Source organism: Gymnoscopelus microlampas (genome assembly GCF_963454915.1).
Source record: "Gymnoscopelus microlampas genome assembly, chromosome: 12".
Taxonomy (NCBI): domain Eukaryota; kingdom Metazoa; phylum Chordata; class Actinopteri; order Myctophiformes; family Myctophidae; genus Gymnoscopelus; species Gymnoscopelus microlampas.
The window spans coordinates 12084370-12151740 of NC_139949.1; the positions used below are offsets into that span (position 1 = coordinate 12084370).

The 67371-nt window shown below is 40.3% G+C and overlaps 3 protein-coding genes across 5 annotated transcripts in view; 2 read left to right on the top strand and 1 right to left on the bottom strand.

Annotated features, from left to right (window-relative positions):
- Positions 1 to 5913: 5913 nt before the first annotated feature.
- On the top strand, positions 5914 to 32960 carry pygma (phosphorylase, glycogen, muscle A). The gene is made up of 20 exons (XM_084073420.1): positions 5914 to 6223; positions 9175 to 9276; positions 10158 to 10236; positions 10476 to 10579; positions 10911 to 11042; positions 11972 to 12083; positions 13070 to 13152; positions 16139 to 16282; positions 16565 to 16657; positions 17134 to 17280; positions 18107 to 18270; positions 19205 to 19319; positions 20261 to 20362; positions 20459 to 20606; positions 22113 to 22171; positions 23016 to 23157; positions 23810 to 24020; positions 29632 to 29766; positions 30587 to 30653; positions 32135 to 32960. Exons 1-20 carry the CDS (start codon positions 5981 to 5983, stop codon positions 32285 to 32287), a joined length of 2535 nt encoding a protein of 844 aa, XP_083929546.1. The 5' UTR covers positions 5914 to 5980; the 3' UTR covers positions 32288 to 32960.
- A 9509-nt stretch (positions 32961 to 42469) lies between these two features.
- On the top strand, positions 42470 to 53447 carry slc22a6l (solute carrier family 22 member 6, like; the record flags this gene model as incomplete). Its single annotated transcript, XM_084075186.1, has 9 exons — positions 42470 to 42874; positions 43328 to 43431; positions 44436 to 44590; positions 47781 to 47949; positions 48446 to 48569; positions 49648 to 49763; positions 50762 to 50976; positions 51189 to 51297; positions 53231 to 53447. 9 exons carry the CDS (start codon positions 42470 to 42472, stop codon positions 53445 to 53447), a joined length of 1614 nt encoding a protein of 537 aa, XP_083931312.1.
- A 10980-nt stretch (positions 53448 to 64427) lies between these two features.
- Positions 64428 to 67371, bottom strand: part of nrg2a (neuregulin 2a) — a 100249-nt gene continuing 97305 nt past the window's right edge. For all 3 annotated transcript variants that reach the window (XM_084075184.1, XM_084075182.1, XM_084075183.1), the window contains one exon: positions 64428 to 66780. In XM_084075184.1, the coding sequence (XP_083931310.1) occupies positions 66060 to 66780 (721 nt within the window). In that variant the 3' untranslated portion in view covers positions 64428 to 66059. The remainder of the gene's footprint in view (positions 66781 to 67371) is intronic.

A 67371-nucleotide genomic window follows, 5' to 3' on the forward strand; every position in this document is an offset into this window, starting at 1 on the left:
TTCTGGGCCATGTGCCATGTTATGTATCAGCAACTACTAGACATGTACATGTAAGAACATCATTTGAAATTGTGCATCATAATGCTCAGAGCTGAGGGCATGTCAGCTTCAATCTCTGTCATCCGTTGGTTGACGCTTACTCTGTTCATGAGGTCATTTCCTATATAATTTAAAATGAACACGAGACGAAAGGACACACATGATTACAAATGGTGTTGTAGAAATTATGGTCTCTAATAAATTCGGAGAAGTCATGGAGTCCTCGGACTGTCATTTGAACAAAGTATTTTGTCCTTAGGTACCCCCTGTAATTCTTTTTCTTTTTTTTTTTACTGCTGCCAGCCAAACTGCTGTTAAGGTTCACAGCGGATTCCCTTTTCCTCGGCTTTTCTTCCCGTGATGCAATGCGACGTGGGAAATGGTCTGGAATTTTAAAACTCTACTATTCATCTGTCAAAATTGTTTGAGAAAGCTAGGCGCAGAGACACTCAAGAGAACAGTTACCCTTTCAGAAACCCTTAGTCACGTTTCTGATCTGAAGGTAACAGACCCAGCCATAACCTTAAAGTATAAGGACATGGTAATGAGATGCATACAGTATATAAACCCTCACGCGAACTGCAGAGGAACAGAGACCACTGCCCTCCCCCATATGTATGGTGTGGTCCCGCTCATATTGGAGCGAGACACCGCTGTTGTCTGCCGGCTCTTGCTGACATTAACCGAGACATGCCTTTCAAATATCATGGCCTTTGGGACTGGGTCAGAGTTACTATTTGCGGCATGGGACTTCATGATCGTTGGCCCACCAGACCAGAGTGATAACTGAGAAGAGAGTGGAATTTAATACCCCACTTCAGCTGATCCTAGGTCAGTTAGGGGTTGAGGCTTTTTCTGCACTATCACGGTAGTGTTATAGTAAAGCAGACTCTAGATCACTGATTAGAAACAACTTAGGCTACAGCAGAGTCTTAGAAAGGCACTATTCAGTTGAACCATTTAAACCCTACATAGGCCTTCTTAGTTGACCTAAATGTTTAGTTACTTAGTTAAATACTTGGTCCGCTCCTTTTTTCCTTCTACACCAAATCTCTTCACTGAAAATAGCTGCTGTAACGCTATTTTGGCTGAATGTTCGCCACCACATAGGGAAGGTACTGTAGGGTCAGATGTGGTAAAAAAAAAAAAGAAGAAGAAAATAATATAAATACGAATATTTATTGATCCAAAATGGAAACGGTTAAATAATGGGATGGTCCAGATAAAAATGAGATTACATAAATCCTTATTATTCATTAATACGTCTGAGCATCCGAGTGACTTAGAGAGTATGGATTCGATTCCCGACACGTGTGTGTTCAGGGGTGGGAAGCCGGCAGGGGATTGTGTCCTAGTCGTTGCACTAGCGGCCCGTACTGGTCAAGCGGCGCATATGTTTAGCGGGGAGGGAACCGAGGACAATATTGTCAACTTCTGTCTGTGTGCCTTATACTCTCCCAGGGAAACTCTTCATTGCCAAGTGTAGAGAAGCATCTGTTGACTCCATGTGTATCAAAGGATGCATGTGGTTGTCTCCACCCTCCCCAGGGCAACAGCAGGGGGGATGGCAATGACAAGCACCACAATATACATGGGCAGAATTGTCAATGAAAAAAAAGGGAGGATATGCACATCCCCACAGTTCTTTTAACATGGTGCTGGAATTATCGAGTGAAGAAAAAAGGAATGTCCGCACATAGGGGTGTGCCGATACACTAATTTCACGAAACGATACGATACGATATTGGGCTCACGACATCGATACGATACGATATATGGCACTTTTTATTATGAAAATATATGGGGGGGAAAAAAGCTAATGAAAATATATGGGGGGGGGGGGGGGGGCAAATTAAACAAATACTTCTGTTTTTGCATTATTATTATTGGAAAAAATATATATAATATGTATGGGCAATATATCAATATTATATTGATATCTTGATATGAGATTAGATGTAGTCTGGGATTTTGAATATCAATATCGTGATATGGCATGAGAGCCGTCTTTTCCTGGTTTCAGTCAATTAAGCCATAGTTTATGCTTTCAAAAAGTGTCAAAACATTTCAACAACAGCGAAAATAGTCGATATATAAGCTCACAACACGTGGCATTGTGACACGTTGTGTGCTTATAGATCTGCTATTTCCACTATTTTGAAGAAAATGCATATTATCCTCACAGCACCATAATATCATCACGGTGTCGATGTCGAGGTAGGCCTACTGTATATGGTCTAAAAAATATATAAATATTAGATTGTGTCCATAACACCCAACCCTAATGAATAAATGTATAGCTTGCGAGATAGTTCAGGCAGATGCACTTATTTATTTAGATTTACGTGGGCGATGTATGCAACGCGTCTGCACCACTGACGTGAGCAGGGAGTAATATATAGCATAGCCTGAATGCCGAGATCAAATACCTCTCTAGGTCGTCCCCCGCATCTTTCTTTAGTACGTTCACTTAGGTAAGTGTAGGGCAGATCTGTGACGGTGTTGGTTCCCACAGCACAAGCGTACTAGCTGGGAGTCTATGGCAGTGACCGGCCAGCCTCATTCTCCTAGCAGCGACCTTCTCACTCACCCTTGGTACTCCACCATACAGATGCTTGTTGCTTACATGCTCATCCTGGTTGATGGCCTACTACTGCACGTACTGTAGCATTCTGGTGTAGCGCCCATGCAGGCTTCAGAGTCCAGCATGGACTGGACTGTACAGTCGCAGAGAAGAAGCTGAGCTTGATATGTCCATATGATATAATTATGTAAATGTAATAAAATAATATAGACTGATGTCAAATAGACTGATGGTATAGGCCTTGATACATGTGTCTGTTTTTGTATCGATATCAATAAGCAACGTCAGTTTTCAATGTTGGCAATTCACTTTTCTATTGAAAAGTGAAATAAGTAATGTCCTGAATCTGCATTATTGAAAAAACATTCCATTCGAGCTGGAGCTGTTGTCCTGTGTCTATCACATCATGGTTATAAACACTGTGAACCATACCGTAGCGTAGCATGTTACAGTAGCATGTTGCAGTCAAATGGGGCAACAGCTTGATGCTTTGTTGGCAATTTGCCAATATTGCCAAGGGTTACTGTTTCGGGCTGCTGCAGGAGAGAGAGACAGCTGCAACAGCACTCCATCCTGTAATGTCATAACACCATCTGTACTACTGTGCTATAATACAAAACAATACATTGTATTCACAAATGTACACTTGTATGAGGACCCTGAACCTGAATTTTATTTAACGTTTTGCATTTGTGCTACAGTGTTTGGCATACAGTACATATAGTAGCAAACTAAAAAAATATATAGGTCTGATTTATTATCATTTTTTATCCAGCTATTCACATCTAAACAAAAGAAACATAAGACTGAACTGCATGGCCAATATTATCATTATTAGCCTACTATTATTAGGATTTTTAACATTACTAAGGCAGTTGCTTGGCTTTGACACACGTTTTTAGATGCAAGCAGGTGGTTCTATATGTAATATTTCATTGCCATCTACTGGCTGGGCATTCCTTTGAGCCACAGCAACAACTGCACAGAATTAATTATGCGTTTAATTATGCGTTTAATTAGATACAAAATGATCATTACTACTGAACTCTCCCAGTGTGCCAGCGTGTCTCCCCGAACCACGTTATGAGTTTATTTGAAATTATTGTGAATAGTTAAATGAGAGTTATGTTAAAACTTCATTATCAGTACTGTACATCAACTAGTAAGAGTATATTGTTATAGACTTGACCGGTCATGCCCAAATATGGGGTATAGGCCAGTCTATGACGTCATATTGATGACATCAGCATACTCCATATGGGGATTTGCGCCACGCCCTCGGGTCCTCGCCAATACGCACATCAAGTTTGAAGTCGGATCTGTCCCATATAATATATGTATGAACAGCTTGTAGCTTGTAGATCTGTTATTTTCAACTACTGTGCTATAATACAAAACAACACATTGTATTCACAATGTACACTTGTATTAGCTGGGGACCCTCTGGAACCTCTCGAGGACCCCTGGAGCTCCCCGGACCCCACTTTGATAACCACTGGTATAGAAGGTAGAAAGTATGAATTCGCCCAACAGTATTGATTTTGACCATACCATGCTGGCAGACTTGATTGTTGAGACCGGCAGAGCTTGATTGTTTTTGTCTGTTCATTCTCTTGTACTTGAAGTCTTGTTTTATGTTCACTTTCTGCAGCTTGATTTTATTGTTTTTCATGAAGAGATGGAAGGTTTTATATCTTAATCTTATATTGCAGTTTAGCACAATAAATGTTCTTAAAATACCTCTGTACAACTACATATTTCCTAGTAATACATTTCAGAGTACCATAATTGCTGCTACAGTATCAGTAACACCTATATATAACTGGTTAAAATTATGCAGTAACTTTTTACTTATCCATGTTGCCCAGCCCTACGTCACATTGTCTCGTCAAGGGTGCAGACTTGAACAGCAATCATGAATTCATGAGTCACTGGAAATGAGTCATAAAACCGATACTAGCACGTGCAACTCTGAAAGTGTGTCATGGATCTAAATTGATTCTAAATTTGTACAATCAAAGACCAACATGAAGCCTCATTTTCCTGCAACAACAGAAGGGATGGTTGAAATAAATCTCTCAGGAAAGCTATTGTTTTGTGTTTTTTTTTGTTGTCAATAGCGCAAGTCAGCATTTATGTAATCATACTAAATTAAAAAAGACATACCTCTCTACACAGTAAAATCCTTAGTGAATTTAACAACGGGTCCATTTGCTTCTATTTTATTCTGTACAAGTAACTGTAGCATTCAAAAAGCTAAATAATAAATCAATAATTTCACCTTCCCTGCACTTATGTGCTTTTGAAAGTAATTCTGTCATTTCCATGTCCTAACAGGGATTTGAACCCGGAGACCACACTTCTACCAGTCTTACGAGACAGAATCCTCGCTTGGCCAGGGTAAATATTGCACTTATGAGCTACATATATTGCATTATATTAACATGCTGTGCTCTACCATATAGACTGATTAAAATAATGTTTTATTCATTATGTTCCGGATTGCAGCTTCAACCCTACTCTGTCTCATAGTTGTTTCTCACGCAATCACTGTCAGACATGCTCTCATATGGCAGGAATAACCTGAGAAGAATACAGCCCACCGTTGAACTGTCGTAAACATTTTCCAGCATCGCTCCTCCGTAAAGCACACGCCCACTCGGCATTCCAATAGTCACCCTATTTTCCTCATGAATATGGAAATATCATGGTCCTTCGCAACACCTGGACTCTTGTTTTAAGCCTGTTTTTTCTTCACGTCATATTTTTGTACATTATTAAATAATGTTAAAATGTTAGCTTTAAAATAATATATATATACTGTATATATATTATTATTTTTTAATTTTGGGGACATTGTAAAATTTTGCCATATTAGAAATTACTGTATATGACAGCTCGTCATTTACGGGAGACACAAGTGTAATACCACCCCTTGGCACCACAAACCGCAACCGTCTACGACACAGTGTTCTCTCATAGTTCACAACAGTTCACATACTGCAACTGAGTTCACATAACGGAGTGTCCTCTGTCTAGATTGCCATGCAACATGGTGTTATCTGCTGCTGGAATGCAACCCGAGCTGTATTTTATGAATCAAACGTGATAATGATGATGACGGTTATTACTATTAATTATCATTATTATTAGGTCTAATAGTTCACCATATAGATCACCCCCACCCTCTGCTCAATATGGACACCACATGCTCCACCCATCTGCTCAATATTCATAGTTACCCCCCTTTAAATTCCTGAACGTGCCCTTGCACTGTGGGTACTTCTGCTGAGTGCCTGTGTGTGTGCCTGCTGTGTCCCTGTGTGCGCTAACCATAGCCAGTGTCAGAGCCTAATCATGTCGAAACCGCTGTCAGACCATGACAAGAAGAAGCAGATTTCCGTGCGAGGCCTCGCCGGCGTTGAAAATGTTGCAGACCTGAAGCAAAACTTCAACAGGCACCTCCACTTTACGCTGGTCAAGGACAGAAATGTGGCAACGAAAAGGGATTACTACTTTGCTCTTGCCAACACAGTGCGTGACCACCTGGTTGGCAGGTGGATCAGAACGCAGCAGCACTACTATGAGAAAGATCCCAAAGTAAGTATTCTCCATCACGCCTGCATCATCTCCACTCTAACCCAAACGTTGCACAACTATACAGAAGCAAATTACTTGTGAAGTGAATGGGTGAATACGTATTTAAAATAGATTAATTGCTACAGTGTACATGTAGACTACCACGAGAAAGACTTTGAGGCAAGTATAATAACAGTACTAATATATTTATTTTTAAAAAGTGATCACTACGGAATGATTAAGGGGATTATTTTTTACTTGCAAGATGATTAACTGCTCATTTGATATCACTTTAATTCTGCAGTGCCTGTTACACTATTCATCCAAAACTCCTTTAATAAAAATGATAATCTCGCCCCTTATTCTATTAACAATAATCATTCTGTAAACTGTAGCCATATCTAATGGATGAGTCATCTCTATGATCCATGAGCACTGACCTTAAGACATTTAACCATGGATCTGTTGAATCAACAAATCAATTCTAACAACACTGGTTATGGTGACTTTTCCACTATACAGTACATAGCACTCCATCAGGGGTCATCAATATGTCCGTACACAGACATGTGTCCGTGACAAGACGTGGCATATTTTAGATTTAGTTTTTACACACCATTATAATGTTCTTATTTTGGTCATAAGACCCAATTACTGAATGTCAGTCTCCAGGTTTTCTTCAGAATATGCATGACACTGATTTACTATGTAAGGTACATTAGGAGTCCAGTGGTACAGTGGTTCTCAAACATTTTATTACTCTGAGAGTGTACAAATGGAACCAAATGGTTCCATGTGTACACTCTCAGAGTTCCAGACCTGTAATGGTCATTTAGGGCTAGCTTTCTATGCGTTTGTCTACTCATTTTGTATGTCCATGGCAAAAATAGATTTTTTACAAAAATGTCCACCACAAGCCAGCATGGCGATAACCCTCTTCTTTACCGTCCAACAAGAAACATATTTGTTTTCAGATTGTTTCAATGATTTCACAGTCATTCCGATCAGGCACGACAGTGTTGTGTTACTATATATATATATTATCATTTTTTACTTTGGTTTCTAAACAACCTTTTCTCTGCTTTAGCTGCATAGCACAACCAATCTATAAGTGGCTCAGACAGACTCGTCTAAGAACCAAGGCATGTCATGACATTTAAACTGCACTAGTGAGCGCCTGCCTATATTGTGTTGAAACTTGAACCCCAACGTGACCTTTATTTCCCCCCATCTTGTCAACATAAACACAATTAGTTTCCCAGTCTTTATCTTTTGTAACTGTCAGTTGAGCTGGTGCTGCCCTTCTCTTCTTATCTTAAATCCCTCTTGAATACCATCTATTAGCTAAACAATGCAAGCTACTACCTAGATAGATCTTTATAGCAGTGGATTCCAACCTTTATTTTCGTGTCAGAAAATGTCACACAGGTTCAGGAAACTGAAGGAGGCTTGGCTGTGACTCAATTCATCGAATACAATTTCCTAACATTGGATTCACATCACACCACATTACTTTAAGATACAAAAACAATCACTTGCAATACATCTCAAGGCAGACCTAAAATGTACTAAATGCACTTGTCAACTCAATTCAAGATGATCAGTGCCAAAGCATTAATCCATAGTGTTCTGTATGTGTCCAGTTCAGTACAAGGCACATATTAAATTCCTAGACTGTTCAACATATCAGGACACAGCCTCTCACTGACCATCTGACCTTCACACTTTATCATCTATTAAGGAGTTATGGACTGAAAGGTCATAAGTGATCCCCTCAAAGGTCAAACCAGAACCTTTGGAGAGGGGGGGATGTCCAGACTAAGAGTTACAGTTGGTACTGTATGTACCATCTAGGATGATCCTCGACTAAAGACATTCTTAGTAAACTAATAGTCATAGGTGTTTGACTAGTGGATTAGTTGATCTATTCAGCAAATCTGTAAAATGACCAGAGACCGGCCTTTTCAGGTTGGTGCGGTGCTCAACATTCTACTGTTGATTTCGCAATGGCTACAGGCTATTGAAATTCATAGATTGGGAGAATTCCATCGAGAGGTCACGAGATATGTGCCGATCATTTTTCAAGACATAATTAATTCAGCATCGAACAAAGCTTGAAAAAACAAGTCATTATTCCGCTATAAGGGGATAGTTCACCTACAGTTCTAACGTGCGTTAATCAAGGTTCATTGTTTTACTAATAGAACGATAGGATTTGGAGTATAGCTGTCAAGAGTAAAAGTTAATTATACTCATTGTCGTTATTTACCTACAATACCTTTCTGTCATTCAATACACAGGTTAGTTACACCGGAATGAGGCCAGTGAACAAAGTAGAGCATTACCTTATTCACCCACCTATATCTATACCACTTCCCATGTGGATGCCCACCTCTGTACTTTACAATGAATGCATGGGTATCACGCTCTGGCTGACCTTTTGAGCAACCTCCGGAGGAGGCTATTTTTTGCCTCCGTCAAAATGTTGCCGTTACGTAACACCCCAAAGCTATCTGCACCTACCCCCCCTTCCCTTCATGTGCCCCTTCAGTGTGTCTGTGTCAACCCCCCCGCTGTCATACAAGTGCACAAAGCTAAATGGCAAAGGCTAAAGCCCGTTTCAGGTGTCACAGTGCCGACCGTAAAGCTAGAGCATGATAACTCCCCGAAGCGTTTCCTCGACAGTTTTGCAGTTAACCTTGTCACGACATCCATTTTCTATAGTTTCACAAAGTTAAGAGTGTTTTCGTTTTCAGAAAAGTGTCCGCCATTGCCTAAATGTGTAATTCTCAAGCACGGGATTGGATTGCAGTGACCCACTGTGAATCTGCCTCTCATGATAACATAACAGAGTTTTATCCCCGTTAAACCCATCTTCAAAATGCAACCAAAAAAGAAAACGAAACAAAAAACAAAGATTTATAACAGTATGTACTCCACTCATATTATGATTTGCTCATCTCCATCTCTAGCGTGTGTACTACATCTCCCTTGAGTTCTACATGGGCCGCACCCTCCAGAACACCATGGTGAATCTGGGGCTGGAGAATGCCTGTGATGAGGCTACATACCAGGTGAGACATGCTGACTTGGCTAGCACAGTGTCTAGTACATCTTCATATCAAGGACCCCCACCCAAACTGATATGTATTTGGCTGCGGACCGCCATCTGAAAAGATTTTGTGCCATGGACCCGCATTAGAGAAGATTTGTTGTTAAAATCTAATCAGCATTATTGAAAAATGATCAAAATGTTTAAAAAATAGCTCATATATAGCTCACAACGCGTTGGAGTGTGACGCGTTGTAGGCTTATAGATCAGTTGTTTCTGAATATACAAAGTATGAAGTAGGGTTAAAGTGGTTAGACTGATTTTGATGCTATATTAACTCATTTTGCCGGGGACCCCCTGGAAACCCCTCAGGGACCCCTGGAGATCCCCAGAACCCCACTTTGAGAACTACTGGTCGAGCAGGTCCTTAGCCATTGTCCTTAGCTGCAGCCAATAACTGCAGCTCTGCCTCTGTTTACGTTACTATGGAAGCCGGAAGTTCTAAGCTAAAAATAAAACAATATGCAGGATAAAGTTAAGGCTGGATAATGTCATGTGCTCCTTCAGCCTGTCAGGGGTTTACTTTCCAGCCACACTAATGTACATTGAAAATATAAAATATAGTTATTCTATTCTATTCCTGTAAACCTACACTTAACTCATTGAGTGCCATTAACGTGTTTCACGTGTTTTTGAAAAAAATAGAAAACAACTTTTTTTTTAACCCAAGATATCATCATCTGAAGATTTGCAGCTCCATCCACTCCTTGTTTAACTTATAACTTAAAAAGGCTGTATCTCGCTTCCTAAGCACTTTTCTTTTACTTTGAAAAAATAGTTAACAAAAGGATTTATTTGTTTTGATGCAGTTGTAATTTGTGTTATTATCTGCTGCACTCGTAGTTGGGTCTGGACATGGAGGAGCTGCAGGACATGGAAGAAGATGCCGGTCTGGGTAATGGCGGTCTGGGCCGTCTCGCCGGTAAGCAGCTCCAGTTGCTGGAATTCATTCATGCATCTTAGATGAGCTATATAGCAGTGCTTCTCAGACCTTTTCACGTGACCCCACTTTTACAACCACCGCTGTGTTGCATTCCACTCAGTGGATTTCTTGCATCTCTGTTGTCCTTGCGGTGGTTTCAGTCATTATAAATGAGGTGAGCTCCTCTTAAAAGTCCACATTCATTTTTCATGTTCCCCTCTCCTCTGTTCGCCATGCAGCCTGCTTCCTCGACTCCATGGCTTCCCTGGGCCTGGCTGCCTATGGCTACGGTATCCGCTATGAGTTTGGCATCTTCAACCAGAAAATCCAGAATGGCTGGCAGGTTAGAAACTCTCTAAAAAAAAACATTTCATGTTTGTTTTATTTTATTTTATTTATTACGAAACCTCATGTTTTACCGATTATATTCTATCACACTGAGGAGGCTGATTTATTAAAATGTAAAACAGACACAGATTTCTATCTGTGAGCCTGGATTACACTGCTTAATGTTTGGGGTTTCCCCTCAATTAACTCCCGCTGGCCTTACCACATATCTATATCTTCACCCCGATTCCTCCTCCGAGAGATATCTCTATCTGATGTGCTGTTTTGTAACTCATTTCGACGCAGTGACCAAGTGAATTCCTCTGTTATGCTGGTTCATTGATAAGGTTGAGGAGGCTGACGATTGGCTGCGCTACGGCAACCCCTGGGAGAAGGCCCGCCCCGAGTACATGCGCCCAGTGCGGTTCTATGGCAGAACCGAGCACACCGCCGACGGTGTGCAATGGGTGGACACTCAGGTGACGACATGACTTAAGATATACGTACCTACGTGTACAGTACAGGTGCAACAGTTAATCAAACTAATCGACGATCACAAAAAAATGATTAATAATGTTAGAGAATAATTGAATGATAATCAATCCCTGCATTTTGCATGTCATTACAGACAACAAAAAAAAAGAAGCAAAATACAATAGTGAAAATTGCCGTTCTACAAGCTACACTACGTGATGTGACACGTTGTAAGCTTGTAGATCGGCTATTTGTTCGACGAAGTGTGAAATTAGGCTTAATTGATTTATTGACAAACAAAATGTTTAAACACGCTTCTCGATGAATCAAAAAAGTAATCGATAGAATAATCACTGAGAAAATATTTGAGTTTAAGTCCTGATATACAGCAAATAATATTCATTCTGTGGCTGTGTGTTTTGTACAATTCAGACAGCCACAGAATGAATATTAGGCTATTTATATCCTTACACCTCTCTATTTGAACCACATGAGCGAGACCTGGTGTCTCTATTTCGGGCATGTCATAAAAATAGACAAACAAGAACATTTTCTACAAGCACATTTAAATGGCAATTATAATCATGTTACAATGCTTTATAACCACCCTTATAATGCATTGTAATCACTGTTAAAATGCATTATACTGTCATTAAAAGTCACTATAAGTGGGTATTTGTTGCTTTAAAAGATTATAGAGACAATTGCTTTATAATGTGTTATGATTATTGTTATAAAGCATTATGAGCATTAATGAGTACTATAACTATAATTATACAGTGTTATAAGCAGATTATAATACATTATAAGTGTTTGAATAATGCATCATAGACATGGGATGCATAGCAAGTGTTACCAGATTGACAATGTTGAAGTATTGCCAAAATGCCAACTGCACTCAAGTTGTGTCTGTGCATGTGTTTGTTCTTGACAGACGGTCCTGGCCCTGCCATATGACACCCCCATCCCTGGCTACAAAAACAACTATGTCAACACCATGAGGCTGTGGTCAGCCAAGGCTCCATGCGACTTCAACCTTAAAGACTGTACGTTATCTGTCCGCAATGTCCAGCGGTGGACAAAGTAGTCAACCCCCGTATACTTGAGTCAAAAGTACAGTCAAATATTACTATATATCTTGGTCAAATATCTCTCAACTACAAGTGAAAGTTGCACAGTCAAAATTTGTAAGTTAAAATACTGCAGTAGACTACCTGCTTTTAAAAAATACTTAAGTATTCAAAAGTGCAAATTACAATTACATGTTATAGTGAAAATAGCAGATCTACATGCTAGATCTGCGTCCTAGAAATGAAGTGTGGTCAAAAGTACAGTTATTCGAAAAGTACTCAAGTACAGTACTCGAGTAAATATACTTTGTTACTGCTGTGCACCACTGGAAATGTCCTGGAGAGGAACTTATAATGACAGAATTATCCTAGTGTTACACTGATGCAAGTTCAGAATGCTCATTTTATCCATTAATTACCATTAGCTGTATATTCTTAGCTGAGAATTAGATGAATATTTATCGGAATTTTAATTACATTTCTAATTAGAAGAGAAAGAAATAATTTGAACCCAATTAGAATGAATGTCATTGGGCTAGTGAGTTTGCACATACAAGGGGTTTGGCTTGATTCACCATAAACCCAACCCAGCAAAATGACAAAAGTGGTACGGTCACAGAAATAAATACATAATGCTGTGCTACCATGGCAGAAGATTCCATCTATTCCTTTATATAATCGATATCTCTATGGGTGCAGTGTAATGAAAAGGTGTAGGAATAAGTAGTCTGGCCAGAAACTACGCTATCAACACTATAAGACTCTCCCTCAGACCCATGCAGCTCCAATAGAGACTAAGATTAATACATTTGACCTGAGAAATTGCGCTTGGAGTTTTAAATTATATATAGATTTCATTTTATTACTAAACTTTGAGTTATAGTCATAACTCATAACTGAGTTATAGTAATTTGTCAACTGTAGAGAGTGCTTCAATTCTGTTTCTTTTGCCTATTCAACAGTCAACGTTGGTGGCTATATTCAGGCTGTGTTGGACAGAAACCTGGCTGAGAACATCTCCCGTGTGCTGTACCCCAACGACAATGTAAGAGCCTGCTCTAATACCACCACCTGATCAATCTACTCAATCTATGACATGATCAACTGTCCACATGGTGCCGTTTTAGTGGAGAGTGGAGACACACTGTGTGTTAAATGTAGTTATGCATTTGACAAGTCATATTCTCCACAGTATATACTGTATCTCTTCATGCATTCATGAAACCCATACTCCCCTAAATCATATTTGCACTACGATACACCAACAGTAGTACTATAATAGCCTAAAGCCAGGCTTAATATGCCATGGTCAGCAATGAGGAATTCACTGTGTCAGCAAACAATAGACTGCACTCTAAAAAAATAAAAAAATATAAGGCACAGTACTGTGGCTATTTTTAGTGAGACTAGGTTACGGTGTAAGCTACCACAACTCTACTAGCCATAATATAATATGATTAAATTAATGTGGACACCTTAGTTGCTGATAAACTTCTATACGTTGGTGCCTAACTGGCATCCTTTTTCCTTACAACCCAAGGAACTGGATGTTTTATTTTAATTTTTTATTGTTGTCTGTTTTTGTTTAGATCTAAGGTCACCCTAGACAGAGCACGGAAGTGGGATTTGAAAGATAACCCAGTAAATTGAGCCTTAACCACTTTTAAACTGGCATCCCTATTTTGGGTATGTCATTATAGGAGAAAATGTCAATAATTGTCTTCCTTTTTTCTTCTTCTCGGAAATAGCAGTTGTACAAATTCATTTGAGCTTGACTGGCTATGTTCGTGTGATACCACGGTACGATATAGTATAAATCAGGCTTAATCACTTAAGTCATATTACAAAAATAGCGAAATTGGAGAGGATCTAATAAGCTCACAACACGTTGTGATGCAAGATCATGCGATGCATTGTAAGCTTGTAGATCTGCAATTTTTAAAGATTTTTTTCCTATAATGACATGCCCAAAACTGGGGTGCCAGATTGAAAGTGGTTAACTCAAGTGAATCCTAATACAATTCCTATTTTTAAAAAACCTGTACAAATGAGTGCAGCCTCTTACAGCTTTAATCGTAGATTGTAAATGAATCACTTCTTTTTGGCAAGTTACACGTTCGTGCTACGGCATATAAATCAGGCTTAAACTAAAAAAAACTGCCAACATAACATACAGTGGTGTAGTTTAGGACTAGCAGTTAGGTTCTGCACACAAACGCCTCAGGGGCTTCATACATAATATGTTTCTGTGCATGAATGTTGCACTTATGATCAAATTCAGGCAAAGTAGGATTCATGAAACAGTTATGACATAAATGAGAGCATTACATTGAAGTTCTCTTTTAGTAAACATCCAAAGTCTGGATGTGACAGACGAGCATTACTTTTTGATCTGGTCATGCGCTGCATATTAATATAAAATCAAATCATATTTTCATTCGGTACCTGGTGGCTCAGACCATAATACACTCCTTGTGAGCGTGAGAACCCCGGTTCAAATCTGACCACCATCTTGTCTAGCATGTCTCCTCTCTCTCTGGTACATAATCAAAACAATTATAATTTGACATGTTTACAAAATAAACTGTTTATGGCTGCATCAATAATATTGATTGTTATTATAATTTAGATACTGTAGCTGCCAAAACCACACAGTTTTACTAGCTTTGCACCATCTTTCATCTATTCAGTAAGGAAATATTACCAATACATATAGGAACAAATCACTAGAGCTGCCTGTTCAACTTCAATCTGACTCAGGACCTGTGTCACGTCATTTTCACTTTGTATCCTATCCATACTGTCTCCCTCCACAGTCAAAATAATGCAGAAATACTGGAAGAAAAAAAGAAAATAAAAAGAAACTCAATTGCTTTTTGATCAAGACACAGATGTGTCTTGATCTCCAAGGTTTCCTCTCACAATATGAGAAGCCAGCATCATATTTGACTTCTAGGGAATTAGAATCAACAGCGAATAAAACCGACTGAATCATTGTCGTTTGATGAAGATAAGGGCAGCTCCTGGCTCTGCCGTGGGGATTCAGTTAAAATGATCGTTTTACACGTTAGAAAAATAAGGCTTACATCGTGAAGCTCCCATACTTAATGCTCTTAATCTTGTTCACTATTTTATTTATATTCTTACAATTCATGAGCTGCCGTACAAAGAGTTACATAAACTGAACAGTTGTCAGTAGAATAAAGGTATATTCAAATAATTAACCTTTTTCTGCTTTCAGTCCATCGGGGGTTTCACTATTACTGCACACTGCACCAGCTGTCACCAATAAACCTCACAATCAGCACTCCCTCACTCACATGGGTGACACATTCTGATTCCATGACAGGCTTGCTGTGGTCGAGTGCCTGATCCTCAAATGTTTGAAGTGCCTCATCTTTGACACCACACAGGCAATGATGTCTGTTTATATCACATAGGGCAGTGGTTCTCAGACATTTCAAGGACCCCCCCAGTTTGATATGATTTTTTTTTCTGGGGCCCCAGTGTACATCTAAAATCCTCAGTGGTAATTTAACTCTGAGAGTATATAAATGGAACCAAAAATGAACCCGTAAGAGTCCATTTGGTTCCATTTATACACTCTCAGAAATACAGACCCATAACTCTACACTTTGAGAGCTGACACATAGGGAACGGGGAAAGGGAGTCTTTACTGGTCCACGGTGAAATACAGCTATTTTTCTGCAATTTCACTTGATCATTATGTCTCGCTCAGGGACATTTCGACACGTAGAATGGGCAAGCCGGGGGTCAATCCGGCGACCTTGTGATTCCCCAGTCAGCCACGGCCCCACGTTTACAACCCTACATCATAATATAGGATAAAGCATTACATAAAACACCTATTTCCATAGTGGCCCTTGGTGTAAAAGCATGTCTTGTGCATGTAGATCTATATGCATCTATATGCATATACTGTAAAAGCAATGTAGGAATGGGGGTAATAGTGTAGTCTTGCCTGCATGCAGAGCAGTTCAGTGATATATCTCGCATGTCCTGATCCACAGTTCTTTGAGGGCAAGGAGCTGCGTTTGAAGCAGGAGTACTTTGTGGTGTCTGCCACCCTTCAAGACATCATCCGCCGTTTTAAGGTCTCCAAGTTTGGCTCCAGGGACATCGTTCGCACAGACTTCACTAGACTCCCAGATAAGGTGAGGAAAAGTTCAGAAAGAAAGGGAAAAGATTGTGCTTGATAATTTATTTTTTTCATTCATTTGACAGGATGTCACATGTCACACAGTAAAACCCTGAACGTAGATTTAACTCGGAGAGTGCAAATGGAAATAAATGGACGCTTACGGGTCCATTTTGGTTCCGTTTGTACTCTATCAAAGATAGGATGATTCCCTTTTGTTTGCTGGTGCTCTCAAACAAGAGTTTACAAATTGCTTCACAGCAAGCTAATGAATGCGATGAATGTGTGGCACACACAGGTCGCCATTCAGCTGAATGACACTCATCCTGCCATGGCCATCCCCGAGCTGATGAGGGTGCTTGTAGATGAGGAGAAGCTGGGATGGGATCAGGTAAGCACGGAGAGCAGTAAGAGCTCAACTCAAGTGTTTTCACACTTTCTGTTGTGCCTGGGTTTTCGTGAATTAATGTCATTATTGCCGTCACTGAGCTATTTTGTTACTTCTTTTGGAGGAGTGTTTCATTGGCAAATGAACAGCAGAGGGCAACATAAATCACAAATATTTTGTGTGGCTTGCCTAGTAAAGTGATATTGCATGTTATTTTTGATTCTCCTACAATGTTTAGTTGTGTTGATCATGAAATCAGGACCCAATACATTAATTTACACAACATTCCTTTATTTAAGATGTTTTAACTGTTAAAGTTGCTACTTAAAATTTGAGCATCAACATCAAAAAAAGCTGTTCTGTTGTGATGATATACCCACATGTTAGATTTACATAGCTCCTGAAATACTGCAGTAATGTTTGGGATTAACTATTTATTTCCCCCTCCCGTTCCCCTCTTGCCTGTTGTCTCTGTGCAGGCCTGGGATATCTGCGTGCGTACTTGTGCCTACACCAACCACACAGTTCTCCCTGAGGCCCTTGAACGCTGGCCCATCGATCTGTTTGCCCACTTGCTGCCCCGTCACCTGGAAATTGTCTATGAGATTAACCGTCGCCATCTGGAGGTGAGTGGTGTACACTGCAATGCATTCTATCCACCTTGGATTCCTATCGCACATATAGACGCAAGAATCAATGCTAACAACTCAACAAAAGGCCCTAAAACTAACCTGGGGAGGGAAGGTGATTCATTTAAAATGTTTATGCATTCAGTGAATTCAGAGGGCGCCGGGTGTTGACAAATGGATGACAGGACCTACAATACCAGGTGTTGATGTTTTAGAAGGTGTGACAAGATGTATTATAAATAGATGAGGGAATATGAGAGTCATATAAACTCATCACTTTATTGCATCACATTTTGAAGTGCAAAGTGCAGTGGAGCAATTGCCTCCGTCATGCGATGAAAAAAATCCCAAACCATGCATTAGTTACATGTTAAGAACACAGGTCAGACCCACAGTGTCACAGGATTCCATCACACATAGCCATGGTGGGAAATAAGAAATGCACACATTGGGTATGCATTAGGTTGGGCACTGGTTAACTGTGTTAAGAAAATAATCGAGAGTTGCAGCCCTAAGCTTGACCAAAACAGTTATATAATTAAATGGATTACTTTTCCAATTAATCAAATAATGTGGAATTGTGGCACTCAGACAGTGGTAAATATTAAGGCTAAAAACAGACAAAGACATAAAACAGGGCTGAAGTGATTCAAAAACCAGGAAGGGCAACACTTTGTGCCATATCAAAATATTACATAAACACACACGCGCACACGTGCACGCGCGCGCACATACACACACACACACACACACACACACACACGCACACACACACGCACACACACACGCATTCATATACATGCTTTTCACTTTCTCCACCCAGAAAGTTGCTGCTCACTTCCCTGGAGATCATGACCGCCTGCGTCGTATGTCTCTGATTGAGGAGGGAGAACAGAAGAGGATCAACATGGCCTTCATGTGCATCGTGGGCGCCCACGCTGTCAACGGTGTGGCCAGGATCCACTCTGAAATCCTCGTAGACACCATGTACGTGCCCCGGCATACCCACATGTCACTCTAAATGCCCGATTGTCTCCGCCAGGCCGTCCGTACGCGCGTGTGTGTGTGTCTGTCCGTCCGTCCGTCTGTCTGTCTGTGAGCAGCTAATCTCCGGCACCGTTGGGCCGATCGCAGCGAAACTGTGCACGCACACTCCCCGGATACCAGAGCAGAACCTCTGCCCCACATTTTTCAGATCGGCCTGTTACAGTGCCACCGGGAGGTCGATTTGTGCGGGAAAAAAATATATATATTACTCCTATACAGTTGATTTCCAAATGTCACGCAAATCGATACACAGTATCTCTATAGTCATTAAACCAAAAAGGGTCTTTAAGATTTTTCATATTCCATCCTGCTTGGACAAGATTGGCTTCCAAAATTTGGAAGCCAATGAAAACAAAATGCCTCACATAATGAACACAGCGTGCGATTTCCGTGAAATTTTGCACGCACATTCCCACTTGGTCGAAGAAGAAATGCCACTTGAACATTTTCAAATCAGCCTCATGGTGGCGCTATAACAGGCCGATTTGTGTTTTTACCTCTAACTGCACCGATCTGCCTGAAACTTTGTATGCACACTCCCTAGAGGGCAAGGAAAAACCTTTGCCCTGCATTTTTCACATCTGCCTTTTATAGCGCCACCAGGAGGCCAACTTTTGAAAAACAAATGTTTTGATATCACTCCTTCAGATTTCATCCAAATTTCACACAAATCGATACACGTGATCTGTATAGTCATGTGATCAAGACAAATCTGTTTGTTTTTTTATATTCCATCCTAATTGGCATCTAAAGTTTGCAGGAGTTGCCCGTTTTGAACAAAATGCCTCAAATACCCTATAACAGAGTAATAAGTTCTCATGTGGTAACATGAGAACTGAATGTGATGGTGTTTGTTTCTTTACCCTGCTTGCAGTTTCAAAGATTTCTATGAGATGGAGCCAAGTAAGTTCCAGAACAAGACCAATGGCATCACTCCCCGTCGCTTCCTGTTGATGTGCAACCCCGGTCTGGCTGAAGTCATTGCCGAGGTGGGTTCTGACTGTCATATCGTCACTGTCTGTTGGAACCCTTGTCTGTCCAAAACCGTTCCTTTTTTATTATCAATTATTTCCCCCTTTTTTAAATAGTGAAAATAGCAGATCTACGAGCTCACACGCTTGTAGATCTGCTATTTGCACTACTTTTGTGTGACACTCTTGTCGATGAAGAAGTAAGGAATTCATTTACTAACATACATTATCATCATACATTTGACAGTTGTTAATTGATTGTGGAAACTGGAATGGTGATATTACGGTTCAGCACAATGTTAGAAATCTAGAGCACTGCAGCTTACTGTAGTGCTCGGTACTGTAGTGCTTGGTACCTGTAGTACTACAGCGTACTACAGGTCAGTGGTGGAAAGTAACTAAGTACATTTACTTAAGTACTGTACTTGAGTACAATTTTGAGGTATTTGTACTTTACTTGAGTATTTCCAATTTCCAATACTTTTACTTCTACTCCACTACATCTCAGAGGCAAATATTGTACTTTTACTCCACTACATTTACTTGAAAACTTTAGCTACTAGTTACTTTTCAGATATAAATTATGATATTATGAAACATACATTAACCACTTTAGCCCTATTTTATACAGAGGCTATTTGAAAATAGCCGATCTATAAGCTCACAACGCGTCGCTTTGCGACGCGTTGTGAGCTTGTAGATCTGCTATTTTCAAATATTTAGTACTCTTACTGTTGGTACTTTAAGTACATTTTGATGCCAATACTTTAGTACTTTTACTCAAGTATTTTTTTTATTTGGGATTTTTACTTGTAACAGAGTATTTTTATATTGCAGTATTGGTACTTTTACTTAAGTAAAGAATTTGAATACTTTTTCCACCACTGCTACAGGTACCAAGATACCAACCTGAATGCAACACATTATAAATTCCTGTTTTGTGACTTTGTGTTTGATAGAGAATCGGAGAGGGATTCATTCGTGATCTCGACCAGCTGAAGGGTCTGTTGGAGTATGTTGATGACGAAGCATTCATTCGTGACGTTGCCAAAGTCAAGCAGGTGAAGTGAACATCTTGTCAGTGAACAAAACAAAACACACACACCTCGATACGCGGCACTGAGGGTTGTAACCTACTCCGTCTTTTACTAATGTAGGAAAACAAGCTGAAGTGGGCTGTCCATCTGGAAGAGCACTACAAGGTCAAGATCAACCCCAACTCCATGTACGACATCCAGGTGAAGAGAATCCATGAATACAAGAGACAGCTGCTCAACTGCCTGCATATTATCACCTATTTCAACCGTGAGTTGGGTTGACACCATTTTACCTGGACATTTAATTAACTCATTCAATGCCAATGACGTCTTTTGACGGCCATTTTCAGTTGGTTAATTGTGCCAATGACGTCTTTTGACGTCTCCTAAATTTCTTTTTTTTTTTTTCAAAATATTTTTTTTTTTTTTTTTTTTTATCTCAAAGGAACTAGGAGAAAACGATTTTCGAAAACTTAATGCTCCATCCACTTCAATGTTAAAAAAGAAACGGAGAAAAAAATCTCATTTTTCCTACCATTGTAAACCCTGTATTTCTGAGTGTGCCATGCCACTTTCAAACATCAAAAACAAATGTCAACGAGGTCACAATGACCTCGTTGAAATTTGTGAAACCACACCTGAAGTGACTCAGTGATTAGCAACCATCAGGGGATCAATCACACTGAAGACAAACACTCTGTGACCAATTGAAAAGGTAAAATAATAGCCTTTTTCATGGCACAGGGATCAACAAGCTTGAAAAAGCCTGGCACTGAATGAGTTAAGATTGAAATATTGCGAAGGTTAAGGACATTCAAGGACATTAACCCTTACAGGTCAGTAACTCTGAAGAGTTATGGCAGTCCATGGGGCAATGCATACTAAACTGGTCCTTGAAATTAAAAAGCTATACAACGCTCGAACACTTCCCCAGTGAGGCTTCGGAGCATTGCAGAGGTGCAGGCAGTTCTACATCATCAACAGGAAGTTAATACTGCTATGCCTGCAGATTCACACTGAAAAGGTTGTGGTGAGGTCGTCTGGCTAGCATACAAACCCCATTATACAAACAATGAGGTCAGGAGCTCTTACTTCTGGTTTCTTCATTTCAGTTCGCCTACTGCAGGGGTCTTCAACAGGGGGTCCGGGACCCCTGGGGGGTCCTCAGAGTCACTACAGGGGGTCTGCCAAATATTTGTGTGATATGATTTTTTTTTTACATTAACCACTTGAACCCTAGCATCCCTATTCTGAGGAGAACTTTAGCCAAAAATAGCAGATCTACAAGCTCACACCGCCTCGCGCTGCGAGGCGGTGTGAGCTTGTAGATCGGCTATTTTTGGAAAATAGTTATAGGTGTAGAGGGAAAAAAGAGCAGCAAAAGTTCATCTGAGACACAATTGTATACAATATAGAGTAGGGGGTCCCTGCTTCATCGCGCTCTCAGCTAGGGGGTCCTTGGCCTACTGCATACTCTTGCACGCAACTGCAAACTCTATTTGGTTTCTACAGGAGCTATCGGTAATTTGCCTGGGGACCCCCTGGAACCCCCTCAAGGACCCCTTGGGGTCCCCGGACCCCACTTTGAGAACCGAAATACTAGACAATATTTCACCGTGGTTTGACTTGACCGTCATCCTCATAGAGACATCTACAACGCATCGTTAATAAGTACAAGATCTAGTTTAGGAAAGCTTGCTCCATGCCATGAAGAAACACTCACAGGGGGAACCATTTTGGAAACATTTTTTCCTCCCATCTCACTCTCTCTCAGGTATCAAGAAGGAGCCAAATAAGCAATGGACTCCCAGAACCGTTATGATCGGAGGCAAGGTACGTTGATTCTCGCCTATCTACTTACCACTAGTTGTACTAGTTGCACTGTAGCTGTAGTTCTATGATCTCTGCGTGGCTTTGCCCACTATGGTTAACCACTCGTCTTCATCATGGTCAGTGGTTAACCCATAGAGCCCTTTAGAGAGCGAAGCTCGTGAGAGAGAGAGAGAACATGCCATAACATCCCATCCTCCCACACCCTCAATTCATCCTTAAACCGTTAAGACCTGAGGCGATTCTTAAAGCAAATCTAAATCCTAACAGTTTTTTGAAAAATATCTAACAAAAAAGGTTTCAAGATTTTTCAAAAATAGCAGATCTACAAGCTCATATCTGAGCTTGTATATCTGCTATTTTTGAATAGCCACAGAAATCTAAAGTGACACACAGATGCGTTCCCGGTCTTAATGGGTCAAACCGTTAAAACCGGGAAAGCATCTGTGCCATTTTAGATGTTTGCGTTGGCTATTCAAAAATAGCAGATACACAAGCTGTTGTAGATCTGCTATTTTTGAGAAAATCATGAACATTTGTGCAAATCTTTGAATATATATATTTTTTTTTTTCAAAGCTAACATTTTTAACTCAAATTTGCTTCTGGGGGTCCCTGGAACAAAATATTTTGAGATGGGGTCCGCGGCTAAATACATGAAATACATACAATACATTACCCCCATCATTTTGAGGGTCCTTGACATGAAAAAGTTTGAGCGCCACTGATATAGAAACACAAGTTCTTTTTCAGAAAACTGTTAGGATATTAGAAGACATTTTGTAGAATCGGCCTCGGGTCTTAAACGGGTCTTAAACGGGACTGTACCCTGTGCCTGTCCGCCTCCAGGCTGCCCCTGGGTACCACACTGCCAAGATGATCATCCGTCTGATCACAGCCATCGGCGACGTGGTGAACAACGACGCCGTGATTGGAGACCGTCTCAAAGTCATCTTCCTGGAGAACTACAGAGTCACATTGGCCGAGAAAGGTACGTAAGCATCTCCTCTCGCTCTCACTCGGAATAACCATTACTCCCACTCCCACCCACCTCCTTCGCCGTATCTACAATTACATTTGGTCCATTTAGCCGACGCCGCACGATACTCCTGATAGAGATTGCAATTCATAATGGAGTGTCTATTCACATGCTCATCATCACATGCATATCGCCCCAACACATATTTAATGATACAGTCTCACACACTACAATCATAATTACAGCCGTCATGAGTCATTCTACTGGCCCTCCCCTTGCATTTCTGTTAACCCTGAGGCTCACGCTGTAGCTTTCAAAACTAATGACCTCAATGTGACAATTTGTTGTGCAGGCCAAAACACTCAACCCACACACACACACACACACACACATACACACACATGCACGCACAACATAGCTATACCCAGTGGTGATGTACTTTTTCCCTTTCCGAAAAAATGCAGTACAATATTATATATTTCATATGTTTTTGAAATGTAGTGGAGTGAAAGTACTCAAAAAATACACATACTCAAGTAAAGTACAGATACTCAAAAACCTTTTACTTAAGTACAGCACGCAAGTAAATGTACTTGTCCACCACTGGCTGCACCAGCTGGCATTCATTCCAGTTAACGCTATAACGCCTTCCTCTGCTCTGCAGCCATCCCCGCGGCTGATCTGTCTGAACAGATCTCCACGGCGGGCACAGAGGCGTCCGGCACCGGCAACATGAAGTTCATGCTGAACGGCGCCTTGACCATCGGCACCATGGACGGCGCCAACGTGGAGATGGCCGAGGAAGCCGGCATGGACAACATCTTCATCTTCGGCATGAGGGTGGAGGACGTCGACGCGATGGACAGGGAAGGCGGGTAAGGAACGTGGGGTGACCGTGGGTCAACGCCAGTGATTCAGGGGACAAAAGGTTAAAGAGCCCGACCGCTCCCAGAGGCCTATGGGTCCGTTGATCCCAATTGTGTAGAGTCCAAGACCACAGATTACCCATGTTTTGAACGACATTTTGTCAAAAAGTGCAAGTTACTCTGATCAATTTGAAAAACTTGATTTGATTAATGTTTCAAAATGAGAACATTTAACAAAATAGAAATAAACACTAATTACTTTTACATCATAGATAAAAAAAAATCTTTTTTAAAAACTTTAGAAAATGTTGGCCTGTAATGACATACCCAAAATAGAGATGGCAGGTTGAAAGTGGTTAAAAATCAAGACACATCGGCTGCAATAATTGCCAACACCGATGTCGTCAAAAAGGTCAAATGATGGTCGAAATATCCACCAAACCAATATATCGGTCTGGCTCTACAAAACGGTCTGCAGTTCTTATGTATATCAACATGCTATTGAACAACAGCACAACTCCCTGGTCAAATGAAAAAGGTTTATCTAAATCAAGGAGTTCTTATTTTATACATATTTATTCATGTATAAACATCTGTGTGTGTGTGTGTGTGTGTGTGTGTGTGTGTGTGTGTGTGTGTGTGCGTGCGTGCGTGCGTGCGTGCGTGCGTGTGTCCGTGCGTGCGTGCGTGTGTTCCTTAACCACTCAAAGCACAAAGACACTTTGGTAGAGCTTAGGGTTGTGTAGTTATTTTGTCATGATGTACTGTAACTAGTCCAGTTGGCGAGATATCTTGCTCTGGTGCTCACATTGATTAGAAATTGATATTCCAAAAATAGTCCCCTTATGGACGTCCAGTCCAGCTCTTCATCCTACAAATAGCTAAATCAACAAGTTGACATTTTTCTGAAAAATGCTGTACTGGGTTTTCTGATGTTATAATGTCAGAATCTGCTTTGTTTGTGTTCGTTTATGTGCTAGAACAGTGACTTTGAGAGCTGTTTCACTGTGCAATGTAAGTCAACGAGGAGACTATTTTTGGAATGTCAATTTGTAATTAACGGTGCAATGGAGCAAGAAATCTCACAAATTGTACTACCGGTAGTTACATCATGACAAAGTAACTACACAACCCAAACCAAAGTGTAATTGCGCTATAAGGCCTACAGTATATTATACTGTACTTGGTTGTACAACAAATAGTGAAAATCACCGATCTACAAGCTCACAATGCATAGCATTGTGTCATGTTGTGAGCCTGTAGATCTTTTTTTGCAATCCCCTGAAAGATCACATGCCCATAATGACCAAATAGGGACACCGGGTTGAAAGTGGTCAGACTCAGTATACATTTAAAATGTAGCTGACATTTAGATTTGCAAACACACTTCGCATGTGTTTGTAAACGAGGGGTGCGCGGCCGTTGAGCTGAAACTCTGCAGCCTGCTTTTGTTTGGGTTCCTGAGCTCTTAAATGTTGCGTGCCCTTCATATTGTAAATTGCATGATCGGGAGCTAAACCTCTTGTGATGATCTGTAGCAGCCACTCTAAGTGCACTTTGAAGAGGGAAAATGAGAGACCTTTTATCCAAGAGCCTCTTTGAATACATTAGATTACCTATAATGGATGTCTGAAGGATATAATATCCCAGGCCACACACCACGGGTCAAATTCACATCATTTGAATAACTACAGAACTTTCTTAGATAAAGACCTAGTACCATGAATAATATTCTATGGCGAATTATTGTATTCAGGAGCCCGGTAAGAGTGGAAGCTATACCATCTTCATCTCAGGACCCAACGTGTACCCTTATAGAACCTTTCTTCATCTGATCAAGTACAGGACTTATTAAGACGCTTACCTAGAAGACCTATGCACTACCATTACAGGTTTAGGATTAAATAATACTGCCGGTAACTTCTTCTCATCTCTCTCCTACTATATGCTCTGCCTGTCTAAGAATTCCAATGATCTGTCTGAGGAAAGAAAATAATTTGGAATAATTTTGTCTTCCAAAAAAAATCTCATTCCATCCTAATTGTCTTAAGGCGAGAGCCGGCGGGCGGACCTCTGACATCACCCTCATGTCACCATGACTCAGCCATAACCATAAGGAGTTCCCAATGCAGCTACACCCAAATATGGAGTGTGTTGTCTAACCTCAATGTGTCGTAATGGCCTCAGCAAACAAATCAGCCAGCTCCAGATATGGGCACAAAAGGGGGCATGCCCATATATGGGCATATACTACTGACATCAGGGATCTCCATAAATGGGCATAAAAGGGACAAGGACTGAGAGATACAGAGATCTCCATATTTGGGCATATCAGTGGGATTGGCGGTGTGATGTAGGTGTGAGGGCCGCGACCCGAACCTCTAGTAGGTTATTGATTGATTGATTGAGCAGTTTAATGAAAAATGTATTCAAAAGGATAAATACACAAGAAAGCCCTTCCCTTTGGAAAAGGTAGGGAGCAAAAATACATTACAAATACACAACAGGGACAAAAAAAACAAAAACAGAAAAACTGAACAAAAAATAATTTTACTTTTTAAAGATCAGTACTTGGTTTAAAATCTTGGTCGTATTATTGGCCAAGCATCTTAAAAAAACAAAACAAAACAAATATATATATATATATATATATATATATATATATATATATATATATATATATATATATATATATATATATATATATATATATGCAAGAACAAACGATTCTATTCTCTCACTGGAAAGTTAACATGCTGTAATATAAGCCTTCATTCTGGCATTAATTGAAATCTTCTTGAAATCTTCTTTGAAATGACCAAACCTGCCAACAGATTATGTCACTGGTAGGCAGGTTTCTGAACGGTCCACCATTCTCCTCTGAGACATGGTGCCATCTTATAATGAGCATAATTACTGAGGACCAATTATGAAGATGGGCTGAAGTGCCTTGCTCGAGGGTATCTTGACCATCGTTTGGAAAAGATTTCTCCACTTTCCCCGCCTGGGGAACTTTCATTTCAGAGACACCATGCACTCACATTTACAGCACTCACTTTTTAATAGTGGAAAGTACTGCTTCATGTATGAGCTTTAAAAAAAGAAATGGTGATCTGTAAAACAACTTCAACTGTCACATCACAGGTTTTACAGGGGTAAAAGAAGTGGGTGAAATTCTTTGTCATACAAGCTCCCATCATTTTTCAGCAGTTTTCAAGAAGGGGGAAAAGAATAGAGATAGAAAGAAAACAAGGAAAACAGGTCAGCTACCGTATGTCAAATATTCCTAATTTGAGTAAAATATATACATAAGCTGCAAGGTTAAAGGAAATGGCAACGTAATGAGAAAATTAAAATGGTTACATATACACTCTGTATACAGAAGGTGCATGCACTCACTGCCAAGTCAAAAGCCATGTCAAGTCCATGAAAAAGCCGGAAGAGCAGTTTAAGTAACAGTGGACTGGAGGTAGACATGATGAATGATGGAGCAGGGAGCGACTCAACTGTCCCCCCCCCCTCTTTTTTAATAACTCATTCAATCTGGGAACGCATCTCTGTCATTTTAGATTTCTTTGGCTGCTAAAAAATAGCAGATATACAAGCTCATAGCGCGGCACCAAGTGCTATGAGCTTGTAGATCTGCTATTTTTGAAAATATATATATATATTTTTAAGCAAACATTTGTAACTCAAATCTTTGCTTCTGGGGTCCATGGAACAAAATATTTTACAAATGTTTAGAATATAAATATATGTTCAAAGATTTTTCACGATTTTCAAGATTTAAAAAAAATGCAGATCTACAAGCTCATAGCGCGGCACTCGGTGCCGCGCTATGAGCTTGTAGATCTGCTATTTTTTAATAGCCAAAGAAATCTAAAAATGACAGAGATGCATTCCCGGATTGAATGGGATAAACAAAGCTTTGATTTTACAGACATGGACCTTTCCAAAGGTCAGGCATGAAGCAGTTCTTTCCGCTATTTAAAAAAATGACTGTGTGACTGTTATTCTTTAACCACATGACGAACAACGAGAGTGCTTTCCAGTCATAGAGTACAGAAGTCCTGACGTCACTCGTTCATCCCCTGGGTCGTAAAGTCATTTCTCGATGGAGAATAACATTGGGTCATCTTAGAATCGTCTCATATAAGAATTGTGGTCCAAAAATAAACAAACTGTCTCGCCGATATTGTCAGGGAGGAGGTTCTGTGTCGCTTATGATAGTCAGTCGCTCATATTTGATACAGTCCGTTTCTGGCGAAAATGTAACTAATTCGGCGGAAGTAACATTAGCGTTTTCTCACTGTCAGTTGATGCTTCATATCCATAAGAGTCAAGCCGCCGGTATCATTTGTTTATTTTTGGAACACAGTTCTTATTTGACGCAATATTGAACACGTATATGGGAATTCAGAACGGGGGGAAATAAACGTGACCCAGGTAGGATGAGTAAATTACATCAGATTTTCTTTAATCACTACCGCTGGTTAGACCACACTACTAGCACTTGTAGAGTGACAACAATCCAATATTAAATAAATTACCTATAATGCTATCAGCATATCAAAAATGTTCAAGGCACTGAATGCATTAAGCAAGGCCAATTTATACTTGGACGTATGACACTGTCAAAAATGACGAATCTACAATTAGGCACGCATGAATTAGGCATTAGGGGCGAAGCACCCCTAAAGGTCTGACCCTAAAAATGCCCCTGATATTCACATGAACAAAAACGCAGGCTCCTTTTTATTCTATGCCAGACAGTGTGTGTGTGTGTGTGTGTGTGTGTGTGTGTGTGTGTGTGTGTGTGTGTGTGTGTGTGTGTGTGTGTGTGTGTGTGTGTGTGGGTGGGTGGGTGGGCGGGCGGGCGGGCGGGCGGGCGGGCGGGCGGGCGGGCGTGCGTGCGTGCGTGCGTGCGTGCGTGCGTGCGTGCGTGCGTGCGTGCGTGTGTGTACGTGTTTTGGAGGTTGTGCTGGGAGTGTTTTGAGGCCACCAGTGGTGGAAAAAGTACTGAACTTTTTAAAAGTAAAAGTATCAATACTGCAGTGTAAAAATACTCTGTTACAAGTAAAAGTCTGGAATTCTAAATTTACTTGAGTAAAGGTACAAAAGTATTGGTATCAAAATGTACTTAAAGTACAGTACCAAAAGTAAAGAGTACTCATTGTGCAGAATGTCCCAGTTCGGGACATTTAAAAAAAGAAAACATCTGAAAATAGCTCGTCGCATTGTGAGCTTGTAGATCGGCTATTTTCAAATGGCCAAAATGTATATGGGGCTGAAGTGGTCATGTATGTTTTGTAAAAAGTACTAAAAGTACAATATTTGCCTCTGAGATGTAGTGGAGTAGAAGTAAAAGTACTGAACATTGGAATTACTCCAGTAAAGTAAAAAATACCTCAAAATAGTTCTAAAAAGAAAAAAAGTAACTAAGTACATTTACTCAAGTACTGTACTTAAATACAGTACTTGAGTAAATGTACTTACAGTAGTTACTTTACACCACTGGAGACCACAAACAATCTTGCTTAGGGCCACCAAAGTCCTAGGGTCCTGAGTAAGGGTGCAGTGATATATTTTCTTTGTTGTTGTCTATTTTTGTCTTGCATAGATACTGCGCTCAGTCGTACTACGACCGCATCCCTGAGCTGAAACAGGCTATGGATCAGATATCTGGTGGCTTCTTCAGCCCCAAGGAGCCCCAGTTGTTTAAGGAAATTGTGGACTTGCTGATGCATCACGACAGGTAAGCACTGATCTAACATTAAAGCCCAGCTTATCAACAACATGGTCAACAAAATTGACATTTTCAACCATTAATATGACATTGTTCTAGTATGTGTAAATTGAATAAACACAACATAATGGTCTTATTGTCTTGGTCAGTGCAGTGTGACGTGACTTCACTCACTGTACACTCCTATGATGACGCAGTGTTGATTTTGACAGCAAATTTTGATGTGGTTTTAGTCATAGTCTTTTGAATCAAATTCCATTTAGTTTTAGTCATATTTTAGTCATCTGAAATGTTTTAGTTTTTGTCTAGTTTTAGTCGACTAAATATCATAAGATTATAGTCGACTAAATCCACAGTTGATTTAGTCGACTAAAATGTATTTTGGCGGTGCCTTGATGGCGTCGTAATGGCTGATTTTACACTTGGTTGCATGCTGAAAATAGCCGATCTACAAGCTCACTGCGACGCGTTGTGAGCTTGTAGATCTGCTATTTTCAGAGCGCAACACCCGAGCGCAACCAAACATAAAATGACTTTTAGTTCTACTGGATCTCTTCTCCACTAGTCCCTCACTAACATTTTAGTTTGGTTTTTATTTGTTGACGAAATTGTCAGTATATTTAGTCTTAGTTTTAGTCATCGTAGCTTGTTTTTATTTCGTTTTTATTTCATTTTCGTAAGTGAAAAAAGGTAGTTGACGAACATTTTTAGTTTTAGTCGACGAAATCAGCACTGCTAGTATGACGGCTGGGACTGTTGTAGAAAGAAGCATTGTGTGCACCACAGTGTAATTGAATTATTTTAACAATATTAAATATGTTACTTTCAGATTCAAGGTGTTTGCTGATTATGAAGACTACATTAAATGCCAGGAGAAAGTCAATGAGCTGTACAAGGTAAGTACAAAGTACTTACACAAGAGATTACTGCCTAAGTGACCCAATACTTGTTTGCACAATACACAATAGCTCTTTGCTCAGATCATAATAATCATCATGATCAGAATAATGTGGACTGGATGATAGGCTGCTGATATGTCTTTTATGATTCAATTCAGTTCAGTTTGATTCAATACGGCATCACCTTGTTAATGACGGTTGCTATAGGAAATTGTCTCAATCTGCTCAGGACAAGCACCGGAAAGGAGATTTGTTACACATTATGTAAATTAATGAATCAATAAATGAATGAGCCAATGAATCAATTAAATGTTTTATATCTCATCAGCTTGTGATCTACGCCATATGAGATTATTAGTTTCATTTCATAAATCACATAATTCGATACTGTACATTGCTCTAATAAATACATACTAATGAGTGTCTGCTACTGTGTAGATATCATCTCCAGAATGACATTAAAATGGAGCACTTAATCCTTTTGGCTTATTAAGTTGCATACATTACATACAGTATACGAGCGATTCCCAACTTAAGCCCCCAAATAATTGGCAAAACACAAATATTGTATTGACAATATAACATTAATATAAACAAAATAAAGTTTAAAAAAATGTCACGTCTTATAATATAATATAAGCATGTTTAATAAAATAAAAATGCTCTGAAAAGGCCCACTCAACTGACCTCTTAACACGGTTAAGTGGTCAGATGGGTGGGCTTTGAATATTTGTACCCTTATAATACCCACCACCAGTGGTGGAAAAAGTACTCACATTGATTACTTAAGTACTGCAATGTAGAAATACTCTGTTACAAATAAAAGTCCGGAATTCAAAATTGACTTGAGTAAAAGTACAAAAGTATTGGTATCAAAATGTACTTAAAGTATCAAAAGTAAAAGTACTCATTACGCAGAATGTCCAATTTGAAGTTTTCAAATGTATATAGATATCTTTTGAAAATAGTAGATCTACAAGCTCACAATGCGTCCCATCGCGACGCATTGTGAGCTTGTAGATCGGCTATTTTCAAATGGCCGAAAAGTGTATAAGGCTGAAGTGGTTAATGTGTGTTTTGTACTAATAATCAAAATCTTCAAAGTAACTAGTAACTAAAGTTTGCAAGTAAATGTAGTGGAGTAAAAGTACAATATTTGCCTCTGAGATGTAATGGAGTAGAAGTAAAAGTATTGGAAATTGGAAATACACAAGTAAAGTACAAATACCTCAAAATTGTACTTAAGTACAGTACTTAAGTAAATGTACTAATACACCACTGCCCACCACTAGAATACTTACAGTATGTATATTTTGAGAATACAGAAGTGGCCATGACGCTGTGAGAGACACCAAGTGCACGACTTTGAGCCTTCAACTCAATCTTCAACAAACAAAACTAAACTAAACCTTGGAAAAGAAACTGCTGAGGAATGATTGGATGAATCGATCAGTAAACCATTCTCCTTCTCCCATCAGAACCCCAAGGAATGGACCAAGAAGTGTATTTACAACATCGCCGGCAGCGGCAAGTTCTCCAGTGACCGCACGATCGCCCAGTACGCCACAGAGATCTGGGGAATGGTCCCCACCATGGAGTCGCTTCCTGCCCCCGACGACAAACCCCTTTAAACCACAAACCAAAAACAAACACCCAACCCAACCCAGTCACTCCCACACCACGGACGCTGTTAGAATACGCAGACGAGAGCTATCGTAGACATCTGACTTGTTATTTCGGACTTTCTGAACTAGTGCTGTTCTTTGGCTCCATTCCACAAGAATGTATTGTATTTCAGCTCGGCCTGATTCCATTCACTTGCATTCTCAAATTTAGCATAATGCCACTGGTCAAAAAGTCAACAAGTGCGGCAAGTTTGCTAGCCAGTTTTATGTCTCTCAACTTCAGATATACAGTCAAATACATCTTTGAAAAAAAATGCAAAACATCACAATTATTTTGTATCTACAGCACCTACTGTGTGGTGATGAGTAGATGCACATTGTCAATGATATTGTGGGGTTTAGCCTAGGACATGAAACCGCAGCATGACGGGATGATGTGGGTATGATGGCTCCATAGTCAATGCTGTGTAATGTTGGTCCGTCGATGGCATATCCGTTGCCTCCAGACTAACATGTACCTTTTGTGGCCTAGCATCAAATCCTGCCAGGGTCTTTGTCCTGTGCCTTATTTAAAACAAAACAAGATTCTATGACAATCTACTTTAGTCACATATCAACATTCTGCTTTAGAATATTTCTGTGCAGTCATAATAAACCAATAAATTCGATACAAAACAAAGTTTGTACAATTTATTTCCATCATCATACTGTATACTGTATGTACCATAAACTTGCACACATTTTAGCACCTTTATGTCCTGCTGGGTTTGTAGCTATAACAACAGACATGTATTTTTTCAAGCCTGACAGATGTATGAGTCATATTATCTGACCTTTTAAGGACGTTGGTATAAGCAATCATGCGTCTACATTTTTAACCACTTTCAATCTGGCGTCTTTGTTCTGGGCATGTTTCAAACTTTTTCAAAAATGTTCGAAGCTTTGGTGAAACTAATTGCAGATCTACAAGCTCACAACGCGTCAAATTGTTGCTATTTTTCAAGTGATTAAGAGGTTAATTAATTCACCTTTATTTATAATGAACGTAACCGTCAGAATTGTATTTAAATAAAATTAAGTTCAGCTTTAAAGTGCAGGATTCGGACCCAAAACGGCATGTACAGTACACTGTACATCATGCACACTGGTGAACCACCACATGTAGTAAAATACACCATTCAAACAAAGCAGTTTTATTTGCCATTTTAAGAAACACAAAAAGGTGCAAGTAATTAACCATACTTAAATAAGTATGGTTAATTAAAAAAGAATAAAAATAAGTGAAATGTCCAAATTGAAGTCAAATTGTTTGCTATTATTCTATGTGATATTATTTCAATAATACTGCTCAAAATGAAATTTAAATGTGTGCAATATGGTTTTGTTTTGTTAAATACAAGCATTTAACCATTGCCACGTGTGGGTTAGAATAGAAAACATAATAAAATATGTTTTCCAGCTTGCGGGATTTACTGTATATCTAAGCATGGGTGTAGTGGAGGAGAGAGCGCGAGAGCCCAGCTCCCACAGTCTATAGAGCAGTTCCACTGATGGCAACTGCCCCGCACATGCACATGCGTGTGTGCGCGTGCGTGCGTGCGTGCGTGCATGTGTGTTCCCTTACTTTTGATTAAAAACAACCATTCAAGCTATCTGACATTCAGACCACCAAGCCTGAGGGTGATTGTTTTTGTCAAACGCAATCAATCCAATAGTGGAGTCAGAGTGATGCGGCGCATATTAACAAGGATGGGCCTGTTGCATGTCAATGTAACCTGTTAGTGTTAAGTACTGCTACTGGCACTGTGAGAGACGAGACAATAGTATTGAGAAAAAATAAGAAACGGAAATAATAGAGAAGAGGACTGACAGACATTGAATGAATGAACTGAATGTACATGTATAGCATCATTGAATGATTGATTTATGTTACTTTTATGTTTGCATTGTATATAACATTTTTTGTTGTGTATTGTGTCACATCCATGACTAACTATCAATTCAATTTGGCATTTGGAAACATACATTTACATTGTCAAAGCAAGTCAAATCAAGTGTAAAAATGATAATGTGTCATGTTTTGTATAAGCTTTGAACAAAATCTGGAGTAGACGAAAAAGGCGTGTTGTGAAGAAAGTGCAAATGGTGCAAAATCTAGTTAGGCTGAAATGGGCTTAGCCTGTATGGGGAGTTGCATCATCAGAAAAGGAATCCAACATTATATTATTTATTATCCAAAGATTTAAAAACTTGGGGTGGAGTGCATGTCTTCCTTGGCCTACTGGGACTGTGTGTGCATGTCCCAGATGGTTCTGTCCAGCAGTTTGTGAGATTAGCTGACACAGACACACACAGACACATGCATAGACACAAGACACACAAAGACACTACACACACAGTGGCAAAAAAACAACATAAAAAGCCCCTGGCCATCGTCCAGTGGGGGACTGCAGCTCTTGCCTGACTTGGTTTGATCTTTGTGCCAACCACACTACTCCTTCCACCAGCCGTTTCCTGTTGTTTTTGCAGAAAGGTTTGAATGCGGGAATCGCCTCCTCTCTACGAAGCAATGCTTTAGTTGAGTCGGTGGGCGTATTTGTATTATTTGTCAGCTGTTAAACTATATACAAGAGTGTTTCTGGAAAGTCGTCATGATTACTCCTCCCGAGGATAAACCTGCCGGGCATTACTCCATCTTATTTTGCAAGTCACGCAACCGAAATTCAAAAACTTCATTGATTTGTTAAGCTATATAAAGTTATTTTCAGACTGCGTCCTTTTGGATTTAATGCGTCAGAGACGCAGGACCGTTCCGGCGCCTAGCAACATCACTGAAGATGGCAAGAATCGTGTATCATAATATAATATAACATAATATAACATAACATTGCTTGCTTTCAGTTTCTGACTGCTCGTTGATTGGTTTAATTGGTTGCAGTTTGTGATACATGGATGGTTGAACCAAAAACGTGCTTTTTTGTCTCAGCCAGGCCGATGGTGTGGCCGAGACAACTGTATGTTTTGCACCCGTCCGCGCGCGTGTGTCCGCCCGTGCGTCTGTGTATAGCTAATCTCCAATGTGAAACTGTGCACACACACTCCCTGGACGCCAGAGCAGAACCTCTGCCCCAACATGCGACAGAAACAAGCAAACCGTGCATGAAAAAAAAAAAACAGCCGAAGGGGTCCGCCATGTTCCAGGGGGGTCCCCGGGGGTCCCAACACTCACAGGGGGTCGGCGGACCACCAGGGGGTCCGCGGACCACCAAGTTAAAAATAAATATTAACATTTTTCCCCCCAATTATTATTATTTTTTTTTCTTTTGGACAGTTTCACTCCGGCGATGTCGGTACCCCAATATACACGCGCCCACGCTGGGCCCCGTGCGCGGCTGGGGTTGAGGGGGGCGTAGCCCCCCGAAACTCTAGTACTTCTATATTACTGCAGATTTTGTCTAACATCACGCAAAAAAGATTGGAAGATCGGCTTCCAAAGTTTGCAGGACTACTCCGTTTTGAGCAAAATGCCTCAAATCATAAACGCAGCATGCTTGCACGCACATTCCCACTAGGGTGAGGAGGAAATGCCACTTGAAAATGTTCAAATCAGCCTCATGGTGGCGCTATAACAGGCCGATTCGCGTTTTTACCTGTGGGGAGAACAAGTATGATACACTGACGATTTTGCAGGTTTTCCCACTTGCAAAGAATGTAGTGGTCTGTATTTTTTATCACTTCAACTGTGAGTGGCTTCCAAAGTTTGCAGGATATGAAAATTCCCCTAGAAACTGTTTGTATAATATCGGTACCCAATACCAAAATTCTGTTCTCAAGGTCAATAGCCTATTGGGTGTACCCAAACACTTCTATTATTTAGCTTTTTATTATTCAATAAAACCATGACCAGATCATCATCACTTGAGGATGTAGTCAACTTTATTGACTTAATGAATTTTATACGCCGGACGAATATTGTGCATTTTCTGGTCGTTTATTTGCGTCGCGTCGCATTATTGGCGGTGTGTAATGACCTAAGACAGAATGTAGCATGTTTATTCTGCTAGTTTAATTTTACAATTAAGGCCACTAAAACTGCAGAATGAATGGGGTTTGACCAGAGAAAATTGCATTTACTTTCACTAGGCTATCAGCAGTGGTGGAGAAAGTACTCACATTTTTTACTTAAGTAAAAGTACCAATACGGCAATGTAGAAATACTCTCTTAAGTAAAAGTCAAGAATTATTTTTACTTGAGTAAAAGTACAACAGTATTGGTATCAGCAGATCTACAAGCTTTACAATGCGCATAGTGGGCTTGCCTTGTAGATCGGCTATTTTTAAATGGTCAAAATGTATATAGGGCTGGAGTGGGTAATGTATGTTTTGTAATAATAATCTAAATCGACAAACTAACAGTAGCTAAAGTTTTCAAATACCGGTAATTGCAGTGGAGTAAAAGTATTATATTTGCCTCTGAGATGTAGTGGAGTACAAGTAAAAGTACAGAAAATAGGAAATACTCCTGTAAAGTAAAAAATACCCCAAGATTTTACTTAAGTACAGTACTTGAGTAAATGTACTTAGTTACTTTACACCACTGGCTATCAGATGCTGACAAGATCGTCAGTCAGATGAGGGAGCGAGTTTGCCTGGGCTCGTCTTTTTTAAAGGCATGCCCCCTTTCCACAGCCACGCCCCCTTGGGTATATAAGCAAAGTGGAGTGCACGCCTCTTACTCCAGAGTTTAATTTTATTTCAGGAAAAGTGTAAAGGAATTGGATTCATATAATTTTAGAATATGGATATTTATTTCAAGTCAAATAAATTGCTTTAATTAATTCACATACATATGTATTATATGCAGCCCAAAATGTAGGCTAACCTAGGTATTTATTAAACCATGAGTTTTGTAAACCTCTCATCTCAATGTAAACACGACCAACCAGTGCAACCCGACATGTTAAAGCCGGTTGTATCAGACAAGGTTCAAGGTGTTATCTGTTCTCTTGTGTTTGGCTGTAACTATTAACAGAGTGTAATGTCTCACTATTCTCACGTGAACTCAATGTTTTACTTGTGGTAGACAAGTCCAATCCCTAATGGACTACATGCCCATGAATCTGCAGAAAGAAATACATAAATAAATAAGCAAAATCTACAAGAATTATCATTATTATTTTCTTTTTTAGTTACTGATTCAGAAGGTCAGGTCTTAATGGGTTAAAGGCAGCATATCATTTTTTTCTTTTCTTTTCTTTTTTTTATACTGTTGGAAACCGGTATCCCGGTTGTGAGTAAGCTGAGATTTGGTCAGTTTCAATCCATATTCATGGTCATCAAACCTTTTACCAATAATATTGTATCATAATGGATATCATCTGAATATAGACTGTACCACTCTGCATAGTCAGTATTGAATAGCTCACATGCTTCACACCATGTCGAATCTTATTCATTATTTTCATAGTTCAAGTGTGCCTTCACACTACAACACGACACAAGGGAGATAGGAGGAGCGCTCATAAAAATAAGAATTAAATAAAGATGAGAACATGTGAAGTCTTCAAATGACCAGCACAGAGTAGAGTAAATCTGGCTTTTATTCCAGGCAGGACGTATTTAGAGTGAACAAGTCAATTTCAGTTTTAACTTTTAGGTAAATAAGAGATAAGCACATCAAGATTCTACATCTGTTTTGATAAAAAAAAAATTACCACAACGTTTTTTGAGCCCTGCTATATACAGTAGTGACAATGCCAGAAGTTTTCACGGTGAAATATGTGCTGTGGTAATAGTCTGACAAGACAGAATGTCTACTTTATTGTAGTGAAATATTTGAATTTTTAACAATCATTAAGTATTGCTTCCTTTTTTCTTTCTTCTTTTTTTTTTACCACAATGGTCCTTTGATGACTTGCCAGACTAGAACTTCTAACAATTTCTTACTGCTATGTCACAGACAGCTGCAATCATTAATGGCAGATTAGGCAACTGCTGTGCATTTCTCTTGTTGCAGCTGGAGGTTCATGACCTGGTCATCTCACGCTGATCCTTAAATAAGGAGCACACATTCCTTAAAGTCCAAAACAATTAGGCTAGGACATTTGAAGGTGAATACTGTGATTCGCTGCCTTGCACTCCGTCTACAGTCTGAAAAATACTGAATATACAAAAATGTCTAATTGTAGTTATTTTATATTTATTTTATTTTATTTATATGGTCATCGGAGGTTATTACCCCCCAACATGAAACGGAGGGGTGTTTGCCATAATTATCCCACTTACACAGTAGCCCTACTTGGCCATTTACAAACAATTAAAACATGGACTGTATTGTCTGTTCAAATTTTGGGGCAATATGCTCTTTAGATCATTCGTGCTAGCACTATCTTCATCAACCTTAGAATTAACATTACCTTACTACTCCAACAAGTGGGAGAAGCTGTGTTGAGGATATAGAGTACCATCTATGTCAGTCTGCTAACAACACACACATTTAACATCTTTATTTGCGTTCATATTTTAACAAGAAATTCTTGAACACAAACAGTAGTAGATGCACCAACTTGGTAAAGCTCAATAACAACTATTTCAGGATACAGATCACAGGTACAGGAAGCATCGCTTCCTCCATATAGGCTACTGCCAATTATCACAGACACTGAACAGAATTTTGCCAATGCCTTAGCTCTTGGCTTAGGCCTTCCTGCAATCTGCAGGCCTCTCACAACTGATTTGTGGACATTACCGAGGCTTCCAAATATGAACACAAGCAGTTTACATTTGTAACCAAGCTGTAATATAGCATCCTTAAGATGTTGGTACTTAAGCACCTTGGTAAGGAATGCCTCTTCCAGGCTGTGGTCAAATGTACATGCCACTTCCAAAATGGTCACTTCTCTACTGTCCTCATCAACAATAACAGCATCTGGTGTACTTTTTGCCTAATCAAATATTCAATATTCAATCAAAGTATTAGCTGTGACATCTGAAAAGGCATCATTTTCATTATTGCACATGAACATGGCAGGTGAACACAAGAGTGCTTATACGTTTTGGCAGATGATGAAACGTATGAACTTTTGTCCTTGACTAATAAGTCAACAATTCTGTCGTGCCTAGCAAAGTACATTCCCTTATATACACAGCAGCCATTCAGAATATGTGACAGAGCTTCAGTAACTGGAGTGTGGTCATGGTGCAGACAATGAGAAGGAAACGTATTAGGGTACCACAGAGAAAGATTGAGTCTGGTTGGAAGGACCTGTAATCTGGCTTTGACTGTACAGGTGATTATATCCTTCATCAACTGCAGAATTTTTGAATATTGTATGAGAGACGGTGTGATCTGCAGCAGGAAGGCAAGCTAGCTTTCCTTGTAGTTTTAAACCAGTCCAGTGTTGTCTATTCAGCTGTTGTAACATCCGAGTCAGGCCGAACCCAGTATAGGGATACTCCAGTTCTCACAAAAAGGTCATTGACCGAGGTCAGTCTGCTAACCACACGCACGCACGCACACGCACACAGTTTAAATTAACTGGTATTGAAATAATTTACTCTATTAATAACTGTGATGAGGCTGCTTTGACAAAATGCTGAACATCACTAGCCTGGGATCCAGACTGCTTTGCTACGTTCGGTGGATTTTGTTTCTCACTCGCTATACAGTCTGGAGAGCCTCCTATCTCCCTGTAGAGACGGGAGAAAACGAACCGCGGCTTCTGATTGGTCAGCAGGGGGGGGGTCACTTCCTGACTTGTCTACGTCATTAAAATACAAGTCAAATAGGAGGCTGGCCAGACTGATAAGCGAAGTGAAAGAGAAAAAAGAATCTGCCGAACGTAGTGAATCAGGCTGGATGGCCAGGCTAGAACATCACCTCAAACCATTCATTTCCTATGGAGGGACGAGTGTGACAGACCCCTGGCTGAAGCCTATGCGTAATGTATCATGAATGTGCCATGAGCGCACTGCAACGCTTAAATGGCTTGAACTTTGACCTAATCTACAGTGATCACTTGTGTGGCATGTGGACAGTTTCCAGAGCTGCACAACACAACTCCATATCTCTAAAACGTATGGGGAAGAAGTGTTGCGTTAAGCCAGATAAGTAGGGATAGTTTGTTTACCATTCTCTATAAAGGATAGCCTCTAATGTTGGAATATGCAATACATTTATTCTGCTTCCAGACAGCTGAAGTAGTGTTTTATACATATCTATTTCCAAGGGATTTGAAATGATGATAATAATATGGGGATCCATTTTAATTTCCAAGGCTGTCAAAAACAAAGATGGACATTCTGTAACTATTACTGAAAGAACTATATACAGCTATAGAAAGCTACATGAGTTAAAGGATGTAGAATCGGATTACTTGGGAGAGTTGGTAATAGTTTGTAGAAGTGAGATGGTAAAATAGTTGCCCAAATAATAGTGGTTTCATGGTTCATTATGCTTGTGCAACAAAGTGCTAAAACATTACAGCAATCAAGGGTAGCAAGTGCCATAGATTTGAGGATTCTCAGATGCCCCTACGTATCCATTTTGTCCAAAGCATTGTCTTAGCACCAATATTAAAAATGCATTTGCACAGTGTGACTGCTTGGGGCTGCATGAGCCGTCTAGGAGAGGTTCTGTTAGTCTTTATGTCTGTCTCAAAGCTAAAATCGTGCAAACCGTTGGACCAATCACCACCTAATGGCTTGTGCACACAGCCAGTAGGCCAAGGAAGAACCCCCACTCATTTCAGTTAAAAAAAAAAGAAAAAGTCGTATATATAAGAAGTCAATAGGTGTCGGACCTTTCCCAAATATGGAGTCGTTTACGTCATAGATACGTCATAGATGACGGAGGCCATTGACTGGCCACGGGACCCCGAGATCTGCATGAAGCCACGTCATTATTAGACCCCATCTTTGATTTGATTAATTGCTCTGCTGTAGTTAATGGTACGGTCTGGACAGCCACTCTCAGTCATTGTAATTACCTCTTATCCCTGTCCCTGTGTCCTTTCAACACATAGACGGGTGTCGGTGAGAGGTTATGTAGTCAGTCATTGACCACATATTCACCTTTTACAACAGAGGGCTATTGGATGCCTAACAGAATGGAATGGAAGGACACTTATGACACCATTATGATAGTTGAAAGTTTAGCCACATATTTTGCAATACATTTAAACTCACTGGAGTTTCTCAGTGAGTGAATCTAAATTGACAAAATGTACTTACAATACATGCTGATAATCAGACATGGAAAGCCTGCTGACATTGAGACAGCCAAAATTGCTTTGATGACAGCATTGCTTTTACGGTATAATTTAAAAAGTGTACGTAGGGTCCTTAAACACATAAAAATGCTTGTAAAGGATTTCAGCTCAGCATGTAATATGTGAGCACAGAAAATATGTGAAATTGCTTTTTTCAAAAAAAAGGAAAAAACCTTCCTGCTGCGTAAGCGTGATTAACTAACCATGCGCACACACACACACACACACACGCACACACACACACACACGCGCACGCACACACACGCACATGCACACACAGTTAGCCATAATTCTCACTCTGTCCCTCATATCTGGTGACTAATAAAGTTCAGAGAGCATCTGTCCGAAGGCAGAACTATCCAAGCAGGACTCTGCAGCAGTTCACTTGCTCAGAAGGAAGGAAGCTGTTCATCTCTCAAGAGGTTTAATTTGAGCTCGGCTACTAATAGCCTAATCCAAAGTTTTGAAAACTTTTCCTTCTCAGAAAAGCGTAAGGAATTTAAGAGCTGATTATTGCCCTGCACAAGGCTCCGGCAATGAGGTTTCTTATGTTTTGTCTCTCAGACTGTTGTGAAAGCAACTCTATGCTATGCTTTATTCTTTTTATAAAGGTGTGAAATTTAGTTGGGCGTATATAATGGAAGCACAATATTTCATCAGGTACGTTCACCAAATTCTAAACATCTAAAGTAATTGCAAAACTATAAAAAATATGCTTATTTGGGTTAGTCGTTGCTTTCAATATCGCCGCCTCTGCCACTTCACAGGTGTTCATCAAACATCCACTGTCACTAGAGCGACAGACACCCTGACGTTTCCTAACTGCTGAACCATAGGAACTGCTGCAGAGGGACTTAACCCACGAGAGACCATTAGAACCACAACCCTTCCTCTTTGAGTTCCGTCGGTTGACACAGCCATGGCGTTCGCCGATCTCCTGGAACTGGCGGGGAGCACGGGGCGCTTCCAGGTCGTGCACGTGACCTTGCTCTGCCTCCCCATCCTCATGATGGCCAGTCACAACCTCTTGCAGAACTTTGTGGCGTGGGTGCCGCCGCACCACTGCAGCGCGCCCAAGAACGTCTCCCGGTCGCAGCTGGGCTCCGAGGCGACGCTGCTGATATCGGTGCCGCTGGACCGGGACGGAAGGCCGAACAGATGCAAGCGCTACGCCGAGCCACAGTGGCAACTCCTGGCACAGAACGGCACGTTCGGCCCGGACGAGGAATGGGACGGCGAGGATGGTTCGGACATCGCCGTACAGGGATGCGTGGACGGATGGTTTTACAATAATACCGAGAGGACCTCCACAATTATATCTGAGGTAGGACTACTTCTATTGATTTCTTTGAACTTCTAAGTAAAGGTATATAGGCTCAAAATGTATACTGGTGGTTCTGTAAAGGTCTCCGGGGTTAATTCATGCTGATGTGTTTACATCCGTTACTTAGAGGAAATCACTGAACCTCTGCTTGCAGTCACTGTCAGGCTCTTTGGATAAAAGCATGATCCATGCAAAATAGATTAGAGGAGAAAGAGCTGCACACAAACACAGACTTCTGAGGTCTGTGTTGCTCAAAATCACGGCAATAAATAAAATCCTCCTAATGGGAGCTATTTGATGTGCAGATCTTTCTGCTCTGGTCTACCATTGATCCATCCAGCACCCATTGTATTGCACACTGTGATGTGCAATTGTGCATGTTGTTTAGATTTGTTTTTTATCCATGTCTACAGTGTGTTACCTTGTGTTTATATTTTTGCGCATTTTCTTCAGTGGAATCTGGTGTGTGATCTTCGCACCTTAAAGCAGATGGGACAAACTACTTATATGGGAGGAGTGCTTGTGGGAGCGTTTGGCTTCGGAGCACTGTCAGATAGGTGACGTTTATTCTACTGTATTCTACTGCAAAAACGTTGATCCACGCTTCTGTTTTCTCTCGGCTTGATCACTGCAATGTACTTTTTTTCTGGCCTGCCAAAGAAAACAACTGACAGATTACAACTTGTTCAAAATGTGGCAGCCAGAGTTTTAACCAAAACAAAGATGAGGGAACATATTACTCCAGTTCTAGCATCACTACATTGGCTCCCAGTTGTTTTTAGGATTGATTTTTAAATGATTTTACTTGTTTATAAAGCTCTCAATGGTCTGGCACCTTCCTACCTCTATGACTGCCTGCCTAGATATGTTCCAAACCGCCCCCTCAGGTCTTCAAGTGCTAACCTGCTCGAAGTGCCTACAATGACATATAAAAAAACACGGTGAAGCAGCATTCTGCTTCTACGGACCGACAGCGTGGAATAAACTCCCATTACACCTATGACAGGCAGTCTCTGTGGATAGCTTTAAAGCACAGCTCAAGACCTATTTCTTCACTCTTGCTTTTAGTTGATTTTCTAAAAAAATCTCTGTGTTGTTATTCATGTCCTCACTGTTTTGCCTGATTCACTGCCTTTTTTGATAAAATGTTGTTTTATGCTTTTGCTTTTCTTTTTTGCTTTATTGTTAAATTATGTTATTAACGTTTATTATTATTATTATTATTACAATTATTATTATTATTACTGAATATTTATTATAACTTCATTACTCTTAGGAATAAAGCCGTTAGAAAACGTATAGTCCATGAGATGTGCATTCATCTTTTGAATATATGTTGTCTTTGATCATTAGCATTCGTAAATACTAGACGGAAAATCCATAATGAAAACAGAAAACCCGTTCATGCAATCTCCCACCATATTTGTGTGACCTGCATTGTAAGTCTTCTCCGGAGACGGCACACAGTAAAATCCTCAGCCTTCATTCATCCATTTGTAACTCGGAGAGACAGTGTACCATGGGGTCAGACCTCTCTAATCTCTTTTGTCTTCTATTGTAGATATGGTCGACGTGTCCTCCTGATAATCTCTAACCTGATGATCGCAGTGTCTGGGACATGTGTTGCGTTTGCTCCCTCCTTCTCCATCTTCTGCCTGTTCAGGTTCATATCTGGCATGGCCCTGTCTGGCCTGGTGCTCAACAGCTTCTCTCTCAGTAAGTTTTTAATGGAAGAGACAGCAGAGGGATATGGAAATCAACAATGTTTTTCTTCCATATTGTTCAATTATATATATTTTTGACTGCTTGATAAACACATTACATCATTTTCAAATGTCTATTTGGATTCACAAATTATGTTAGGATAAGTGATTTTAGCTTTTTATTCCACTACTCATTCTACTCATTGCTATATACTGCAGTGTTAGTTCAGGAGTAACAGGAGTCTCTATGTCTCTCCAGCTCTTTATAAAACAGAAAATGCATTTTCAGGTCGGGATACCAATTTTATCCTATCAGGATAGAGAACTCAGACAGCATACAAATGGACCCTTTGCTAAGGCCCACCCACTCCACACTGCCAGACCAAGGTCTGGTAAGCTGTGCTTCTCACCCATTGACATGCATGTTATATGACGGATTTCCCCATAAATAATCCATCATTTCAGGAGCAAGAACTTCAAAATCTCTTCTAAATCTAGTCAACAAAGGCTGCAGTAGGCTATGCACTGACATTATTTCAACAAACAAAAAATACAGGGAAATGTTAGAGGGACTAAATAAACGTAAACATCATTATAACAGCCGGACAGGAGTTTTCATGTACTGCACGATATGTCTACAAATAGTAGCAGTTAATAAATAGACGAACAGATTGATATTGAACAAATCAATATCAATCAATATTAATATTTAACGTGCAGAATCCGAAACAGGCAACAGGTGGTGTAGCCCTAGAATGGCTGTGATATTACATACATTTCATGTATTCCGAAATGTATGTGGAATACATGAAATGTATGTAATATCACAGCCATTCTAGGGCTACGGTGGTGTTGTAGGCTATACACCTGCAAGTTGCGCTACGATTCTGTATTTATGGTGTGTTGAACTCGGAACTTGGGCTTTAGAAGTTCCCACTGTCTCCATAACACATACATCTGCTATCAAAAATATTAACAGCCTAAACATGCTTAGAAATCTAATAGTGATTCAGAAAGTAACCATTGGCGTTAACACATCAGCCTCATCACTGCGGATGTGAACATTTGTTTGTTTTATATTATTTGCACCTTTGTTAGATTACAGTGATTAGTATTATTGCCATCACCTGGGAGGGTTAGTCGTGTATATAACTAATCTTTCCCGACGTTAAGCCGTTAAGCAAAAAACACAGCCATGGAGCCTTGCAGTTTAAGTGCAAATTTCAGCTTGGGCAAAGGGGTGAAAAATACACCCTCCAAACGTTTTCTGGGTATGTGGTATCTGTTGCTGGTTCTTGCTATTAATGTTGCAAATTATTGTGCGTTCGGGCGATTTAACGTCGACAGCTATGACAGGTGACGGAAGAGTGCCAAACCATATGCCAGCATAGCAACGGTTGCTAAGCTAGCATGGGACACTCGCTGTTGGGGTGGGATTTAGCGAAGAGTCCATTGGAACACTATAAAAATGGGTAATCTCTACTGATTGGCTGACATTCTGCCACCTCAATGTGTATTCTCTGTTTAATAAACAACTGGAGAGATGGGGAGACCCCTGTTACTGAACAAACACTCTATAGCAATGATTACTATCAGATTATAGAGCTTTAACCTTTTAACAAAAACCTTCACTTACCCTACCTTTAATATCATCTTTATTAACGTTTACAGTACTTTTACAATAACTTTATGGTCATTGCAAAGATTAATCAAATCATTGAAAAGTTAAAAGAATATTCAATTAATCTTAGAGCTTGATAATTAAATGAGCACTAATTGTGCATGTGAGCAGCTAGTGAGGTCCAGTGATTTATGACGGCAGTAATGATACATATTTAATTGCAAAAACTAGGCAAGCCTACAGTAGTTCACCCGGACCCTGGATACAGACGAATGACACCCCTCTTATTGGTGATCTATCTGTTCTGTTCTGTTCTGGAAGTATTATAAACAGATACAGATATATCATTTAGAATGAACTGCATGCATTCTAAACAGATATGTTGTTTTCTTCTCTTTTTTTATGCACAGTCCTGTCATAATATCTTTGAGAAAAAAAACTAAAAAACAAAAACAATATCATGTAAGCAATTATTTTTTGCCAACTTCTAGTTCATGCCCACTTCCTTTTTATAAATATGATTATAAATACACTTTATTTATTTTATTTTATTTTATGTATTTGTTTGTTTATTCAATTTGTTTTTACTTAACATTTAAAGATGTAAATAGTGGCCTGGCCCTACAGAAAGTTGAGTCACTCTTTCTCAAATGAATAACATTTCAATTTGAACACAACTTGAATGCATTTATCTTTCCGATGCCAACTATGAACTAACAAAGTATTGTCCTGTTCAATTTGAGTGCTCATCGGTTAGCTAGACAGCTCAATTGAATTTACCTTCATTCTAAAACGAGAGAGAGAGTGCTAGAGTGAAGCTCTAACAATAAGCTAAATCGTTGTTGGGTTGGAAAGGGGGTATAGTTAAACATTTTGATGACACCATTGGGGAAAATAATTGCAAAAATCAGACCAAATGAGTGCAATCGACTGGCTTGTCTCTGTGTTGTTATAAAAGCCTGGCAACTTCGCAGTTATTCGATCGGCCAATGATCTGAAGGAACTCACAGAGTAAAATGTGAATGCCTACACGTCACTTCCAAATGGGTTGATGGAAATACGTAGATGTGTAGAGTTTCCATGTTGAAAGAGGAAAAGCAGAAAGAGGGATACCGGCACAATTGCTGGCTGTTTGCAACAGGAGTGATCGTTGCACGTGAGTGTTTCAGCCAGTGTTGGAAAAAGTACTCAAATGTTTTACTTAAGTAAAAGTATCAAAACTGCAATGTAGAAGTGCGACGCGTTGTGAGCTTGTAGATCTGCTATTTTCAAATAGCCTAGGTATAAAATAGGGCTAAAGTGGTTAATGTATGTTTTTTGTTTTATAATGTAATCATTTATATCTGAAAAGTAACTAGTAACTAAAGTTTTCAATGATTGTGGTGGAGTAAAAGTACAATATTTGCCTCTGAGATGTAGTGGAGCAGAAGTTAAAGTACTGAAAATTGGAAATACTCCAGTAAAGTAAAAATACTCAAAAATTGTACTTAACTACAGCACTTGAGTAAATGTACTTCGCTACTTTACACCACTGATTAATGGTAATTAACTCAGTGTCTCTTGTGACCCCTCTCATTTCAAGTTGTGGAGTGGATCCCTACCCGCGTGCGAACTGTGGTGGGCACAGGAACAGGCTACTGTTACACCATGGGGCAGCTTATACTGGCACTGCTGGCCTACTTTATACGGGACTGGCGATGGTTGACGCTAGCTGTCTCCGTTCCCTTCTACGTCTGCTTTCTCTACTCATGGTGAGATGTGCTTCAATGAGCTTCATTCAAACAGTGGTGGAAAAAGTACTCAAATTCTTTACTTAAGTAAAAATACCAATACTGCAATATAGAAATACTCTGTTACAAGTAAAAGTCCAGAATTCAACATTTACTTGAGTAAAAGTACAAAAGTATTGGCATCAAAATGTACTTAAAGTAACAAAAGTGAAAGTACTTTTTTTTTTTTAAATAGCAGATCTATAAGCTCACAACGCGTCGCATCGTGGCGTGTTCAAAGCATCACTTTTACTTTCTGGAATGTTTGTTTGAACATGAGTTGTTTTTTTTATTAGCTGCTTTCTTTATCTTATTATTTAGCTGCACAAATGAAAAATGTGTCCCCCATCATGGGGAATCAATGTAATCATGTTATTACTGTTCTTTGTGTCTGTATTTTGTCCAAATCAACAAAACAAATATCAGAAAAGTGATTTTGACGCCTTTTCACAAAGTTATATGACTTGTTTTTGGACAGGTGGTTTCTAGAATCAGCGAGGTGGTTGGCCCTGAATCAGAAGTGTGACCAAGCTGTCAAAAACCTAAAGGCAGTGGCCCACATGAATGGTCGCGACAAGGATGGAGACAAGATTGACATGAATGTAAGGGAGAGCCGTATAAAGCTGCAAGCTGTCTCCATTGCTCTTCTATTTAGAATTGTAGATCCTGTGGGTAGGCAGGTAGGACCACTACTGGTTGACTGGAACTATTGCATGAAGCCTAAAGAGCAATATCCCCCCCGGCCAAATCAAGCTTTCCATCTTAGCTCAGCAGTAGAAATTGTGGAGCTAGCTCACACGGGGGACCCGGTTTTCAACTACTGTGTAAAGACATAAATCTTAAGGAGTGCAGCTTTATATTATTAGTATTATTATTATTATTACTAGTGTGTATACTGTGTATAAGTGTGTATACTGTATTTACATCAGTGTGTACATACAACGAACATTTGTGTAATAGCACCAAGTATACATTGCCAAAAGGCATGTCTCATTCAACACTTTACAATAACAACACTTACATTCCCACATGTTAACACCAGCATATCGATGCTGTCAAGCAAAAGACTTGTAAGTCCAAAACCGGTACTATTCAGGAAATGGGGGGAAAAAAAACTGTGTTCAAAAGGATCCAATGTAGTTATTACTTAGTCACAAGCTCTTGTTAACACTTTTCATTGGTTCAATATCTGCAAAACCACAGACACACTTAACCACTTTAAAATGTTTTCGAAAGTAGCCGAAATAGCCAATCTACAAGCTCCCAGCGCACCGCGCTCACATTGTGCGTTTGTACAGTAGATTGGCTATTTTTGCTACTTTGCACGACACTCTTGTACGACGAAGTAGGGCATTCATGTACGAAAGAAAAGCATTCACAGTTGAAATATGGAGACACGTTTTGCCCAACAGCAACAATGTGCTGCGTAACATGGCATTGTTTATAAATGTTGTTCCAAATTAGACATTTTCAACACACAAGGCTTTTAAAGTGCATGCATCAATGTTTCTGTGCTTCTGGAACCATGCCATTGCTAGCCCTGCTGGCTAAGGAACAAATCCCACCTAGTCCTTTAACCTGTGGCGCACCATTCTACTTTCTAAAAGTACTATAAAAGTTCTGCAGTTCTATTACCGCAAGTACTAGTGTAAACTGAACGCCTTCTATTCATGTCATTAGATGCTGCAGGAGTCCATGAAGAAAGAGCTGTCGTGTTCACAGGGCAGATATTCCGTCTTTGACCTATTCCGCACCCCCAACATGAGGACTATGACCATCAGTCTCAGTGCCGTCTGGTACATTCTCTGATTCTCTGAAAATCTAATCAATGCTTTAGATTATAGTGCAGATGATCTCTACTGCGTTCTATGAGTAAATCCAAAATCTAAATCACTAAATCACCTAAAACATGCCATTCTCAAACCAGGCATGTTCTTGCAAGACTAGGCAAGTGCTACTACCGATCACCAGTGTTGAGTGCTGCTGCGTCAATCCCCAATAGTTCCTGAACCAGGGGTTAGTAGTACCCGAGTTCCAGTGGTGGAAAAAGTACTCAAATGTTTTACTTAAGTACAAGTATCGAATATAGAAATACTCTGGTACAAGGAAAAAGTCTGGATTTCGAAATTTATTTGAGTAAAAGTAGAGAAGTATTTACTGTAGGCATCAAAATGTACTTCAAGTACCAAAAGTACTCATTGTGCAGAATGTTCCATTTCAAGTTTTAAAATGTTTTAAAATCCTTTGAAAATAGCCGATCTACAAGCCATTCTACAAGCCGATCTACAAGCTCACAATGCGACGCATTGTGAGCTTGTAGATCAGCACTTTTCAAAATATATAGGGCCAAAGTGGTTAATGTATGTTTTGTAATAATAATCGACAAAGTATCTAGTAACTAAAGTTTTCAAATAATTGTAGTGGAGTAAAAGTACAATATTTGCCTCTGAGATGTAATGGAGTAAAAGTAAAAAGTACTGGAAATTGAAAATTGTACAGTACTTGAGTAAATGGACATAGTTACTTTACACCACTGCCGAGTTCGGTCCCAATTCAAATTACATGAAAGGTTCCTGTGGTTGAAAAGGGGCAAAAGAATTCATCCTAGAACCAGTCCACTCTGCACTTTCCCTCTGAACACTGATTAAATCTACCTCCACTTATGCTGGCATCATAGCGTCATCAAATCTAAATCACTATGATGTCTTATATTTTGCCATTCTACCCTTCAGGGATCAATTGTCATTTTGTAACATCTTTTCATTCTTATCTCCTAACCGTATTCCTAAATTAGGTTATCGACAAGTTTTGCCTACTATGGTCTTTCAATGGACTTGCAAAAATTTGGAGTGGACATCTACTTGATCCAAGTCATCTTCGGTATGGCTGACATCCCCGCCAAAGTCATTGTCACCGTGGCGATGTGCTTCTGGGGACGGCGGCCATCACAGTGTGCTGCACTCATCCTGGCTGGAACCATCATTGTGATCAACATATTTGTGCCTTATGGTATGTTAGCAAATACACCAGACTGTTTGAATACCAGTGGTGGAAAGTAACTAAGAACATTTACTTAAGTACTGTACTTAAGTACAATGTTGAGGTAATTGTACTTTACTTGAGTATTTCCAATTTCCAATACTTTTACTTCTACTCCACTACATCTCAGAGGCAAATATTGGACTTTTTGCACTGACGTACTGACTTCACTATCTGTCCAGAAAAACAGATTGTGCGCACCTGTCTGGCAGTACTGGGTAAAGGTTGCCTGGCTGCCTCTTTCAACTGCTGCTATCTGTATTCTGGAGAACTGTTCCCAACAGTTATTCGGTAAGATGTCGTTTTTTTTCCTATTTATCAAATAGCAATAACAGCTAACCCTTATGTTATTTAGAAAGACCATACAGTATATGTAAATGTTTAGAATAGTCAGTGTGATTATCAAGTGGGCACAACAAATACGGTCAAACAATAACAGCAGTGTACTGTGTTCCCATGCATTGGGGTTATTTGCTAGGTGTGTGCCTATTTTCAGCTGTAGTCAGGACCTTGCAGAATTGGTTGGAAGTTGAATTAGCGCGGCAAAGTCTAAGCCAATCACTGTACAGTCAAGTTTCAAGTAGGAGGAGGAGGAGTGGAGTGGCAGTACCGGAGAAATAAACGAACATTGGTATTTTCACATTAGAATGAAAACGCATGGCCAACATACAATACTTAATTGTAAAATTACAGGTTTTCAAGAAAATAATCTCTTGCTGTTGGATTGGTTCGACTTTGTAGGAGAGTTGTAGGCTGTTGACAGCGTAGTGTTGTGTACTGAAAGCCTATTACGGTATTTGCAGGTTCACCAGACCGTGACTGGATGGCTTATGAGAGACTGCAACATGTAATATTTCAAATTAATTTTCTCTGAAGATTGCCCTGACAATCTTCGCGTTGACCGGCCTATTTCTATAATTAAGATTGACGGTCGGCAAGAATCCATAGAAAGACTTGGCAACACTTGCTATGCATCTTGACTTAGTATAAATTAGCCCTTGTGTTAAATATGTTTCTGTAAATGTTAACCACATGAACCCGAGCACCCCTATTCAAGGGTAAGCATTTGTCGGATGTACAGTAGCCGATCTACAAGCTCACAACGTGTCTCAACGCGATACGTTGCGCGTAGGCTATATTCAGCAAATAGATTTGGTGTAGAGGGAAACAAGGAGGGGACCTAGTATAGAGGTCCTCTCTATACTCTATTATCACTGCCAATGTCAGGAAGAAACGCCTCTGCCATTGGCTGGCCGGCATCTTAAATGAATGAACTCTAGAGTCCCTATTCTTTGCCAACATTTGGCAGAAATAGCCAATCTACAAGGTCGCAAGACGCTATCAGCTATTTTCAGCAAAGAGGTTTGATAGATGGAAAAAAGTAGGGGGCAGGCTAGACCCCTGAAGGACTCCAGTAAGTGAAGTATATATGGTTTAAGTTAACACACATTAACCATGATATAACGACGACATCTCACTGCCTCTTGTAAATTATTGCATAGACGACCATCATCATTACCTAAACATTGCATGAGCTATAACAATAATCTTTATTCAAATAGAACAGGGGTGGGCAACTTTGATGATGTAGAGGGCCACTATATTTCCACAATCACTGCAGAGGGCCACATTGCATATACTGTCGGGCAGACACCTTTGGCTCCGTACTTTAACTTTTTTTTCGTAAATTAATGCCGTACTTCGCCATTCTTTGTCACACAAAAGTAGCAAAAATAGCAGATCTACAAGCTCAAAACGTGTCGCAGCGCGACGCGTTTTGAGCTTGTAGATCGGCTATTTTTGAATTGGAATCCTGTTTTTCTTTTTGCTATTTTTGAATTGGAATCCTGAAAAGTAACATTTTTATTTAATTTCAAATGCATTTAGTTATACTAACTTCATGAACATTGGACATAAAAAAGACAACAGAATTTGTATACTAGTCATTAAGCTACTGATATAGACTGAAGTAATTAAAGTGGGTCATGTTTGCATGTTTGGAATTGTAACAGCTGAAAACAATAATATATCAGTATTCTGGTATTAACCTAAGGGCCACATTAAGTGAAGGTGGGGGCCGCATGGGGCCCCCGGGCCGCCAGTTACCCATGTATGAAATAAAAGATATATTTTTTTAACGCTTTGATGGCAGTAAATAGGACTGCGCTACTAGTGCTGTGATGGTATTTAACAACAACCGTGCGTATGCTTTTATTTACATCAGACAGAATGGCATGGGCTGGGTCTCCACGATGGCTCGTGTAGGGGCCATGGTGGCCCCTATGGTGCTGCTTCTCGGAGAGTTTGCCCCCTCACTCCCTTGGCTACCAGGTTTGATCTATGGAGGAGCTCCAATCATAGCTGGGGTGGCAGCGTTATTTCTTCCAGAAACACTTGGTATGCCCCTACCGGACACGATACAGGATATGGAGGACAGGTAAGAATGGGCTGTAGTGCTTAGTCACAGCACATACATATCTCTGCTGTCCGGCAGAAACCAGCGTTAGGAGGTTTTGTTCATCATTGATAAGAACAGCTGAATGGACCTCCAAGCTCACAATGAGGTTGGAGGTGAAAAGGGGGTGGAGCCTGGAGTCAGCAAAACCAGCTGGTTTAGCAGAAGGTTTGAGGAGCAATGGAGCTAGTTTTGTCAGAAGCGCTTTTTAATGCTTTTCATTAGTTCAATATTTATTTTACCAACACAAGACAACACAACAAAGGGTGTTCAGTAGCACTGATTTATGGAAAAAAATGCAAAAGCGTCAATATGGAGGTAGCTGGTTTCTGCCGGACAGCAACACATATTATACAGTAGGCCTACATGTATTATGCTTACTGTATGCATTAATAATTATTAGGGATGTCCGATATTATCGGCCTCCCGATATTATCGGCCGATATTAGCATAAAAATTGATATCGGGAAAATATCGGTATCGGGGTTTTTGTTTTTTTTTGCTTTATAAATAAGTTACAGGAGTTCTTACTGTATATGGTGTGTGTGTGATATGAAATTTGAGCTTACCCTAATCACAACAATCCCCGCATATATCGGTATCGGTTGATATCGGTATCGGTAATTAAGAGTTGGACAATATCGGTATATCGGTTATCGGTAAAAAAGCCAATATCGGACAACCCTAATAATTATGTATAATTTGGATTTGAGCTTCTTCCACAATTCATGCAGGCAGCAATCTCTAAGCTTAAAACTGCTACTACAGTACTATATTTGGTTATTTGTTTGTGTGTGGATGTGTTTGAGAGCTTGCGTCCCTCAAACGTTTTGCATGCACTACATTCTTCGGTAATCGCCAGTCAGTTGTTAGTCAGGAAGATGGGCTTTATTTCAATGCCAGAAAAGGTTGTATTTTCAAGAATATGTAAGTAATCAAATTATTGTTTGTAAAATACCATAGTAGCAGCTGGGCGTGGTTTAATGCCTCACTATAAGTGGATAGAAGGTTTGGCCGTGCAAGGGAGCAGGTGCAGCAGCTGCTTCCACTCCAGCTACAGTATTGTTCAAACTGTAACATATTTTGTGCCATCTATGAATCATTAGGTTGCTAGGCGCCAAATATTTATTTAATCAAATGGGACATTTCTAATTTTGGAAACAGCACTGAATCTTCATTAAATGCAAGACATTTTAAACAACGGTAGGCATACAGATTGTGGCATATCCAGGAAAAAACGTTTTAAATGGGTCACACTCTGATGAAGAAGAAAATACTGTGGAAAATAATAATGCAACCAAATTTTTCTCTTTGAAACACAGGGGACGTAAGAAAGGCTCCAACCCTTTGCCAAATAAGGAAGCATGTTCTTTGCGAGACAACCAGGATATTTTGCTCAAGCCTACTGTTTGAGGACACAGACCTCACTGTATAAATTATATTTTGAAACATGACAAACGGCATGTTTTTGTTTTGTTTAGAAGTGCATTTTGTAGCCAATTATTTGCAATATTTAAATTAGATAATTAGATAATTGACCTGATTGATTTCAGCCTCATAAACGAGCTCAAAACTGTACTGCATCAATACAATATATTCCACCATTTCACAATGCTTCATCTAAAATGCTGTGGGTTTTGTCTAACCCCTAATGCTTTGTACATCCATTAAAATCCATGTAATCTTTTTTTTTTTTATCTCACCTGCTGTGGCCTTCTTTCCTTTCAACCTTTGAAACTGCTTCATTGCAGATTCCCTTTTAGTGTACTATCACAGTCAGAGAGGTACCAAAAATGGGTGTAAAGTCAGATAGTCATCTTTGATGAGCAAATGGTAAGTGGTCTGCATTTTTATAGTGCCCTTAATCCAAAGGATGTTACAATGTGGACTTAAATTCACCCATTCGCACACCGCCAGTGGAGGCACTAACCTGCTCATAGCAGTTAGGGGGGTTCAGTGTCTTGCTGAAGGACACTTCGACACGAAGAACCGGGGATCAAACCCAAGCAGCCACTCTACCCTCCTGAGCCACAGCCACCCACAGTTGTACAAATAATATAATTAAATATTCAGAGTGATTTCTTTACCATGGCACGCAGAATTCCAAGACAACTCCCGCAAGGACTCTGACTGTGGCTTGACCATGTCAAAGACATAAGAAGTGATTAAGCTAAACAGCACCACCCAATGGGAGACAACAACCATGCACCTGGTGGTTAATAGACGTGTTTCTCTCTGGTGGTCCTGATGACTTTTTCAGACTTTTTGAAGGCTTTTCAGCATTTGTATTAGAAAGGACAGTGTCATGAGAGAGGAACAGTGTCATGAGAGAGGAACAGTGTCATGAGAGAGGAACAGTGTCATGACAGAGGAACAGTGTCATCATGACAGAGGAACAGTGTCATGAGAGAGGAACGTGGCATAGGGCATACATGGCCAAATGGCGGCCCGGGGGCCACATGCGGCCCCCACCTTCACTGCGGCCCGCAGGTTAATATCGGAATACTGATATATTATTGATTTCAGCTGTTACAATTGCAAGCATGACCTGCTTTAATTAGTTCTGTCTATATTAGTAGCTTAATGACTAGTATTAAAATGTTATTGTCTTTTTTATGTCCAATGTATTTGTATTTAAGTTCATAAAGTTAACATAAGCATAACTAAATGCATTCGAAATTAAATAAAAAATGTTATTTTCAGGATTCCAATTCAAACTGAATTCCAATTCAAAATAGCTAAAATAGCAGATCTACAAGCTCAAAACGCGTCGCACTGCGACGCGTTTGGAGCTTATAGATCTGCTATTTTTGTGTGACATACAGTAGAATGGCCCGACAGTATATGCAATGGGGCCCTCTGGAGTGAGTGTGTATAAATATAGTGGCCCTCTCCATCCTCAAAGTTACCCATGGCGTAGGGAGAAAGGAAAAGACATGTGAGACATGACGTCTGAGGGTCCTCACGACTCACAACTCCACACTGATAAATGGTCAGCGTACCACCGGGCACCCTGCCACACATTTTTCGTTTGGAAATCAGTTCCTTTGTTAAAATGTGGACCTGGAATGCCCTTTGAGACTGCAGCAGTGATTAAGGGCTATACTCATAATCAGCTCTGGGTGATTTTCATCATGCCATTGTGTGAGTAAGTATAATTAGCCCTAAGTCAGGACCAATTTTCTTTTGCAGGATACCAGGTGAATAGACAAACTAGGTATTGTTCCTCTAATTAGTTTCCCCAGGGAGGCTGGCAGCGCGAAGAACTACTGCTTTAGAGCAACTATTATTTTGAGTTGGCAAATGTTGAATTGAGAATTCATTAACTCAAAGGGTTGATGTGACTCCAAGCAGGCATTCGCTTGGTAATCAAAAGTGTTTGCTTTGCTGGCGAGGCTGATTGTAAGTAGCTAATTTATACTTAGTTGTACAATGGTGTCACACGCCGAAAATAGTAAAATACCCAATCTACAAGCTCACAATGCGACATACGTTCAACTAGTACGTAAAGTATAAATAAGGCTTAATACGGCTTAATACCATGGCTGCAGTTATCATTATTATTATTTTATGAGAGAGAGATATTTTATTGTTTTTAGCTCTGTAAAGCACTTTGAGCTGCATTCATGTCATGAAAGGTGCTAGATAAATAAAGTGTATTATTAATATTAGCAGGTCATTAAAAAAACAAAAAGAAATACAATAAAAAAGATTCACTTTATTGAATAGCAAAGAAAGTATTATGTATAGGAAAGTCATTTGCAGACCAATGCCTCTGCCATTTGCTCTGCATTTTGTTCAACATTTAGTCTTGTTCTGCCACCTACAGTCATGAAGATGAAGTGTGCTTAAGAATAGGTAGCACTTGGGCTCTTTCCCCAATGGATCTCTCCCCAAGTGCCACTCTGCATGAAGTCCCATGTGCAGCACTGGAGGGCACTCCTTATTAAGGGGGATGGTATGAATGTGTGGGTAAACTGTGGGCCTTGCCACTCTAAACTGGACAATAGGAAGCAGCCGTCACCACGGCTTGTACCACGCCTTGCTGGCTGGGCTGTTGTGACAGATGCTGTTTTGGTGCTTCAGCATTTGCGAGAGAGATAAGTACTTCCCAAAAGCATCTGCAAAACGTAACGTGTGAAATAAATTGCGCATTTTTTGAAATGCAAACATAATGGGTACAAGTCAATTAGTACTGCAACCATCTGTTTTAGACCCAGCTAAGATCTCTAAGAGAAAGCACTGCAAAGCAGAATGCCTGCAACACTCCAGATTAAATACAATTCTCAAGGTGCACGGCTCAATAAAAATGAAAATGAGGGAACAGCCAGCACACAATAAATGTCATTTTCACATAGTTTATAAACTATGTGAAATTATATATATATATATATATATATATATATATATATATATATATATATATATATATATATATATATATATAATAACCTCTCCACGTGACGGACAGAGCATCTAACAGGTCTTCCAATGTTAGATCTCTAGCAAGAAAATAAACCATTTTTTAAAATGAATGATTATCTCAAAGTTCATCGAGAGCTTAATTTCATGCACTTAACTCAAATCTGGTTAGACATGAACAGCATTGTGATACTTTGAGGCATGTCGGACAGATTACAGATTCAGTCTGAGACAGAAAAAAAAAAGAGGGGGTGGAATTGCTAATATCCACTCAGAAAAGCTTAGCTTTTACAAAAGGTCAACCCGGGTAAGTTCTTTCCCTGGTGATTCAAGCCGAAGCAGCCGTACGTATTGTTACAGACCTTCGAGGCACATATCACTATTTATCCCAGACTTGTCATTCTCATTTTAACATTCACATTAACAACAGGGCTGTTTCTAGGGCACGACTCACAGCAACTCATCAGCGTGGCAAATATCCTTGATCTGATAGTATCCAAAAGGGTTAACCGTTTCAGTGTCTTTGTCTCAGATCATCAATGTGTTTTTTGAGTGGTGCCGAAGGCAACCACTCCTATACATGACTTTGTCCGTGTGTCCGTATGTATGTATGTATGTATGTATGTCTGTCCACAAACATTGATGACATCATCAATACGGGGGTCAATACGGGGCTCATCAAAGGCACCACTCACTTCACACAGGGTGTGGTTTTTTTTAATAGTAAAGTAGTCTGTAGCTACAAACACAAAAGAGTGCATACTGGTCCTAAAGCGGTTCTTACATGCGGCAGCTGAAAGCCAGTTCGCTGAGCTTGTTCTTTTGATCCACGTAGTATGAGCTGTTCTCTATTGAGTCTAGACGTAAGGTTTGCCGTCCTAAACCAAAAACTAAAAAAATGCCATAAATAAGGTGGTACCACTAAGGTAAAAAAAAAAAAAAAAACGAAGAAGTAATGTGAAAAAACATTGGCATTGGGTAGACAGTACTATCCATGAGCTGAAGAGGACTTTACATACTAATAAACACTTACCTATAATAACATTGAACACACTGCGAGAAGGGCTTATTTTTCTACAATCATTTCTTTTTTTTTTCATGTATTTATTGGAATTCCTCGAATTTTATCAAATAAAATGTACAACAAAATCACAACCGTACAGAGCTGAAATTGTAGAACTGATGGTGACCTCTGGCGGCAATCTTGTGAAACGCAGACAATAATATATTGGATCACTAGCATCTCAAACTCAGAACTCTGCAGAATTGTAGCTATGAGTAAATCTTCCACTTGCCAGATTCTTGACCCTGTTACTTCTATGCTAATTAAGAACATCTTGCAGCAGGAGTTTTTCCTGACGCATTCAATACTGCTGTTGTAAAGAAGAAAATATACAGTAGATCTGAGACTTAGCACTGATGGTAGTAAGGTATTTTATTTGTTATGGTTCTTGTTGATTTAAGTGTCTGAAGCTCGCCGACCGCCTGTCTGTATGCAATCAATAAATGCATGAATAATTACTTTCAAAGATTGAATTAGGATAAGACAGAAAACGTATGAATTTGCCACAAAACGAAAAGTGATGAGCTTTTTTAAAAGACTCGGCAACCCCTTGATCAGAAATAACAAGCCTAGGTGTTATTTTAGACTGATTTAACTTTGACGTCCAAAACAAAACAAAAAAAATCATCTCAGAAGTATTGCCAAAGTATGACCATTGCAACTGAGCAAGAAGCTGAAAACCTATTCATGATTTTATCTCAAGTAGGATGGACAACTGGCTGCGTGTTCTTCCTAAAAGGTCCATTGGAAGGTTACAGCTTATTCAGAACTCTTCTGCTAGACTCCTTGCTCAGCGTGTCTTCCAGAGTCTACTTGCATATAAAGCTCTCAACCGGTTAGTTACAGCCTGCATCACAGACTCCCGGGTGCTGGTACAGAATGTGGCTGCTAGATACTCTTAGGAGATCACATATCACAACTATGCTTGCTTCATTGGTTACCAATTGACTGTAGAATTGATTTAACCTGTGAAGCACTTCACAGTCTGACTCTGGTCCCAAATTACTTAACCGAGCTACTGTGCCCCAAGGACAATGTGAGATTAGGCCTTCTTATTGTACCAAAAACAAGGCTGAAAACTAAAGGTGATAGAGCAGAGTCAGTTGATGCCTTTAAAAAGCTGCTATAAGCCACACATCAAGACGGATCTGTCCGATTTGTCATATTCCATTCTCATTGGTGAATTTCAAACATTGCTGGCCTATAATATTATAACCTGACCTGGCAGAGATATGTTTCTAGTTTTATTTAATTTACTATGGTACTACTCACCAACCATAGATTTCATCATCATCATCATCATCATCATCCTCGTCCATGTTGGTGTGCTGCACGGTCCAAAAATGTCAGATCCTGGAAAGGTGGTACATCACAAAATATCTTACTTGGACAACAAACCTCTGCTCTCTACCTAAGCTTGTTAACAACATTGATATGAGTGGATTCAATAAAACTATTTAATTATGACCAAAACCACCTGCCAGTCTCACTCAAACCTTTGCTTGCAAAACATGTTGCCCCAAAACTTTGTGAGTCTGTTAAATGGATCATAAATTAATCACAGTGGTGTAAAGTACATGTACTCAAGTACTGTACTGCTATTTTAAAAATGTTGTATACATTTAGACATAATGATACTTGTGAAACGGGACATTCTACATAATGAGTATTTTTACTGTTGGCACTTTAAGTATATTTTGATGCCATGATACTTCTGTACTTGTACTCAAGTAAATTACCGGACTAGAACAGAGTAGGCTACTTCTACATTGCAGAATTGCTACTTTTACTTAAGTAAAATATGTGAGTACTTTTTCCACCACTGCATAATAGTCCTTCTGCTCCCTGGGTATCTAATACACGTTGCAAATACCTTAATTACGTCCATATGAGAGAGAGAGATCGACACACTCGCCGGCTCCAGGTTGCCAATGTGGTGTATTTTCCAGCAGTGCAGTGATGCTGACATGTTGTAGAGTGGATACACACACCAGACTAGCCTACATTACAAATGTAAACAAACAAATGACATGGTGCGGAGCAGCGGGACGCCATGGTATCCTCAGGGCAGAAGAAGAGAGAGTAACGTCACGCTCTGCGGTGCTATAGTTCCAAACATTGGAACTATCTCATTGAGAACAACAGAGTACTTTCGCATTCCATTCTTACGATGGGGGTCAACGCTAGTGTCATAACAGCTCTTATATGGCTCTGGGTGTCCTGCCCTAGCCAGGAAGTGAAATGTTTGTCCAGGCACAGCAGGCGATCATTGAACTATTGATTAATTAAATATTTATGTTTTACTTAAGTAAAAGTATCAATACTGCAGTGTAGAAGTATTCTGTTACAAGTAAAAGTCTGGAATTAAAAAATGACTTTTTTTTTTTTTTTTAATGAAAGTTTTCAAATAAAATATTTGTCTCTAAGATGTAGTGGAAGTAAAAGTAGGCCCTATTTGAAATTGGAAATGCTCAAGTAAAGTACAAATACCTCAAAATTGTACTTGAACTAAAAATTGAACTATAGTAAATGTAGTTACTTTCCACCACTGCATACAAGTGGCATTACTGTAAATAGGTGGTGTATGTATAAAATGAAAGCCTGCTGTACGTTTATGATGACGTTTGCACTGTATTATTTACTGGTGACAGTTCTAATAGCACCAACCCACAATAAAACATGGAAATATTATGCTGTAGTTCAAGTGCATGAATTATGCCAGAATGTATTGCCTATACAAATTATTAGTGAACCTGCGAGCTATTATTGTTTTGTCTGCAGTATAGGCAGCCTACTGTTGCATTGGCGAGTTCAGACCTGCACATGAGCCTGACATTCCTGACACCATATCACACGACACGTGTGTGTGTGTGTGTGTGTGTGTGTGTGTGTGTGTGTGTGTGTGTGTGTGTGTGTGTGTGTGTGTGTGTGTGCGCGTGTGTGCCTGCCTGCGTGCGTGTGTGTGTGTGTGTGTGTCTGTGTGTGCGTGCGTGTGCCCTTGTTGCTCATTGAACTTCAAACTCCATGTTAACCATGTTAGAGGAATTGAATCATGATTGAATCACTATTACACATTTCTTGACACTGAAATGATGGAAATACTGGGCACTCTCAATCTTGATGCTGTTGCACCAGCACCATCTACCGGTGTAGCAACGCTAGTGCAAGATTTAATTATCACTGTCTGTAATAATTCAGAATAGTTTGCATTGAAATGGAATCATATATCAGGCCTGTGTGGAAACCGAAAATACAAAATGGTGATTTGTAATCGCAGCATGGAGATTGTTGAAGATGTTATAACAATTCTCTTTTTAGGTTTAGAGAGATCAGATTTATTCAGAACAAATGGGCCATTTAATATAACAGCATTCCAATTACTCTGTGCGTGTGTGTGTGTGTGTGTGTGTGTGTGTGTGTGTGTGTGTGTGTGTGTGTGTGTGTGTGTGTGTGTGTGTGCAGGCTATTGCTCTAGCCTCATGAAGCATGTTTCACGGGTTGTTCCAGGTTTTTCCACTTTTCTCCCAAGAAACCACTATTGACTGACATAACACTGAACAGATTTAAATGAAAGAAGAGAAGAAAACTGCATGATAAAGGTTTCTAGAGAAATGACCACATCATAAAATGATATGAATAAAGATTTATTTTCTCATATGAACAGGTGGATTCATTTTTCATTTTATTTTACAATCTATGACAATCTCGCAATTTTTTTCCGCTTTTTTTTTTTCCTAGCATATTTCAGGAATGACATGGGGGAAGGTTCTTTTTTTATTGCTGAATGTTAAATGAAATACACTTTCACTGACTGGAAAAAGAATTGTCTGCTGCTTTTTTTTTTTTTTGCTTTTTTTTTTTGCTTTTTTTTTTTTTTTACCATGCACCCATCTAACCTTGACCACAAGGACATGCAGAGGAGAGGTGTTCAAACATTTCAAGCGAGGGTGGGGTTCTGTGGAGGACCGGGGGCCGGGTTGGGGTTAGGGTTGGGGTGGGGTTTGTGGGATATCAAATAAAACAGAGGAGAGTGGCAGGGGTACATCTGGTAGCATCTTAATTTTTGGGTGGGAGGCGTGGCAAAGAGAAGGGCATATCACATTCAAACTAACTAGAGGAGCACTGTCATCTTTTCGCAAATCTTCAGACACACACAAAATTAGACCCAGGGGGTGGGAAACCAAATGAAACGTCTGTGATAAATGTGAGACCAAAAGACCATTCTTTCTAAAGCCGGATTTATACTTCATTTGATAATTCAGCATTCTGTTTTCCATATGAAGAGTGGAAACATACCCACATTAATGAAACATTATCGACTGTCCTCCGTCACCTGAATATCAATATGTGTTGATTCCATGGATCTGACCTTTCTAGAGTAATGTTTTAAACAGTCATTGCTCCTTTGGTGGAGAACTGGGATCAAATTATTTTATTTAGTTTTCACTTATATAAAAAAAAAGAAGAAGATAATCACTGAGTGGCTAGATTTTTAAAACAAATTTCCCCAAAAGCAGTGCCTCACTGTTTTAGAGTAGACACTGTTATTTGATGTTACAAGAGAAGTGCATGACAAGAGTGACAACAAAAGATAATGACACAATCCAATGGACATGAATATGTGAACAAGGAATGCTGACAAGTTTTAGCAAAGACTGACTTAACTGCTTTAAAACAACAACACGTAAATATGCATTGGTATCATGTTATTTCATGTTCTACACTATAGGCGTTACATAGTTTCCCCCCCACACACACACACACACAACACACTATAGTCACCTCTTAGAAAATGATGTAATCAAACAGCAAAATAGAAAGTTTGCATATTTTTGCATTTGTGATCCTCCAAAGTTTCACAGCTATTTTCCTTTTTTTTTTTACTTTCTGCCTTCTCTGTATTCTGCGCTGTCCTCCACTGAGCTGTTTCCACTTGCCTTTTTCCTTCTCGTGCTGTGTGGGCGTGTGCAGGGAAACTGTTCAGCTTCATTCACACTCCATCGCGCGACGGCGCCGCTCGGCAAGAACAGATGATGTGGCCAAGCGACACTGTCATATTATGGAGTATGAATTAGGCATTTAGATGTTTTTTTACCGTAAGTCCTCAATAGTTGAGAACCTTAGCCTTGGGTAGACCTCAGGGACGTGCACAGATAGACTCTAGGTGGTGCTAGAGCACCTGCCCTTTGCCCTCTTGACCAGAGGTGCCCTTTTGAAAAAAAAGGGGGAAAAAGTATCTTTTTTTTCAGTTACAGCAGGGGTCTTCAACAGGGGGTCCGGGACCCCTAGGGGGTCCTCAGAGTTACTACAGGGGGTCCGCCAAATCTTTATGTGATATGATTTTTCTTTTTACCATAACCACTCGAAGCCTAGCATCCCTTTTCTGAGGAGAACTTTAGCCAAAAATAGCAGATCTACAAGCCCACAACGCCTCGCGCTGCGAGGCGTTGTGGGCTTGTAGATCGGCTATTTTTTGGCAAAGAGGTATAGGTGTAGAGGGAAAAAAGAGCAGACCAAGTCAACAAAAAAAAAGTATAATTTACTTGAGCACCTGCCCCTCAAAATGTCTGTGCACGCCACTGGTAGACCTTAATTTGAGGAAGGAACAGGGTGGGAGGTCATAAAGCCGAGGCATGTGGAAATCCTGAGACACTGTGTGACCCTTAACCCCAGGCCACAAAAACAGAATGGACACATGAGGAGAATGAGGGATGGGATTTAGGCGAGGGTTGACTTTGAGAGAAACAGATGCCATCCTTTTTTTCTGTTACCAATGACATATGGACAGCCCAGATACCGAGTGCTTTATCAGTTAATGGCCTCAAATGCAAGTGTCACAGACCGACGGGCCAGGAAGTGGTCTATAGATATGAACCCTATGCTGATGAGAAAGAAAGCGATGGGACTGGGGCAGGTTAGTGTTGGAAGGGGGTCGAGTAGCTGTAAACGACATAAAGCGATGACCCACATACAATGTTCAACCCAACAGCAGCTCAACCTATCTAACCTCGTTCCCACTTTTAACCGCCATCTCACGAGGACATAAAGTCTGGAAAAGAACCACTGCTGACCTGAAGTACAAGTCCAGGACTACATGTACACATTGTTCAACTGGAACTTCCAGTACGGTACATCCAGTTAGACACTTTCGGCTGTAGTTCTTGTCCAGCCTAACAATCTATCCACCTGCACTGGGGGACTCACTGCTCTGGAAAAGCTCTAATGTGGACCCTCTGGAGCTCAGACTCTACCGAGTCACCTTGCTTTGGTGCCCAAACCAACATGTTGATGTTATCACAACAACTGATGAAATTGATCTAGCAATCACACATGCTGCATGTGCTGTATGTATGTGCGTACGTATGTACATGCAAGCAACTTGCAATACATGTGCGCGCGCACACACACACACACACACACACACACGCACACGCACACGCACACGCACACACACACACACACACACACGCACACGCACTAGCACACACGCACGCAACCACGCATACGCATAGATTAGTCAGAGGGCAAAAAGGATCTGCATTGCATTTATCAGGCGTCCTATTGGATAGCTTCCAAATCATAAACTCTACAGGCAAATCATAATAATGTTATAACATACACCTTATGTCGAAGTGATTTATATTGCGTGATGTAGTAGAAGGGAGGGGCTAATGTTCCAGTGGGGCTAGATTCCTAAAATAATTTGGAAAGAAAGAAAAAAAATAACAGGAAAAAGGAATAAACGTGTATAAAAAATGAGGCGTCCATATAAGAAAGGCTACAAAAACCTCCACTGGCCCTCTGGCGTCGGCATACAGCAAAAGGCACCACAATATTACTCTATTTTTTAACGTCGTGAAAAAACTGGCACATCTCTTTATGCTGTAAATCAAAATGTACATATAAATAGAGTTTTCCCTATAAAAAGTCTTTGCTGTTAACTAGTAGACAACTTTTGCTAAAATGAAAATAAATATTTCATTTGTTTAGAATATCTGTCAGTTATATAAAATAAAAATATTTCTTATAGATGCAGGTCTATAGTATATAGATTTTTTTTTTTTTTTACTTTTTTCTTTTAAGTCGGTGGTTCATTTTCTCCGCTCTTCCTTCTTAGTGGGGTGCATTGTCCGGTTTGGAGCGCGAGTGCGTGAGTCTTGTGTGTGCGCTCGCGTGTGCGCTCCCGTGCGCGCTCCCGTGCGCGCTCCCGTGCGCCGCGCCGTGCGGCCTCCCCGACGCGTGAGAAGTCCGACTGTCCGCCGGCCGGTAGATGGTGGACGGCTCGGTGGCGTTCATGTTCTGCATACTGAGGAAGGGCGTGCTCTCGCCCCCCTCCTCCTCCGTCTCGCTGTCCGTGAGGCAACTCCGAGAGCCGTAGTCCCGTGGCGCCTCGTATCCGCGCGGCGCCACGTGGCCGTTCAGCCTGGACCTCCGCCAGCGCCGGCCCCCGCCGCCCCCGCCGGACCCGCTCCTCTTTGGTTGCTCCCGGGAGGAGAGGTACTCCTGCGTGGTCTCGTAGTCCTCGTCCTCGGCCAGCCGGTAGGGGCTGGACGGCAGGCTGCCCCGGCTGTCGTTCAGGTAGGTGCGGCGGTGCTGCTGCCGGTACGGCTCCTGGGCGCACGACTGGGCGTCGTGCAGGGGGACCTGGTAGCGCCGCAGCAGCGGCTGGTCGTCCGCCAGCGGGTAAGGGGTGCTGCGGACCGCCGCCGGGGGGAGGGACATGGCGTGGCCGGCGTTGGGGGACGTGATCTGGAAGGTAGGCACCTGGGGGGGCAGTGAGTAATGGAACTCCACCGGCGAGAGACGGGCCGGGGTCGTCAGGGCCGACACGTACCTGTCAGTGGGGAAGACGAGAGAGTCGATGAGGGAAGAGGAAGAGCAGAGAGGGGGGGGGGGGGGGGGGGGGGGGGTGGAACATTGCACTCCATTGGAGTGCAATGGAGGATATACCGTTCCTGCTTTATGTTGCCATCTGCGGAAGCGATTACATGGACCGAACGTCCGCCATAACCATCACACGGTATGTAGCTCTAAAATGCACTGGGGGACTCTTAGTTACTGGAATGTATTTTAAGACCAGTACATAAACTTCCTAACCTGTGCTCGACCTTAGTCTACTGTATTCTACATAACTGTATTGTTAGGCACTGGTCCCCAAGTGAAATGGACCGGCTGGTTATTATTATAACCACGGTTCCTTGAATTCCTGTGCCACATAAATGAGAGGCTATCCCCTGACATACTGACATACAAAGCCTACGTGGCCTATATGTTGTTGACCTACATGTACCTGATATCTCAACAAATACATTAAAATGAATGAGTAGTTCCCAACTCTGGTCCTCAGTGACCCTTAGTGCTACCGGCTTTCTGTCCAACCAAGAAGTTAATTGCATTTATTGAGTAAATACTTTCCCCTTCTCAG

Excerpts from the sequence above, each read along its gene's own strand:
- pygma (XM_084073420.1), top strand. The coding sequence starts at position 5,981 with ATGTCGAAACCGCTGTCAGACCATGACAAGAAGAAGCAGATTTCCGTG. Across the intron at positions 10,580-10,910 it reads AAATCCAGAATGGCTGGCAG|GTTGAGGAGGCTGACGATTG; the intron begins GTTAGAAACTCT and ends TTCATTGATAAG. Across the intron at positions 22,172-23,015 it reads CCGTTATGATCGGAGGCAAG|GCTGCCCCTGGGTACCACAC; the intron begins GTACGTTGATTC and ends GTCCGCCTCCAG.